Source organism: Daucus carota, chromosome 7 (assembly GCF_001625215.2).
Source record: "Daucus carota subsp. sativus chromosome 7, DH1 v3.0, whole genome shotgun sequence".
Taxonomy (NCBI): Eukaryota; Viridiplantae; Streptophyta; class Magnoliopsida; order Apiales; family Apiaceae; genus Daucus; species Daucus carota.
The window spans coordinates 37,712,726-37,774,174 of record NC_030387.2 but is presented as its reverse complement, the minus strand read 5'-3'; the positions used below and the strand labels follow the sequence as shown (position 1 = coordinate 37,774,174).

The 61,449-nt window shown below is 34.4% G+C and overlaps 9 protein-coding genes, 1 long non-coding RNA gene and 2 pseudogenes across 10 annotated transcripts; 3 read left to right on the top strand and 9 right to left on the bottom strand.

The window, feature by feature from the left end:
• Window positions 1–782: 782 nt before the first annotated feature.
• On the bottom strand, window positions 783–2,489 carry LOC108196244 (AAA-ATPase At3g50940-like; annotated as a pseudogene).
• Window positions 2,490–6,275: 3,786 nt separating this feature from the next.
• Window positions 6,276–8,196, bottom strand: LOC108193597 (AAA-ATPase At5g17760-like). Its single transcript, XM_017360316.2, has 2 exons — window positions 7,097–8,196; window positions 6,276–6,900 (listed from the first exon to the last, which is right to left on the bottom strand). The coding sequence occupies exons 1-2, from the start codon at window positions 8,129–8,131 to the stop codon at window positions 6,454–6,456; spliced, it is 1,482 nt and encodes a 493-aa protein (XP_017215805.1). The 5' UTR covers window positions 8,132–8,196; the 3' UTR covers window positions 6,276–6,453.
• Window positions 8,197–11,557: 3,361 nt separating this feature from the next.
• Window positions 11,558–13,474, bottom strand: LOC108193581 (AAA-ATPase At3g50940). Its single transcript, XM_017360298.2, has 2 exons — window positions 12,309–13,474; window positions 11,558–12,221 (listed from the first exon to the last, which is right to left on the bottom strand). Exons 1-2 carry the CDS (start codon window positions 13,332–13,334, stop codon window positions 11,751–11,753), a joined length of 1,497 nt encoding a protein of 498 aa, XP_017215787.1. The 5' UTR covers window positions 13,335–13,474; the 3' UTR covers window positions 11,558–11,750.
• Window positions 13,475–13,877: 403 nt separating this feature from the next.
• Window positions 13,878–19,384, bottom strand: LOC108193582 (AAA-ATPase At3g50940). The gene is made up of 3 exons (XM_017360299.2): window positions 18,324–19,384; window positions 18,066–18,222; window positions 13,878–14,517 (listed from the first exon to the last, which is right to left on the bottom strand). Exons 1-3 carry the CDS (start codon window positions 19,335–19,337, stop codon window positions 14,198–14,200), a joined length of 1,491 nt encoding a protein of 496 aa, XP_017215788.2. The 5' UTR covers window positions 19,338–19,384; the 3' UTR covers window positions 13,878–14,197.
• Window positions 19,385–20,338: 954 nt separating this feature from the next.
• Window positions 20,339–22,373, bottom strand: LOC108195294 (AAA-ATPase At3g50940). The gene is made up of 3 exons (XM_017362250.2): window positions 22,184–22,373; window positions 21,060–22,095; window positions 20,339–20,969 (listed from the first exon to the last, which is right to left on the bottom strand). Exons 2-3 carry the CDS (start codon window positions 22,059–22,061, stop codon window positions 20,466–20,468), a joined length of 1,506 nt encoding a protein of 501 aa, XP_017217739.1. The 5' UTR covers window positions 22,062–22,095; window positions 22,184–22,373; the 3' UTR covers window positions 20,339–20,465.
• Window positions 22,374–25,509: 3,136 nt separating this feature from the next.
• LOC108193493 (delta(12)-fatty-acid desaturase FAD2) lies at window positions 25,510–26,901 on the top strand. Its single transcript, XM_017360171.2, has one exon. It carries the CDS (start codon window positions 25,615–25,617, stop codon window positions 26,764–26,766), a length of 1,152 nt encoding a protein of 383 aa, XP_017215660.1. The 5' UTR covers window positions 25,510–25,614; the 3' UTR covers window positions 26,767–26,901.
• A 464-nt stretch (window positions 26,902–27,365) lies between these two features.
• LOC108194999 (heavy metal-associated isoprenylated plant protein 43) lies at window positions 27,366–28,360 on the bottom strand. Its single transcript, XM_017361934.2, has 2 exons — window positions 28,140–28,360; window positions 27,366–27,812 (listed from the first exon to the last, which is right to left on the bottom strand). The coding sequence occupies exons 1-2, from the start codon at window positions 28,222–28,224 to the stop codon at window positions 27,400–27,402; spliced, it is 498 nt and encodes a 165-aa protein (XP_017217423.1). The 5' UTR covers window positions 28,225–28,360; the 3' UTR covers window positions 27,366–27,399.
• Window positions 28,361–44,651: 16,291 nt separating this feature from the next.
• LOC108194344 (S-adenosyl-L-methionine:benzoic acid/salicylic acid carboxyl methyltransferase 3) lies at window positions 44,652–46,556 on the top strand. The gene is made up of 4 exons (XM_017361297.2): window positions 44,652–44,805; window positions 45,049–45,456; window positions 45,542–45,796; window positions 46,098–46,556. The coding sequence occupies exons 1-4, from the start codon at window positions 44,731–44,733 to the stop codon at window positions 46,431–46,433; spliced, it is 1,074 nt and encodes a 357-aa protein (XP_017216786.1). The 5' UTR covers window positions 44,652–44,730; the 3' UTR covers window positions 46,434–46,556.
• Window positions 46,557–47,288: 732 nt separating this feature from the next.
• LOC108194998 (uncharacterized) lies at window positions 47,289–48,138 on the bottom strand. Its single transcript, XR_010285298.1, has 3 exons — window positions 48,003–48,138; window positions 47,806–47,926; window positions 47,289–47,711 (listed from the first exon to the last, which is right to left on the bottom strand). It is a non-coding gene; the product is annotated as an uncharacterized LOC108194998 (long non-coding RNA).
• Window positions 48,139–49,474: 1,336 nt separating this feature from the next.
• LOC108195477 (wax ester synthase/diacylglycerol acyltransferase 11) lies at window positions 49,475–53,275 on the bottom strand. The gene is made up of 7 exons (XM_017362440.2): window positions 52,854–53,275; window positions 51,823–52,416; window positions 51,406–51,472; window positions 51,107–51,231; window positions 50,424–50,633; window positions 50,180–50,317; window positions 49,475–49,859 (listed from the first exon to the last, which is right to left on the bottom strand). Exons 1-7 carry the CDS (start codon window positions 53,085–53,087, stop codon window positions 49,683–49,685), a joined length of 1,545 nt encoding a protein of 514 aa, XP_017217929.1. The 5' UTR covers window positions 53,088–53,275; the 3' UTR covers window positions 49,475–49,682.
• A 2,970-nt stretch (window positions 53,276–56,245) lies between these two features.
• LOC135147841 (S-adenosyl-L-methionine:benzoic acid/salicylic acid carboxyl methyltransferase 1-like) lies at window positions 56,246–57,805 on the top strand (annotated as a pseudogene).
• Window positions 57,806–57,878: 73 nt separating this feature from the next.
• Window positions 57,879–58,625, bottom strand: LOC108194996 (uncharacterized). Its single transcript, XM_017361931.1, has one exon. It carries the CDS (start codon window positions 58,623–58,625, stop codon window positions 57,879–57,881), a length of 747 nt encoding a protein of 248 aa, XP_017217420.1.
• Between the last annotated feature and the right edge of the window lie 2,824 nt (window positions 58,626–61,449).

Here is a 61,449-nt window from a genome sequence, read left to right as displayed (position 1 = left end):
GTGTTTTTATGTTCCTTGGTTAAGTGCTGTGTTTTGAACATGGTAAAAAGCTTATAGATACAGATCAAGAACATGTATGTTGAATTGATGATCCTGTTATATTGATCTGGTTACGAATTTGAACAACTGTAGCTCAATTTATATTACACTGGTTCTGAAAATATTATATGTTTTTAGTCTGAAATAAAAGTCAGAATGTTCATATCCATGTCTGAGTGTATGCCGTAGATATTCGAGTCAAAATAAAGATTATGCTTGATGAACAACTAAAAAACAGCAAATGGGCTAGACTTGTTATTTCTGAATTTTGTCAGATTCTTGACTCTGATCGCCTTTTTCACCATCTCCCATTGCCTCCGCAACTGATGCAGCCACCTCCTCTGCTTCTTTCTTGGCCTTGGCCTCTTCGTTTTCCTTTCTCTTTGTATGAAGAAAACTGATTAATCCAGTAAGTGATACATCAGGTTCATCGCTCTTTAGCAGCTGTTCAGCCACTTCAGCTGGAGTCACCTCTGTAGTCCTGATTAACTCCTCATAGATCATCACTTTCTACTAACATCCAGATTAGCCTTGAAACATAAAGGGTGGAAGTGAACAGAACATTTTCAATACACAAGGAAACCATCGATACAGAGTTCACTATTTTCAAGAATTGTATAGCCGAGATCAGAAAGATCGAATTTAAAGTTGACGTTTTGAATTATTATACATCGATCAATTCAACATTGTCTAGTTGCTTACTTTTTAAGTACAATGTTGAAGAAGACTGTGAGAAAATAGTCTGAGATTTAATAAAATTATTCAAAACATTAAATAGAACTTACGCGAATAACAAAATCAGAAGATTTAATATCTGCGACCATTATAGCCCCTCACTTGTGACAAAAAACATCCTGCAAGCCATTAGTTTTAATTTTCTTGGCTTTTGGGATGAGTTCAACTCCAGGAGTAGTGTCATCCCCATCCGTGGTTTCAGCTCCAGGATTCGCATCCTCCCCGGATTCAACAATAGTCCTTTTCCTCTTCTTATCCTTGAGGAAATTGACAAGTCCTCCAAGACAAGCATCAGCATCACATGTCCTCATTAGTTCCTCAGCAACTTCAGCAGGCGTTGCTTCAACGCTGCCTAATAGCTGTTCTATCTCCCTGAAACGCCAGTGCTGGTGATTGATTTCCAGATAGGTGGAGGCTAATGTTTTGAAACCATTCATCGTAAGATAAGACATGTGAATGTGCATGTCCATCCGTCCTGGACGCAACAATGCTGGATCAAGTCTATCCTTGTGATTGGTTGTGAAGATTATAATCCTCTCGTCTCCACAGCTCGACCATAGCCCGTCTATGAAATTCAGTAGTCCTGAGAGTGAAAACTGAATCCACCACATATTAACTACTGCAAATAAATTAGAAAACTATTTTATCAAGTTAGAAGCCCAAATTTGCAATTGGGTAATAATACCTTGGGAGATTTGGATTTCCCATTCTTTGCTTGAGTTTGAGTCTTCCTGTTAGGCAAGCTGGCACTACAATCAATATCTTCAATCACAAGAATGGATCTGTTTGCAGTTCCCAGCAACAATCTCCTGAACTGCCAGTCATTGTTCACATTCGAGAGCTGCAGATCATATATATCAAATTTGAGATAATTAGCTATGGCTGCAACCAAACTCGATTTGCCTGTCCCTGGAGGCCCGTATAACAAGTAGCCTCTCTTCCAAGCCCTTCATACTCTCTTAAAAAAATCTCTCCTCTTCACAAACAAATCCAAATCATCCATTAAAGCTTTCTTCTCACCCGGCTCCATCGCCAGTGTCTCAAATGTGGATGAATGCTCTAAATTAATCGGAGACCACACGTCGTGTGAATAAGTGTACAACTTCAGACCCTTCCTTGCATTTTGCATGTCTGTTGCTTCGTTCATGACAAATGGTATGTACGAATTCACAACGAATTCCCTATGTACTTTTTCAAAACGAAGCTCAAACCAATAATGATTCTTCCTACGATCAGTTTTATCCTGTGAATCGCTGCTATTGAATTTCCACTCAATCTCAACACCTTTATGAATGTCAGTCATGGTTTCAGCTCGGGCTAATTTGGTAGTGAGCTCGTTGCTTTTCTGGCTCAGCTTAGCGATCTTGAGACAATTAGTCGTCGGAGAAGCTTTGGTGGACATGTAAACTTCAAATGAACTAAACAGATAGTTATGACAAGGAGGTCCATCAGAATTCTCGACAATCAGAGTGAATGAGGAGTTTTCTTCAAGGACAGTGCGGTGGAAGTAGCGAGAGACGGCAGAGAGAACATAATCGTGAAATTGACGAGGGACTATTTGGTAGTAAGTAGTCCTCAGAAGCATCACTGCTGATGAAATCGACGCGTATGCAGCATAAACACTTCCCGCAGAAGGCAGAGGAATTAAACTCATGATTGGTGTATATAAGATTAGAGAAAAGGAGGTAGAATATAAAATGTAGCTGTATATTGAAAAATGAGGAGACTGTAATTTATAGAAAGTGATACTTAGCCCCCAAGTATGAAAAAGTAGATTCAAGACAGTGACATGAGACTGCTGACCTTATCATGTTTACATCATCTTAACATTTTCTTTCAACCTTTCGGATCATCTTGACATTTTGAACTCGAGTGTCCAGCAGGTCTGAGCTCTTATGATATCATGTTAAGTGACCAATTCTCCCATATTAGTCTTAACACATGAACAGTGAGGTGAACAGAACATTTTCAATACACAAGGAGGCAAGGAGCTCAGTATAACCATAAGCAAATGAAGTTTGTTGCCACACTCTCCCTAGGAGTCCTTGAATTGGATATGGTTAGTCAGGGACCAGGCCTTTATAAAAACGAAATAAAATATTTATTTGGTGAAGAATTTTTGCTAGAGAATTGCCATGTAATCTTTCTTGGAAGTTTGTCATTTTGAGCACAAATTTGAGTGAGGCTCGGCTACGTGTTCGTGGCGGGTTATGCTTGTATTATGTTCTCCTCCGAGAGAGCTTTCCAATGCATGTTTATTCACTCAAAATGACTAAGGAATGGATGAATTGTGATGATCCAAAGTTGCTTCTTTAGTAGTGGAAAAATTGGAAAAGAAACTAGAGTCCCACATAGAGTCCCACATAGAAACTAGACGGACATGTTGTCCCCATGTGTATGGTACTATGGTTAGTCCAAACCATAGTACCTTATAGTTTGCTTATAGTTTGCTTGAATCGGTGAAGTATGAGAGTTTATAACTTTTGTCATCGGCTAGCACGTCAGTTATTTAGTTCCATTTTGTTTTAAATGAGTACCTTAAACGAATACGAATAATTCGTGAATCTAACCGAATCCGAATACGAAAACAAATAATTATTCGGATAATAAACGAATACAAATCCGAATATATGGATCTAAACTGAATACAAATATGAAAATTAAGATATTCGTTTCGAATTCATTTCGTTTTTTTTTTTTTGACAGAAAATTCGTTTCGTTAACAGCCCTAGTTGTGGCCTTGTGGGAAATGAAATGTTAGGTTACTTCTTACATATACTGCATAGTGTCCCGGCTCACCGGCTGTCCGGAATCTTGATTTCATTAAAGAAATCTACGAATTTCAAATCAAAAGGGGATAAATTTTATCAAAATCTTCGAATTTTAAACAGTATGAAAATTTTCGAATCTCAAATTGTTAATAGGTAATCTTATCAAAATCTTCAAATCGTGAATTGACAGAATTGGTATAGGATAAACCATACTAAAATCTTCGAACGGACAAAAATAAAACTCATTGATATCTTCAAAACTGTATAAAAATGAATGAGACGGAGGAAGTATCAAAATTTTTGAATTTCGAATCGGAAATCCACAGAGGATAAACCTTACTGATGCATCATCAATCCAGTAACAAAAAACCCAAAGAAAATGACCGGAATTGATGGAACAATGCCAAAGAGGCAAGCATTGGTATATTATTTTCACGCGAGGACATGACTTATGACTGGACTTTCCACTGCCACCTGAAAGAAGTGTCCAAGCATGCTTTTGCTGCTTGTTTCTATCAAAAAATACAACTGGTATGAAAAGATACATTATAGAGACGGACATGTTGTCCCCATGTGTATGGTTAGTCCACACCAATCAAGTGATGGATTAGCAAATAATAATAGTAGGTAGGAATATTGGGTTTCACTATGCATGCATGTTATAGAAATTTACCATGTGACTGTTTAGCAGGAATCAAGAGTTTCCTTGTTTGTCTCTGATCTGTTAAAGCTGAATATGCCAGGTTATCCTTTAGGATCTCATTGCAAGACTTTTGGTACAAGCTTTTGACGCTCAAATCTCCAGCTTCTTGAAATATACGGATCGGTTTTGATACTGGTTGAATTTGTTTCTATTCTGGGGATCTGCGTATACGATTCATTCAGATCTGGTTCATTTGGTTCATCTTTACCAGAACATTTGTATCTTCCATCCCTGTATCAAATTTGGTTTCGTGATTTGTATAGAAACCGCATCTATACAACTTATTTTAAACCCAGTTTCTGGCTGATGAGCTCTGTTTAAAAAGTCGCCGATTAATCATGATTAATCACCGATTAATTTCTGTTCCGTAGCTTGCCAAACTGATTAAATCTCCGATTAATCACCGATCAATCCGATTAATTTCCGATCAATTCAATTAATCCCCGATTAATCCTTCTTTCGTGACTTCACCTATTAAGTCCGATCCCCGCTTTTTACAACACTGCTGGTGAGTTGAAAACAACTTATTTTTAATTTATTTCTAATTATATTAAAATAAATTTTAGATGTTAAACTTATTTCTAGTTTATACGTGGTATTCATATAATAATTTATAAGTCAATTTCTAACTTATATGTAAGGATTTAATAAATTGAAAATTCTATTTTTTTAGCAACTTAATTTTATTTATAAAATTTTGATTTCACAAACATGTAAAGAACCACTTTAAAATTTAATTTATTATTATATTAATAAATTTAATATTTGAAAAGTTATAAATATCAAAAAATATTTCAAACGCCTAGATTGAAAAATATTTTTATTTTATAAATAACTTTTCACTTAAAAATAATAAACATCTTCTTTAGGTTAAACCAAACAACTTCCTAAAGTCTCAATTATTGTCGGTTTTAGATTTGTACAAAAATCACATCAAACTTCAAGTCTATGTGTCTAAGACCTATTTGTGCTTAAGGAATATTTCTTGTAAAGTCTGTTTTATTGGTTACTCATTCCATTTTAGGTGCTAATTCATATTTAAAAGAATTAAATATTTTGAGAAAATCTAACATCTGGTGCCACACATTTAAAAAGTTTTGATTGCCTAGCTAATAAGAAAGGTTTCTGCATTGTCGTGATGGAGCAAAAGTTATTCCCCAGTGTTTGCATTAGTAGCACAAAACTGAATTATAGCGACGTTTTAGCTTTAAAAAGCACAAAAGGCAAAAAGAAAGAGATGTGAAACTGAAATGGAATTCTGACCATTTCCCATGTGTGTCAATTTTTTATGCACATATTCAAGAAAAAGTTAGATTTTAGCGTTGCTCCAAATTACATGGGGATATTTGATTTGTTCTCAAGTCTTTCATCAATGTTTTTATGTTCCTTGCTTAAGTTCTGTGTTTTGAATATAATAAAAAGCTTAAAGATACAGATCAAGAACATGCATGTTGATCCTGTTTTGCACACACAAACACTGTTTCTTTTTGCACAGATTGTATAACAATCTTAACACCTTTATAGAAGTCAGTAGTCGTTTCGGCTTGGGTTAATCTGGTAGCGAGCTGGTTGCTTTTCTGGCTCAGCTTTGTAATTTTGAGATGATTGGTTGTTGCAGTAGCTTTGGTGGACATGTAAATTTCAAAGGATCTAAACAGATAGTTCTGTTATGAAGATTGATCAAACTTCTCGACAATCAGAGTGAGCAATCCGGTGGATGAAGCCAGAGACCGTAGAGAGAAAATATTCTTGAACTTTACGAGGACTATTTGGTGGCAAGTGCTCCTAAGAAGCATGACTGATGATGAAATGGAAGCGTATGCAGCATAAACACTTCTGGCTGAAGGCAGAGCATTCAAACTCGTCATTGCAGTCATTTTTGTTCAAGTGATCTACAGTTTTGATTAATCTACAAGTTTATAATTAACTGGCGGTTTAGGTACATACGTGCATTGTGATTTAAAGAGAGAATTGATCAAAGGCATTTGTTTCCATTAGGGACTTCACCCCTGCATAGAAACGTAGCATGCAGGAAAAAACCTTAATCTTGGGACTATTAATTAACAATTACCGTAAGTCATACAGTAATCAGACATCTTTTCTGTTTTGTCGATGAATCTGAGGTGAGCGAGAATCGAACATCAGTAAGGCCAAAGATAACACTAGGCTAATCAAGCTCTAAATAAAAAAACTTAACAAGCTAGATCACTGCCAGCCATTAGCTTTTATTCTTTTGGCTTCCGGGATGGGTTGAATCCCATCAGCACATTCTTCATCATCCTTGTCGTCAACGCTCCTTTCTCTCTTCTTTCCTCTGAGGAAACTAACAAGTCCTCCAAGACAAGCATCGGCATCACTGGTCTTCATAAGTTCTTCAGCAACTTCAGCAGGGGTGACTTCAGTACTCCCAATTAGCTCTTCTATCTCCCCGTATCGCCAATGCTGATCTCTTAGGTCCAGATAATTAGAAGCTAATGTTTTGAATCCGTTAAATGACAGATAAGACATGTGAATGTGCTTGTCCATCCGTCCAGGACGCAGTAATGCAGGATCCAGCTTCTCCTTGTTGTTCGTCGTGAAGATTATGATTCTTTCGTCTCCACAGCTTGACCATAGCCCATCAATAAAGTTCAATAGTCCTGATAATGTAAACTGCAACAACCACAATCATCAATTGTCCCAGTTGGGTTATAATAATCACTACTCAAATTACAAAACAAACACTTAATTACCCGAAACAAGAGCATTGTGTACTAATTCAGATATAGTTACTATCAAATTAAGTTAAAAAAAAACTAACACAAATTTTTAGAATGGAGTAAATTACAGAGCGGTGGCTGAACTTTACCTGCACATCGCGAGGATGGCGATCAGATGGAACTGGTTTAGCATTTCTATCCGGTAACTCCACACTACAATCAATATCTTCAATCACAAGAATCGATCTATTTGCCGTCGCCAACAACAATTTCCTGAGCCCCGAATCGTGCTTCACATTCATAAGCTGCAAATCATAGATATCAAATTTTAGATAATTAGCAATGGCAGCAATCAAACTCGATTTCCCTGTCCCCGGAGGCCCGTACAACAAGTACCCTCTTTTCCAAGCCCTTCCCACACTCTTGTAATACTCTTTCCTCTGCACAAACAAATCCAGATCGTCTCTCAGCGCTTTTTTCTCGCTCGGCTCCATCGCCAATTTTTCAAACGTGGAAGGATGCTCCAAATTGATCGAATCCCAGGCAGGCGTTTCCGCAAAATACGCGTTGTTAGCCAGCGTGTGCAGCTTCACAACTTTCTTCGCATTCCTAATAGCCTTCGATTCTTCCAGGACGTAAGGTATGTAAGAATTGATCACAACATCCTTGTGAACCTTCTCGAAACTAAGCTCGAACCACTGCTTAGTCTTGAACTGCCACGGACGATTTCCAAAATCGTCCGGAATTTTGGAGCTGGGTCTGCCACTGCTATTCCTCGCGGAATTATCTGATTCTTCGCAGATAAATAGCCATTTTATCTCAATGTCTTGGAAAACATCCATGATTTTTTCAGACTGGGCTAGTTTGATGTTAATGTGTTTCTCTTTGGAGCTCTTGGTTAGCTTGAGACGGTGAGTCTTGGGATTGGTTTTGGTAGACATGTAGAGTTCGAAGGAATCGAAGAGGTCGTTTCGTGACATGCCATCGAACTGATCGATCACCAGGTTGAGTAGAGAGGTGTTGGTGCGCTTGAAGATTCGGAAGAAGGCCGAGAGGAGAAAATCTTGCACAGGGCGAGGGACTATTTGGTGAAAAGTGGTCTGCAGGAGCATGAAAGAAGCTGAGATCGAAGCGTATGCAGCGTAAGCTGTTGATGGGGAAGGCAAGTCGGTGAGACTCACCATGTTTAGTTTCAGAATTGAACTCTTGAGTTGTGTAATAACTTATGAGTGACTTGGTGTGAGCTTTATTTGAGAGAGGCTTTCCTGTGTAACTAGTAAGGTTACCTTTGAACTTAGGGCAGTTTGAGTGAGTTTAAAATAAATGTTTATTATTTAAAATAAAAAGGGTGAAGAATAAGTTAGAAGTTAGGTAAGACGTATAATAATTAAAGTGTTTGGGGAAAAAAGTAAAAAATTATGAATAAAAGTTAGGATTTTTAACTTTTTACGGGTATTGCTCGACTTTTTATACGAACTGTACAAATAAATGCTTGTAATATATAACTTCAGAAGCCGGACTTAAAAGTCCCACACAAACACCCACTTAGAGGGTGTTTGTTTATGACTTAGAAGCCCGACTTCTGTGTTTAAAGCACTTATTCGTGCCGTTTGTGTAAAAAATAAGAAACGTTTATAAAAAGTCAGGAATGCTAACTTTTGTTTTAGGGCTTTTACTTCTTTTCCAAACACTTTAGTCACTTGTAAATCTTAACTTGCTTCTAACTTTTGCTCCACTTTTTTATTTTAAGCAAGAAGCACTTATTTTAAACTCACCCAAACGACCCTTAATTTGGTCTCAAGCATTTCATTCGTATTTTTTGTGTAAAAATTTTATAAATTATTTTTTGATTTATAATTCAGGATCTAAGAAGTTGAAATCATTTTTTTTAAATTAATTTTAAATTCTGATTTTAAAAAATAACAGACAATGTTAAAAAATAATTTAAATACTTTATTATTATATTAATAATTTTAGAAATAAATTATTTTCATTTAAAAATAAACATTAAGCCCTTCTATTTAACACAGCAGACGGACCCAAAGTCTCGCATGGAAAGTGTGTGGAAATTTCTTGTAGGACTATTTGTGAGTACTGGCGACTTTTTAGGTTTTAGTGAACTCCATATCAGTTGGTGGGTCAGGAGCCAGATTTTAAACTAGCCAGCACCGTTAAATACTGACAAGAGGAGTTGCTTAGTTAAAGTGCATAAAGTTAAAAGAGAAGTTTAGTGACTCGGTGGGGTTGTGGCCTTGTGCGAAATGAAATGTTACTTCTTACATATACTAGCCTTTAACCCGTGCGAAGCACAGACGGGTATAGAATTCGTAATTTATTAATTATAATTTAAATTTTAATATCATTTTATTATTAATAAATTAGATTTTAACCATATTATAATTACCAACTGATTACATTTTTTGGACGACTACGAATTATACCAATATCGGTATATATAATATAGTATATAAATAATATATAAATTATATCTAAAAGAATAATGGTGGAGTTTTTTTACCTTGTATTACATCACATGTGTTTGTAATTTGAATGGTATAAAACTCTTTAATATTGTAAGAGTAAAAGAAGTCTCCATGAGTTATAAAGGAGATGACCAAACCAAAATTTTGTACGACTACAAATTAAACCTATGTTGGCTTATTATATTATAGTATAGATTGCATAGTGTCCGGCTCACCGGCTGTCCGGAATCTTGATTTCATTAAAGAAATCTACGAATTTCAAATCAAAAGGGGATAAATTTTATTAAATCTTCGAATTTTAAAATGTATGAAAATTTTCGAATCTCTTAGTAGGTAGTCTTATCAAAATCTCCTAATCGCGAATTGACAGAATATTATAGGATAAGCCATATTAAAATCTTTGAACGGACATAAAATAAAACTTACTGGTATCTTCAAAACTGTATAAAAATGAATGGGACAGATGGAATATCAAAATTTATGAATTTCGAATCGGAAATCCACAGAGGATAAACCTTACTGATGCATCAATCCAGTAACGAAAAACCCAAAGAAAATGACCGGAAGTGATGGAACAATGCCAAAGAGGCAAGCATTGGTATATTATTTTCACGCGAGGACATGACTTATGACTGGACTTTCCACTGCCACCTGAAAGAAGTGTCCAAGCATGCTTTTGCTGCTTGTTTCTATCAAAAAATACAACTGGTATGAAAAGATACATTATAGAGACGGACATGTTGTCCCCATGTGTATGGTTAGTCCACACCAATCAAGTGATGGATTAGCAAATAATAATAGTAGGTAGGAATATTGGGTTTCACTATGCATGCATGTTATAGAAATTTACCATGTGACTGTTTAGCAGGAATCAAGAGTTTCCTTGTTTGTCTCTGATCTGTTAAAGCTGAATATGCCAGGTTATCCTTTAGGATCTCATTGCAAGACTTTTGGTACAAGCTTTTGACGCTCAAATCTCCAGCTTCTTGAAATATACGGATCGGTTTTGATACTGGTTGAATTTGTTTCTATTCTGGGGATCTGCGTATACGATTCATTCAGATCTGGTTCATTTGGTTCATCTTTACCAGAACATTTGTATCTTCCATCCCTGTATCAAATTTGGTTTCGTGATTTGTATAGAAACCGCATCTAACTTAGGTAGCGTTTTAAACCCAGTTTCTGGCTGGTGAGTTGAAACAACTTATTTTTAATTTATTTCTAATTTTATTAAAATAAATTTTAGATGTTAAACTTATTTCTAGTTTATTCGTGATATTCATATAATAATTTATAAGTCAATTTCTAACTTATATGTAAGAATTTTATAAATTGAAAATTCTATTTTTTTTAGCAACTTAATTTTATTTATAAAATTTTGATTTCACGAACATGTAAAGAACTATTTTAAAATATAATTTATTAAAATTTATTATTATATTAATTAATTTTATATACAAAAAGTTGTAAATATCAAAAAATATTTCAAACACATAGATTAAAAATTATTTTAAATTTATAAATAACTTTTCACTTGTAAATAATAAACATCTTCTTTAGGTTAAACCAAACTAACTTCCTAAGTCTCTATTATTGTCGGTTTTAGATTCGTACAAAAATCACATCAAACTTCAAGTCTATGTGTCTAAGACGTATTTATGTTTAAGGAATATTTCTTGTAAGGTCTGTTTTATTGGTTACTCATTCCATTTTAGGTGCTAATTCATATTTAAAAGAATTAAATATTTTGAGAAAATCCAACATCTGGTGCCACACGTTTAAAAAGTTTCGATTGCCTAGCTAATACGAAAGGTTTCTGCATTGTCGTGATGGAGCAAAAGTTATTCCCCAGTGTTTGCATTAGTAGCACAAAACTGAATTATAGCGACGTTTTAGCTTTAAAAAACACAAAAGGCAAAATGAAAGAGATGTGAAACGGAAATGGAATTCTGACCATTTCCCATGCGTGTCAATATTTTATGCACATATTCAAGAAAAAGTTGGATTTTAGCATTGCTCGAAATTATATGAGAATATTTGATTTGTTCTCAAGTCTTTCATCAGGGTTTTTATGTTCCTTGGTTAAGTGCTGAGTTTTGAATATGGTAAAAAGCTTAAAGATACAGATCAAGAATCATGTATGTTGATCCGGTTATATTTTTTGGTTTGGTTACATATTTGAACAACTGTGGCTCAATTTAAATTACACAGATTTTGAGAATTACATGTTTTTATTCTAAATTTTGTCCGACACAGATATTCGAATCAAAATAAAGTGTCGGGTAATATAATACTCAATGAACAATTAGAAAACAGCTTGTTATTTCTGATTTTTGTCAGATTCTTGACTCTGATCGCTCTTTTCACCATCTCCCACTGCCTCTGCCTCTGCAACTGATGCAGCCACCTCTGTTTCTTTCTTGGCCTTGGCCTCTTCATTTTCCTTTCTCTTTGCATGAAGAAAACTGATCAGGCCAGCAAGTGAGACATCAGGTTCATCGCTCTTTAGCAGCTGTTCAGCTACTTCAGCTGGAGTCACCTCTATGGTCCGAATTAACTCCTCGATCTCTTCGAAGAGTTTATGATCCTTAACTCCCAAGTAATTGCTGGCCAGAAGCCTGAAACCGCATGGAGTGCAATACGACATGTGAATGTGCATGTCCATTCTACCAGGACGTAACAATGCCGGGTCTAGCTTCTCCTTGTGATTCGTCGTAAATATTATGATCCTTTCGTCTCCACAACTCGACCATAATCCATCTATAAAATTCAGAAAACCTGATAGTGTCACCTGCACATATAAAAAAAATCACCCATAAGGCCACAATTCATAATAAAAATCTAATTTAACACAAACAAAACCTGAAAAATGACTGACCTTGCTTGCTTCTTCGCGGTGAGATTCTTCGTCTGCAGGCTTCTTTTCTTTAGCTGGACTCACCCGCTCTTGCAACTCAATGTTGCAATCAATATCCTCCACAACCAAAATGGACCTATTCGCGGTAGCAATCAACAGCTTCCTGAGCTCTGAATTACGCTTCAAATCCGTCAACTCCAAATCATAAATATCAAATTTCAAATAATTAGCCATCGCGGCAATTAAGCTAGATTTCCCAGTCCCGGGAGGTCCATACAACAAGTACCCTCTTTTCCACGCCTTCCCAATTTTTCTATACTTTTCTCTCCTCTGCACAAACATCTCCAAATCTTTCATCACAGTCTCCTTCAATTTTTCTTCCATTGCAAGCGTCTCGAAAGTCGCTGGATGATCAAGCCCAACTGATTGCCAGGAATCAGCTAATGAATAGCTGTCCTCCGAATCAATAGTAAAAATCTTTAAAGTTTTCGTCTCTTGTTTTTGTTCTTCGGCCTTTTTTAACACGAATGGCAAGTAAGAATTAACAACTAGTTCCTTGTGCTTAAAATGAAAACTTAGCTCGAAATATCGGACTTCTGATCTAGATGACCTCATTTGGTTACGATTGTAGTATGAATCGGCTTGTTGTAATTTTTCGCAAATCCAAGTCCACGTGAATTTAACGTCATTGAATTTATCCACCACCTCTTCATTACGCTCCATCGCGAGAGAGATGCTGCTTTCGTGCTCTGGTTTATTAACTTTTAGCCTGCGTGTGCTGGGGGAGAGTTTGGATCCTAGGTAGATCACTGCAGCATCGTAGATTTCATTGCTTTCGATGCCCTCATACTCGTTGATCACCATCGTGAGTTGATTGGAGAAGCGTCTGAAAAACCTCTGGAGGCCGAGATAAAAGTACTCTTGAACTTCAGGGGGGACATAGTCTCGGGCTATGCTACGTGCCACCATAGCCGTGGCAGCTATTGTTCCGATGGTGGAGATGATTGCCTTGGTGGTTTCAATCTTGGACTCTGTAGTTGAAGACATTTTTTTTTTTTGCGGATTTGTGGTGGGCTTACTCTGTTGTTATAATCTGTACTTGATCAATGTCTGAATATATAGTATGATTATGATGTGTAATTAAAGGTGTCTGAATGTTAGAAAAATGAGTCTTGTTTGTTAAGATGAATCTAGACATTTGTTTATAGTGTTGGTCTTTTTGCACATTGACTTGGTGGACTTGGGAAGTTTCTGTAGTGGTTCTGGGAACCTTGGCACGAGATTGATGCTTGGAGTTTGGAAATTTCAGTTGGGAATCTAGGAAGCTCCCTGTGATTCAAGCAATCTACATGTGCTGAATCTCAACTTTACAAGTAGTGATTTTCTCAACAAAGAAATTACATGCCGGAAATATTATGCATGGCGGGTAAATATCATGTGTAAACAGTCGCAAGGTCTTAAAACCTGGAGACCCCCAATTTTCAAGCCCATAATATTTTCTAGAAGTGATCGACAATTATAAAGAGGAATCGGGATAAATTTCATATTCGATGGTAGCAAGAAAGAATTAAACCTTATAAGAGTGCGACGAACAGAGGAAGACTAGTGACGACACTAATTTTTCTTTAGGTTTAATCTTCACTCCTTCACTAAGCTTTCAATGTAGTACATTAGAAAAATGTAATACATACAAACTTAAGTGTAATTTTACATGGGATACCGAGAAGAGGAAAGTGTGTGATGAAATTACGACATAGAAGAAGCATGAAATGCAAATTTATTAGTTGCAATCTTGCAGAAGTGAGCGGTGTTATCTTTGATATGTGTCCTATAAGCTATAAGTATGCTTCAAAATTATTGTGTTGTCCTCTGATGTCGTAAAATTTGGACAGATGAGAAAAATGTGATTACTATACTCGCGGCTTCTGAATCTCTCCATTTTCTTTGTGCTGATCATGTTTTTCGCCGTCTTGACCTGCCTCTGGAACAGATTCTGCTACCTTATCTGTTGCATTCTCCAATTCGGCCTTTTCATTTTCCTTTCTCTTTGTATGAACAAAACTGATTAATCCAGCAAGCGAGACATCAGGCTCATCACTCTTTAGTAGATGCTCAGCCACTTCGGCCGGAGTCACCTCTGTAGTCAGAATCAACTCCTCAATCTCACGAAAAAGCTTGTGATCCTCAACTCCCAAATAATTGCCAGCCAGAAGTCTGAAGCCGCATGGAGCAGTGGCGGACCATGGGCTGGGCTAGGGTTGGCTCCAGCCCAGGTCAAAGTCCAGTAACCCTCTTAACATTTTATAGTCCAATATTATCTAGCCCAGGTAGAAAAAATAAGCAGCCCAGTTATATATATATATATTAGCTTAGGCTCAGCCCACATAAATTTAAATAACAAAATTGGGCCAGAATGAAAGATCGGGCCGAAACATTGCTTTGGACCCTGCTTTGCAAATCAATTAAAAAAAACAAAAGAGAGAATACACATACACGACGTGTGTATGAATTGAGAGCCTGGGAACAAAAAAAATTAATTTAAGCCCCCAAAAAGCTTGGTATCCGGTGATTATTTTTCTTGAATTTGACTCTTCAGCTCTCTGCCTCGGCTCACTGCAATGTAAAATTCTGAACTTTTTCTTTTTTAAATTCTTATTATAATCAAGTATGAAAAACAATGTTGAGTAATTAATTAAAAATTGACAAAAGAATCTAGGTTTTGTTTTAATCAGGATCATTAGAATATTGATTGTTTGGTGTTCTTTGGTTGTCCTAAAACCTAGACTTCAATATTTTATGCCGTGTGTTAGCCAGTGAGTCCCATGAAACAAAAAGTAGGACTAATATAATATTTCAAATTTTTTGGCTAGAATCCATGTGAGAAAATTAAATTTAATAATCTTAGTGGTTCAACACACAAACTCTTAGTGCTAGTAATCGTTGGCCGGAGTAGTAATCAATGAAAGTGATTATAATAATATTCTATAATATTGTTTGATAAATATTTTTCAAGTTATTTAAATTTGACTTGTTGCAGGAGTCAAGATCGAAAGAGGAAAACGTTGTTATCCTATTTTTCTGCAGCTACTCCTAGTGCCACTCCTACAGCTACTCCGAGTGCCACTCCTACAGCTACTCCTAGTGCTCCCCTTACAGCTACTCCTAGTGCCACTCCTACAGCTACTCCTAGTGCTCCTCCTACAACTACTCCTAGTGCTCCTCCTATTGCTCCTGGCCCGGCTACTGCGACTAATACGGCTACAACTAATCCTATTGATCTTGCATCTCTTGAACGTGATCCAGGTCTTCGTTGTCCAATTTGGAAGTATCCACCTAATGTTCGTGATGACGTTAGGCGTGAATACATTAGACTGGGAGCATTTCAACCTAAACTACACAAAGATCAATATCCACATACTGATTATAAAAGTCAACGTCGCCGATTTCAAGCATCTTGGTTCAACTCATGGCCTTGGCTAGAGTATTCAGTTTCTAAAGATGCAGCATTCTGTTTTCCGTGCTATTTATTTGAAAGTGATACATCTGCACAACATACATTTACTATTGATGGATTCAGGAACTGGAAAAGAGTTAATGATAATGAGAGATGTCCTTTGTTGATACATATTGGAGGCTTAAATTCCCCACATAGAAAGGCAGTGAATTCTCTTGAAGGGTTGAAGAATGTTACAAGGCATATTGATAAGGTCATAAATCGTCAATCTTTGGAAGAGGTAAAGAAGAATAGACTGCGTTTGAGAGCTACTATAGAGGCTGTTCGATACTTGACTTTGCAAGCATGTGCATTACGGGGTCACGATGAATCATCAACTTCTCGTAACAGAGGTAATCTTATTGAGATGATTAAAGTTTTTGGTAGACTAAGTGTTGATATCTCAAATGTTGTTTTGGAAAATGCACCAAAAAATGGCATGTATACTTCTCCAAAAGTGCAAAAAGATATTTTGCATATCCTTGCTTCTAAAGTAAGAAATAAAATCCGTGGTGAGATGGGAGATTCTAAGTTCTGTATTTTAGTTGATGAAGCCATAGATGTATCACATAAAGAACAAATGGCTATTGTGCTTCGGTTTGTTGATGTTCATGGTGTTATTCGGGAGCGTTATTTTGATATTGTTAATGTGGCTGATACAACATCATCAACTCTTAAGAAAGAAATCTCTGATGTTCTCACACAGAATAACTTAAGCATTCATAATATGAGAGGTCAAGGATACGATGGTGCTAGTAATATGCGTGGTGCATTTAATGGTTTACAAGCTTTGTTTCTTAAAGATTGTCCATATGCTTATTACGTACATTGTTTTGCTCATCGTTTACAACTAGCATTGGTTGGGGCTGCTGAGAAACAAGATTCTATTTGGGAATTCTTTTCAATGTTGTCTAATGTTGTGAATATAGTTACTGGTTCTTCTAAACGCTTATTGGAGTTACAGATTGCACATGGCATAGAGGTTGACAAATCTGTGGCTAGTGGAGAACGTGAGACTGGTCGGGGACTTAATCAGATTGGGAATTTGCAACGACCAGGATCAACAAGGTGGAGTTCTCACTTTAATTGTGTTTGTAGCTTGATTGATAAGTTTGGTTCAATAATTATTGTGTTGGAAAGTATTAATAATTGTAGTACTTCTTCGAACTCTATGCGTGGAGAAGCCAGAGGTTCTTTAAAGGCATTGAAATCATTTGACTTTGTATTTGTGTTACATTTGATGCATAAGATCATGGGCATTACAGATTTGCTTTGTCGAGCCTTACAAAGTAAATCAATTGATATTTTGAATGCCATGGATTTAGTGGCAACAACAAAAGAATTGTTACAATCTTTGAGAGATGAAGGTTTTGATATTCTTTTGGATTATGTCATGTCGGTGTGTGAAAAATATGACATTGACATACCAGATATGAATGCTCGTTATATGGATGGTATTCGTTCTGTGAGACAGAGAGATAATATATCCGTTGAGCATCATTATCATTATGATGTATTTAATTCTGCAATTGATTTTCAGTTGGAAGAGCTTCATTACAGGTTCAATGATGATGCTGTGCAGCTTTTGAGACTAAGTACATCTTTGGAACCGAAGAACAATTTCAGGTTGTTTGACATCGAGAATATTTGTACACTTGTTACTACCTTTTATCCTGCTGATTTTGGACAACAAGAGATGTACCATCTTAAACTCCAACTTGATCACTACAAGATTGATGTGGTTACTCATACTAACTTCCAGGATTTGTCTACTCTTTCCGAGTTATGTGTACGACTGGTTGATACAGGAAAGTCAGAGCACTACAGTTTGATTTATAGGTTGATTTGTCTTGTGTTGACACTCCCTGTTTCTACAGCAACTACAGAAAGAGTTTTTTCAGCTATGAAATTAATGAAGACTGGTCTTCGAAATAAAATGGAGGAAGAATATTTGAGAGACTCTATGCTTATTAACATTGAGAGGGAGTATGCTGAAAACATTGATGTGGATGAGGTGATAGATGAATTTTACGCTCAAAAGAATCGCCGGGTACAACTCAAATGATGTGAGTAAATTTTCTTTTGTTTTTCGTTGAAACTAGTATGTTATTACTTGCTTTTTACATATGTTACTGTATTATTCAATAAAATGGCTGAATTTTGTGGCTTTGATTTACATGTATATGTTAGTTTACTTGTTTATCTCTTCATTGAATTCGTGAATTTTTTTTTTAAAACTCCAGCCCCAGTAGATTTAGAATCCTGGGTCCGCCCCTGGCATGGAGTGCAGTACGACATGTGGATGTGCATATCCATTCGACCAGGGCGTAACAAAGCCGGGTCCAGCTTCTCCTTGTGATTCGTCGTAAATATTATGATCCTCTCGTCTCCACAACTTGACCATAGTCCATCTATGAAATTCAGAAAACCTGATAGCGTGACCTGCACATGTACATTTTTCAAAAATTACAAAACCTTTCGAAAAACATACTAACAAGATTAATTAACTGAATATGAATAACAAAGCTATAGAAAAGACTGACCCTGTTTTCTTCTCGGCGGTGAGGCTTTTTGTCTTCGGATTTTGCACTCACTCTGTCTTGCAACTCAATATTGCAATCGATATCCTCCACCACCAAAATGGACCGGTTCGCGGTTGCAATCAGTAGCTTCCTGAGCTCCGAGTTACGTCTCAAATCCGTCAACTCCAAATCATATATGTCAAATTTTAAATAATTAGCCATGGCTGCAATTAGGCTAGATTTCCCTGTCCCGGGCGGTCCATACAATAAGTAGCCTCTTTTCCAAGCCTTTCCGACTTTCTTATACTTCTCTTTCCGCGCCACGAACCTCTCTAAATCTTTCATCACTGTCTCCTTGAGGTCTACATCCATCGCAAGTGTCTCGAATGTTGCTGGATGATCAAGACTAACTGATTGCCAGCTATCCGACGATGAAAAATGGTCTTCCGAGTGAAGAGTGAATATCTTTAATGTTTTGACCTCTTGCTTCTTGTTTTTAGCTTCTTTTAAAACAAATAGCAAGTATGAATTGAGAGCTTGTTGTTTGTGTTTTTTGTGAAAATTGAGCTCGAAAAATTTGACTTCAGATCGAAATGATCTCGTCTGGTTACGATAGTAGTATGTATTGGATTGTTCCATTTGTTGGCACACCCAAGTCCACTTGAATTCGACACCATTGAACGTATCAATCACCTTTTCATCACGCTCCATGGTGAGTGAGATGTTGTTTTCTTGTTTTGGTTTAGTGATTTTAAGACGACGCGTGTTGGGAGATACTTTTGATCCTACGTAGACCACCGCAGCATCATAGATTTCATTGCTGACGATCCCATCATACTCATTGATCACCATAGTGAGTTGATTGGAGAAGCGTCTGAAAAAGTTGTGGAGGCCGAGGTAAAAGTAATTCTGGATTTCAGGGGGCACGTAATCTCGGGCTATGCTACGTGCCACCATAGCCGTGGCAGCAATAGTTCCAATGGTGGATACGATGGTCTTGGCCATTGCAATGTTGGATCCCGTTGTTGATGACATTTTGCTACTTTCTAGTTTAAAATGTTAAGCGTGGCTTATGGTTAAAACCTGCAGAAGATCATCGGTTAAATATGATTTTCGAATGCTTGTTATAGTTCCAGCATTGACTTGGTGAAGGTAGTAAGTTTCATTTGTAGTTCTAGGAAGCTCAGTATGAGTTCACTGTGGGCAGCTTTGAAATTTCAATTTGCATCTGGATAGCATGATTTGAATACTCCTCTGGTGCGTGTAAATCAGGCAATAAGCAAGTCTTGTAATCTGATTAGTCAGTGTCAGACCATCATTTCATGCATGACCCTTGGTCCCTAAGACCTTATCAATTCTTAACACCTATTGATAAGCTACAAACTAAAAGAGAATATAGGGTTGTTGAATTTATAGTCTGTGTTATCCACAGTAGCGTAAAACTTAATAATGGTGGCTCTTAGTCGATGTAACAGTTAATCCACTTAAGTTCTAGTTACCAAATTCTTTCTTCCTTAATTCTGATCACCTTTGTGGATATCTTCCCCTGCCTCCGGCCCTCTGTTCCTGATTCAGCCACCTCTTCTGTTGCTTTGTCGGCCTTATCTATACTTCGTACTTCTTTCTTGACTTACCTCATATTAATACGAGTATTAGTTGCCTAGAGATTTGGCTCCAGTTCTGTTTTAGGCGAAAATAAAAGATGCTGATAAAAACAGTTTGGTTTTATGAGAGCACGAAGACATTTGCTTTTCTGAAATAAGTCGCATAGTAATCCTGACTCCTGACTAGCAGGGGTAACTACAATTACTATTAGCATAAAGATTTAAGACTGATATGAGTAGGAAGAAGACATGATGACAGGACCTGAATTTTCTTGGTTTAATTTTTGCTCCTTCCTTAATAAACTTTAAATATTCTACATGGGGATACGAAGGGGAAGAAAGGGTTTGATAACATTTAGACATAGTTGTATTAGACTATTAGCAGCCGGAGTAAGAGGTGACATATGTCCTGTAAGTGTTCTTCAAACTATATAGGTAATAATAGTGTTTAGACCGGAAAAGAAGGTGTTTACAATAGTAGCACAAAACTGAATAATACTTAATAGATATGGAAACAGCTAACACATTAAACTTCCAGTGTCTGAATATTCTCTTTTCCTCAATTTTGATCACCTCCTGGGTCATCGTCATCTTCATCTTCATCTTTATCTTCCTCTTCATTGTCATCTTCTTTGTCATCGTCATCCTCCTGTGAAACTGATTCAGCAACCTCCTCTGTTGCTTTCTTGTCCATGGCCTTTGCCTCTTCATTGTCCTTTCTCTTTGTGTGAAGAAAACTAATCAGGCTAGCAAGCGAGGCATCAGGATCATCACTCTTTAGTAGTTGTTCAGCTACTTCAGCAGGAGTCACCTCTGTAATTTGAATCAAGTCCTCAATCTCTTCAAAAAGATTATGATCTTTAACCTCAAGGTAATTATGAGCTAGAAGTCTGAAGCCACATGGAGTGCAATAAGACATGTGAATGTGCATGTCCATTCTCCCAGGACGTAGCAATGCAGGGTCCAGCTTCTCTTTGTGATTCGTTGTAAATATTATGATTCTCTCATCTCCGCAACTTGACCATAATCCATCTATGAAATTCAGAAAACCTGACAATGTCACCTGCACACGAACGTTTCCAGATATTCCAAATCTTAGTTCAATCAAATTAACACAGAGTACTACCATAGTTTTCTAGTTCGAAAAACTGACCTTGCTGGATTGTTTTTCTTTATCAGATTTTTGTTCTGCATTAGGCTTTACTGCTTTAGCTCCGCTCACCCTGTCGTGCAACTGAATGCTGCAATCAATATCCTCCACTACCAAAATTGACCGATTCTCAGTTGCAATCAGCAGCTTCCTCAGCTCCGAGTTACACTTCAAATCTGTCAACTCCAAATCATAAACATTAAACTTCAGATAATTAGCCATTGCTGCAATCAAACTAGACTTCCCGGTCCCTGGTGGTCCATACAACAAGTACCCTCTCTTCCAAGCCTTTCCGATCCTCTTATACTTCTCTTTCCTCTTCACAAACATATCCAAATCCCTCATCACCGCCTCCTTCAACTCCACATCCATTGCAAGAGTCTCGAAAGTGGAAGGATGATCAAGATTCACTGATTCCCACGTATCATCCTCCGTGTCAATAGTAAATATCTTGAGAGTCCTATTAGCTTGCTTCTTTTCTTTAGCCTCTTTCATCACGAATGGCAAGTAAAATTCAAGTGCTTCTTCTCTGTGTTTATAATGAAAACTCAGCTCAAAATATCGATACTCTGATTTACCATGGTGATAATTGTACTGTGTTGAGTGTCTCAAATCGCGCACCCAAGCCCACTTAAATTGAGCACCATTGAATGTGTCAATCACCTCTTGGTTATGCTCCATGCCGAGGGAGAAGCTCTGTTCTTCCTCGGCCTTATTGACTCTGAGACGACGAGCGCTCGTAGAGACTTTGGATTGTAGATAGACCAATGCAGCCTCGTAGATTGCATTGTTTTCATAGCCCTCGTACTCATTGATCACCATGGTCACTTCATTGTTGAATCGGCTTAAAAAGCTTTCGAGACCGGATTTTAAGTAGTCTTTCACCTCAGAGGGCAAGTAATCCTGGGCTAAGCTTCGAGCTACCATGGCTGTGGCAGCCACGGTCCCGAGGGCCGATATGATTGTCTTGGTTGTTGACAGTTTTGATTTTGTTCTCGGAGCCATTGAGCTTTGTCGAATTCAAGTCGGGTTGGCGGCACTGCAACAAGAACACGATAAATATTAAAAATCACCCGTGCATAATCGTCAACATGATTGACTGCATGGTTGATATTGTAGAATTTTACCTGAAAAATTAGGTTATTGTTGATCACCACTAACCAACGAGACTCCCAGGGACGGATGATTAGTTCGAGATAGAAATTTAACAGGATAGGATATTTGGGTTCTTGAACGAGGAGAAAGCTCTGTTTATATAGTTAATTAAGTACCATATATCTGTTTTTTTCAAACCCGACTTTGATTAGAGAACTTCCTCCGCAAGTAAAATTTTATAGAATATTAATTTGCTAAGGAAAAATCTAATAAAGTGTTGGATACCATTCATAGTAGAATTTGCTTTTGTGGATTGTAGCATTGGTCCTTTTTAGGTGTGGACAGTGGACTTAAAATCGAAACTTCTTTGAATTATTAAGTTTTACTTTTATACAATTTTTAAGCAAGCATGAGTCGAATTCAGGAGACAACAACAGAATAACCCCTTGTTACCAGAAAACAAATTTAGTGCAATAATCTTATTGTTCTTGATTGAAAATCGAATCTAATCGATTGACATGCTGATTCATATATTTATACGAGATTTATCGGAGATTTTTTTGATAAATCAAAATTTTTTAGTCAAATTGAAATGTGATTGATAAATTGATAAATTTGTTTTGAAAATTAATCGAAGATTTTTTTAATAAATTGAGAATTTTTAGGAAACTATCTCCAATAAATATATATATATATATATATATATATATATATATATATATATATATATATATATATATATATATATGTTAAAGGTTCAATTTAAAATTAAGTCGAAAATGAATTCCCTAATTTTTAGAGTAATGAATCTCCAATTAAATTAATAGAATATACTCCAAAATCTGTTTTTAATTTTTTATTTTCAAATAAAATTGCAGATAAATAATTAATTACACTTGGATAATGTATGTGCATACAAGTACTTCCATTATTATTAGTGTGAATAAAATCAATCATATAATTTTAATTAAATTTGAATAAAAATATATTAATGAATGGGACTTAAATTTACTGCAAGGCACCTCACAACTTTCTTGCCATCCTTTATAACTTTATTTCTTAGAAACTTCTTCCTCTGTCACCTATTTCTCTTTATCTTATGTATTTTCTTAATTCCCCACGTTTCAGTGAGAACGCCTTTCACTTCCTTAAGTTGCTTTACTAGCTAGCTAATCAGTTGCTTAACTTTTTTGTTTGAAGACATTTGAGACAAAAGCGATATGTTTTAAATAAATTATTTGCAGAGTGATTGATTAAAATTATATAAATTTTAAACTTTTGAAAAGCTGGTTTATTAAATCTTGATTTACACTAAAATACTATGCACGATAGTTATTCACCTAAAAGCAGTGGACGAGTAAAATCACGAAAAGCAATTGCATTCGAATTTTCTTTTTATTTGTTAAAAGAAGAAGTTAATTTATAAACTCCAAAAAAGAAAGACAGATACACACCATGCATAGGTCGAAAAACGTATTCCTTCTATCAATATTATTGCATCCTCGTGCCACCTTCGTTTCATCAGATATTATGAAATTATATATTTATATTATTGTTATTATTATTATTAATTCTGAAGAGAGCAGTAGAGCACCATCAAACTTTAGTGATAAGCAAAGTAAAATAAAATTAGATCATATACCCGATCCGGTTATTAACCATCAAACTTTAGTGATAAGCAAAGTAAAATAAAATTAGATCATATACCCGATCCGGTTATTAACGATAGAACTGTACCTGTTTTTGTATAAGTTAGAAGAATTATTCCTATTCAAGATTCAGTTTAACCAGATATGTGAAATTGGACCATATAGTTTAATTAAATTATCTAGATGAATTAATTACATATCATTAATCTTAATTTGAGGATTTAATATTCTACCCATTATAATTAACTTTGTGAATTATTAATTCATTGGTAAAATCTTAAAATTAAATATTTAAAATTTAATATTGTGTAAACTTTTCCGTTTTATTTTTATTCAGTCCAATATCAGATGTAATTCAAGATTTTTAATATATCTTATATATTATATTTATTATTATTTATTTGATTGTATTTTAGTGAATATATTGAATTATTGAGAATCCACGTCAGTGTAATCAGCACCATGTAATTTGGGTATAATTTATGATCGGTTTTGTAAGGTGTGCTCATGCGCACACACTAAGCACCAAAATCTATAAATTTGTATGGTTTTTATTGGTTTACCTTCTTTAATAATGATGGATCCCTACAGTTAGCACAACCACACCAATCAAAACTTTCCAATTTTATAAATATTTGTGCTTATCATGTGCTCATGGGCACTAGACAAACCCATTTATGATATCCAACTTGCTCCCTTCGTATCCTATGAATGGTGATTTTCGGAAAAATGAACTTTATAACATTGACCCGCTTGTTTATAAGTGTTAGAAAAAATATTATCTGAAACAACAAATACTTTCATTTACTTCATTCGTTGTCAATTTTTAAACAAATTACTTTCTAAACTATATAATCAATATCTATAAGTAAATTTACGGTCTCATTTATTTCTTTACGTATTTGTTTTGTTTCGGTGTTTGATTAAAACGGAAGAAATACTATTTGTTTTTCGAGTTGTTGGCTAAATTTTTTTTATTTTTAACATGCCAACTCAACTTTTAGTTAAGAGTTTTTAATGGTTGGAAATGCTCTTACTTAATATATTAAATCACAAGATCATACCTTGATATGTGATTTCATAAAAAATAGTAATCGGAACAATACAAATCTGATATACAATCTTGATACACAATCTGATTTTTGGCTGATAATCCATCTTATGTATTATGCTCACTGGCATACAAATGACGACCTACCAGTAACGGATAATATTGTCTACGCTCATTTCAAAAAAAATAAATATCATGATATATGAAACACATCAAAAAAAAATTTAAAATTGAAAAATATTTGCTCACAATGATATACAGTGACAATTTCAAAATAATCAGAGCTTAAATAATATAAAAAACAAATTTTAGATGTCAAATTAGAGTGAAAAATTAGTTTTACAATAATCCAACTACAATCAAAAAAATAAAAATAAAATGAATTGAAAAATCTAGCCGCCCAATGAGGACTAAGAAGATTGAATATTGAGGAAGCAGTCCTTTCACGACCGAAGTCTTTGTTGGCACTCTCAAAACCACACCAGTAGTGTACTGCTTGTGCCAACACACCATCCTTTATGCATTTTCTATTGCACCACACAAACAAATCTAACCTCAGTGCGACTTGTTTATTCCAAGTTTCAGTTGTGGCGGGCTGGCGGGCGCCTTTATTTTCCATTATTTCGTAGACAACATGCAAATCGGTACCAAACCCACATCTTTATAAATATGCATGCTGAAATATCAGCAACATAACCATTCAAAGAGTAAACACTAAACAGCAGAAGAATAGCAATCTCTGCATATTCTTCTTGAGAAAAAAATGGGCGCAGGTGGGCGTATGTCCGCTCCCTCTAGTGTCAAAAAAACCGAAACTGAGGCGCTCCGACGAGCGCCTCATGAGAAACCACCGTTCACAATAGGTGACCTCAAAAAGGCCATTCCTGCACATTGTTTCGAAAAATCCCTGGTGACTTCATTTCGGTATCTCATTCAAGATCTCATCATGGCCTATGCGCTCTACTATGCGGCTACTAATTACATCGACCAGTATCTCCCGAGTCCGGTTAATTACTTAGCCTGGGCGGCTTACATTGCTGTCCAGGGCTGCGTTTTAACTGGCGCTTGGGTTGTAGGCCATGAGTGTGACCATGATGCGTTTAGCAACTACGGCTGGGTGAATGACCTTGTTGGCCTAATTGTGCATTCGTCTCTCCTGGTCCCGTATTTCTCATGGAAGATTAGCCACAGGCGTCACCACGCCAACACCCAATCACTTGAAAATGATGAGGTTTATGTCCCGAGATTCAGGTCCAATATCAGGAATTACTACAAAATTCTCAATAATCCACCAGGCCGCGTAATTGTGTGGGTGATCACACTTCTCATAGGCTTTCCTATTTACCTTATGTTCAATGTTTCGGGGCACAAGTACGAGAGGTGGACTTCCCATTATGATCCTCATAGCCCTCTTTACACCGAACGTGAAAGGAAGCAAATTATTGTTTCTGATGTTGCAATTCTTGCAGTCATCTATGGACTCTACCGTCTCGTGTTACTTAAAGGCTTTGCCTGGGTGTTTTTTGTCTACGGAGGTCCATTGCTAGTTGTTAACGGATGGTTCACGTTGATCACAATCCTGAATCACACTCATCCTTCTGTGCCTTACTACGATTCGAGTGAATGGGACTGGTTGAGGGGAGCTCTGTGCACAGTGGACAGAGATTACGGAATCTTGAACAAGGTGTTCCACAATGTGTGCAATGCTCATGTTTGTCACCACATTTTCTCCATGATCCCGCATTACCATGGACTCGAAGCAACAGAAGCCATGAAGCCTGTGCTTGGGGATTACTATCAGTACGATGGGACTCCGATTCTTAAGGCCATGTACAGAGAAATGAAGGAGTGCATTTATGTTGAGAAAGATGAAGGCGAGACTAAAGGTGTCTACTGGTACAGAAAGGAGTTGTAGGTTTGAAGTGGTGGATATGCACTCTGTGGGGAGATGATCCCTGATTTGTAATTGCATTGTCTTTCCTAAGTTTCTCAGTGTTGTTTAATAGGGGTGGAAACCATTACTCAATGCAATAAAATGAAATTCTATGCATTTTAGTTTGTTATGTGAGGAGATTGACTGGATCATATTCTATCATAACAGTACATGAAACTGGAGCACATTTGGATGTAGTAAATTACAAATTTACACAACATATATAAAAAGCTTGTCTTCTCGATTAAAGGTATTTTTGTGAGCGTGATAAGATAGTCCAAGAATAAACGATTGTCATCTATGATCTCAAATTTTGACTGATTCAATTCCAAATTCTTTGAGATGTATTGAAATCGGTATCATAAAATGAGAATCGGACTTTATCAATAAAAATACACAAAAAAGAGATTAATGGGATTGATTGAAAATTAATCGAATAATTAATTGAAAAATCAGTGATATAATCGATTTGACGAATTACAAAACACGGATTTAATCAGATTAATGACTGACTTTTAAAACTAGAACTGTACTTGTTCAGAAAGAGAAGAAAGGAAAAGGTAATTTAATCAACAAATATATACATATTAAATGTTTAATAAGATAAAAAAAAGTTTACATGATACTGCATGCTGGACTGGGCTCATCATGCCGGCCTATATATACAACAGCCACTCTGTCACATGTGGGGTAATTCGGGCCCATATACTGTGGTGGGTAATTGTTGCCTATGTATGGCTGGGGAAAGTAAGGCTGTAGTTGTAGCTGAGGCTGGTTCTGGGCTTGGCCTTTTTGATCAGGCTTTTTCTCATCTTGCTTCTTCTCTGGGGGCTTTTTCTCTGGCTGGGCTTTCTTTTCTTCTGGCTTCTTTTGATCTGTTGGTTTCGGAGGAGCAGCTGGAGGCCCAATACTGACTACTTCAACACACTTGCCGGTTTTTCTTGTTTTACGTATGATTTCGTACGGATCTGCTGCCCCCGTTACCGTTAAAATTCCTTTGGCTACATCAGCTTCGACTATGTCCACACCTGCATGCAATTTCACCAAATCTTCTGTAAGTTATAGTGTTGTGAATTGTTACATTCATCTTCAGGTTCATTTTACCGAGACCTCTCGTAAACCGAGTTTTAATAATGTTAAGGTGTTAGAGGAAGAAGTTGTCGGAATTAGAACTTAGAAACCATATAAATGATCTAAAATGTATAATCCTAGAACAGACACCTTATTATTACTATAGTAGAGAGACTATTCCCGTGAAAATCCTCAATTTCCAGTGATTTTTACTAATAACGAAAAGAGAATCAATGTGTGTGAAAAGTGTAGGAAACAAACAAAATTGAATGCATACATGATACCTGGTATTCCTGACACTGCTTTGAGGATCTTCTTCTTCCATCTTTCATCAGAAATATCAACCTTCAGAACTGTCTTATGAACCATCGAAAAGCAAGCTACGCAACTTCTTCCGTCTCAAAATTAGAGCAACCAAATGAGAAACTCAATGGACATATAATTTGTGCTCTCAACATTCATGTTTACTATAAACCAGCAGCATATACCATGAACGGAACATCGATCGGCTGCAATTATTTCATATTATACAACATTATCGCGATTGAATCATCTAATTTAGAAAAAGCCTCGTCATTATCTTAATCGCCAAATGCTTTGCCATTTTCGATCCAGTTCAAATGGTGTCAACGTTAAGTTCTTGTTTTTATCTTCAACAATCTATTCAGCTCCAGCATAAATGTGGTGCAATAGAAATGCATATTATGGCTGGCGGCCTCATGATATTGGTCTATCGATTTTGACCTTGTCAATGTTAAAGCACATACGGTCTGTGCTCTGAGTTAAAGTTATTCCATTTTCTTGTTTTATTTGGTTGGAAAGATTGTAATCAGGTGAAATTGAAATTGAAATTTTTGTACTTAATTTTAGATAAAAGAATGTTCTTGAAAAAATGAAAATTTCTGGATTTTGTACGAGGAGATTTGGGAAGAATATGAGTATACAAGAAAGGAAGAATGAGCAGTTGAGCATTGGCTAATATCATAAGTTTGTGGAACTGAACTGTAATTGAGCATTTGACCTTTGAAGAATTTATGGTTTGTACTGCTAAAGTAGTGTAAAATTTATCAGCAGAAGTGCAGAACCGTATGTTCAAAAATTAACATCATTTGCTCTGGTTCACTAGTTCATATGGAGAGGGGAGCTACAGCGTCATCCAGCGAAAAACCGACTATTTTAGAATTTCTCTCCTCCAACGAGTTTGGACAACTAGTCTGGTCAGCACCACGTAAAATGGTACACTTAGTTGAGGATAACTTTTCAAAAGGCGACCCTGATATATGAAGAAAACCATTAAGGTACTACCATATGCTTTTACGCGATGAAGACCTATCGGTGTGAGCACGATTTTCGACATTATATGATGGCAGGGGAAATATCTGGAGTCTGATAAAAGTTTGTGCATTATAGCCGGACCACAAAGTTGTTAATGATAAGAACCGGAAAGGTTCAATAGCTTTGCAGGCAGCAAGGTTTATGATCAATCGAGTATTTTATGCAGTTGCTGACTTGCTGCATAATAGTGGCTCTTAGTTTCAGGCTTTCAGCATGTGAAATGAATTCTTTTTTCCTAATATTTGAACCTTTTTTTTTTTTGCTAAATGATAATAAGAGAAAAGTTATTTGGGATCCATGTTTGATTGGAGTCCCAATCTTGGCCCTCCATCCAAACTGCATCCAACGGCTATCATTATATTAGATAAGTTTTATTAAAAATAAAGTTTAAACAACATTTTATTTATACCACGCGCGTCTTCTTTTTGACCCCAGGTCTGTACGTGATCAAGCATCAATCAAGGCAGTTACAACTAAACCTTTTTTTATAGGAGTCCAGTTTTCGGTTGTGTCCTGCATGCTATCTATCATTTTTTAATCATCTTTCCTCATCGTCCATATTCATAATTATCGCTCCAGTTCCTCATAAGTGGTGATGTCTAATCTAAATGGTGATCCAAGTAAGTCCTGCATCCGGATTGAATGTTTTCAAGCACATTATGTAGTATGTATTTCTAGGTGTTTGGATTGTGTAGTACTAGAAATTGTAGTATGAGTAAAAAATGTATGGCTTTTGTGTTGGGTAGTAAGGATAGTACTGCCGATCTGAAAACACTGTTTTCGTAAGAGTTTTGCAAAAGCAGAGGTGTATGCAGTACGAGATTAATATCGTTCACATCTCTATTTTTCGGGAGTCATGTTGTTCTGAACAAATATTATGAACTCATGTTTTAGTCCAATGTGTATAGGATAGTCTGTTCCGAATGGTTTTGGGGTGCAGAATCGTTTTTATATGTTTTTTTTTTGGCTTTGCGCGCGTGTTTATGGATGCTACCAGGAACATTGTTTTTGTTTTGTTTTGTTACTTTTTGTTTACGTGTTTGATGTAACTTATTTGCTCTATTGTTTAGCACTTCTCTTTAACTTTGTTTTTTGTCGTATGTGTAGGTACACAAGATGTCCCTTATGTTGAGAGTTCAGATTCTGAACACTCTTATACAGATTCTGAAGAGGAAGGTACCCAAATTTCTGAAGACAGTGAAGAAGAGAATGATAATGAAGTTGCAGTTGTATATTCCAATGCTCTTCTCCCAAAGGTTTTTTTTCTCTCCTACTTGTGCTAAAATCTGGATTCCATCCTGTGATGATGCGTACAAGCCATGTACAAACCAACATTTTCAAACCTTAGAATATGCATTTTTATTTGCTTCCCTAAATTTCACATATACTTCTATTCATTATGCTTGTTTTTATTATAGGTTTCTGTTAGCCAAATTGAAAATGATGTCAAGTGTAGCTGCAATTTTTATAATCGGTATGGATACTTTTGTTGTCACGTGTTTGCTGCGCTGCAGCAATGTGGTATCCATACAATCCCACGGCAGTTTGTTAAATCTAAATGGACGAAGTTTCATTGAAAAATCATTCTTCACTTGGCTCGCTAGAAACTCCGGCAAATTGTGATCGTGCTGAGCGGAAAAAACTTAAGCGTACTCGCGCATACTTTGAATTCCAGAGTTGCCTTGATTTGGCTGCTGAAGACGAGGACAAGATGGATATGTTCAGAATAGTCTTGCGGGATATAGATTCTAAATGGCGGAGTCCTTCTGTGGATACTGAAGATCAAAGTTAGGCACACCGAGCCGACAAATATGTCGGCCCTATCTCACTTAATGAGGAATGTGTTAAAAATCCTAGTGTTAGTAGGAATAAAGGTTGTGATTCACGCATAAAAAGTGGTAGGGAAATTTCAATTCAAACAAAGGGGTAGCGTACGTGCAGCATTTGTAACTAGACTGAGGGACTTAATGATAGGACGTGCCCTACTCTGAAGAAGCCGACTGAACAGAGTAAGTAGTGAGGAAACTATTCAGTTGATTTCGCACTTGTATAAGTTCTAATTTTTGCAACTTTCAAGATATTATTATGTTGTGAACTTTTTCCTGATGGCTTCTTCTCAAAATATAATAATAATGTCTGATGTTGTTAACTTTTTTGTCATGCATCGAATTAAGAAGTAAGATCTATTTGCCACTGCTTTCTGTTCCTGCATTATTCTTTTCTTTGTTTGCCTTTTTATGTTGTCATGAACTGATTCTAGTAGACAAACTATGCTAGTTATATCTATGCTTTTAAGATGAGGAACATAATGCCACAGTCCTTTTGTCATAGCATACATCGGGTTTTCTATGTTCTGTATTCCACCTCTGATTCTAAAAATCTTAAGTTGCCAAGACATAAAACACAATCAGCAAAATGCATCACAGAAATCAGCCTCAAAATGAATATAGATTAAAATTAAGCAATTTAGTCTTCAACTACAAACCATCCAATATCCTTAATCTACTGGCTGTTTTCATAAAAAACAATGTAACGTGGAACAAATAAAGCAATGGTGTCATTTCATTTTGTCACCACTACATAAGTTTTAAAATATATAAAACCCTTCAATACAATCAAAGCAACTACTGACACAACTTTTTAGTTCTAAACTGCACCATCCTGTTCAGCACTGACTATTTTGTACCCAAGCCTGTGCAGATAACTACACATCTGGAATCCTAAAAGATGCTCAAATCCCGCCTTCTTAACCCATTCTGTCTGTGCGGGGGAAAGATTGCGCAACACATTTGTTATAATTTTGGGCGTAAACTTTTTCTGTAGATAACCTTCTTAGTTCCTCTTTTTCTTCGGCTTCACCTCTTTGCATGGTGTTCTACGGACACCTAACAGACTGTTATTTACATTCCTTTTATATGCGCGTACACGTGCCTGCACATGTACAAATAAAATAATTATAACAATGCTGCTTCCCCTACTAAATAAATTAATATTTCGCAAATGTCAACAAAAACCTTACCTCTGCTACTATTTTCTTCCCAAGCATTGTTCTGTGGTTTTCAGAAAGTTTTGCATGGGAGGTACTCTTATTAGCACTTGTGCCCTGTTGATTGCAGTACACAAACAAATTGATATAAACCTTTGTAAAATACAACAGCTTTGTTATAAACTAGATGAAACCAAACAAATCAAAAATTGCGGGATTGTACCAAAAAGTATATCTTTCCCTACCTGCTTCCCACATGATCTGATCCTAACCCTTGTGCCTTCACCCTCATGCTGTTGCGCAGCTTTCTTCCAAGAGCTGCCAAAATTCTCTCGAGGCGTCACAAATTCGTCCTCCTCCTCAACAGACCCAGTCTCAATATTGCTACCAGCAACCTTCTTTCCAATAGGACTTGTCAAATTACGCTTTGTTTTTGACACGCCTCTTGGAGTACTAACTATGACTTCTGCACGTTGCTTTTTACCAACTATGTTTGCTTCCTCACCAGTAGCACCGTCCTCTTCCAAATTTATAAAGGCCGGCTTCTTCTTTGGCCAGTTGTACAACTCTGGGTTTGCTATCAGTCTACTACTTCTCCTTCGTCCTACAAAATAAATTTCTTTGATTCATAAGTTTAATTACACATTAGTAGAACTTCATGTCATGCAACTAAACAATGTGTTATGCAATGTCATGCAACTAAATAATGTGTTGTGCAATCCAACACTTATAGCAGAACTTCAAGACCGCACGGACCAAAAATGTTTTATACGCCCAACCAGAACAAAAAATGTATATAGCACATTACAGGTTCCTTGTTCTGCACATTCCAAGTAAAATTTAATTAACTCATCCTCTACACTTGTAGTAGGACCCAAAAACACAGACTAATCCTATACGCTCAGCCAGATCAAATATGTCAGACACACAGAATAGTTTACTTGTTCTGCGAAGACCAAGTCAAACAGACTTAACTCATCTACAACACTTCTAGCAGGACCCAAAAGCACACAAAATACACACAAATACAACACACATTTTGCAACTAGGAACATAAAACCCAATTTTAAGTCCTCCAGCACAATAGGGTTCACCCAAGTTGGGTACACATTATGTGCTCATCTCAACTTTTAACAACATATACATTTACTGTAGGACTTTAACACAAACTTTAACAACACACATTTAACACACTATAATATAAAAAACATTGGAAGTTAAAATATTACCAAATTCATCCGATAGCAGTACAAATCAAGTTATACTTGCGAACCACATTAAAGGAAAAAACAACTACCCATTGTAAAAACCACAATCAAACAACGTAAAACAAAATAATTAGCCACTAATTTCATCCACACGGCACAAACGAGTATAGATACAACACACGACGGCGATGTAGGACATGCATTACAGTATAAGTACCAAAATCCCTCAATTAGACACTCATTTTACCCGTAAACATTACATGCAATTGAAATAGACCCCAAAATTAGATCAATTAGGCGGTTACGTACCTGAACTCATCGTCGATTTTGGGTCTCTCTCCGACGAACCTTTTCGCCCTTAAGTATACAGCACTTCGAAAAACCGCAGGACGTGTTGATGCGAATCCTACAATGCTTCTAATCGCTTTTTTAGTAGAGTGGTATGCGGGATCAAACTGGAGTTGAATGCGGGATAAGTCTCCCAGCGCTGAAGACGGGTATGACACGCGCGGAACAAAAAAATGTGCAGTTTTTAGTGTTTTAAAAATTAATCAAAAAATGTTTCTCATCTTTTAATCTAGACCGCAGGATGTAATCTGATCCAATGGCTAATCTAAGGGACTCCAAATACTCCCTTTTTTAAGTACCCCATAGAACCCCTCTCATGATAATAATAATAATATTTGAACTTATATACCGAACAAACGAGTATCCATTCACAGTCGGAGTATATGTTCAATCGGAGAATAGGTCAGACTCCAACCGATCCACGGGAGATAAGCACCAAATTTAGGGAGACAATAATAGTCAAAATTAGAAAGTTAAGATTTACTTATTAGTAAAAGTTTGAATAGATTTGTTGGTTTTCTCAACTTAGTAATATAAAAACGGTAAATATAATAATTAAATATTATAAATTTATCTTTTAAAGTGATCATATAATTTTTGTAGAGGTTTATCGAATTTTGGGAAATATAAATTACAAAAAATTGGGATAGACAAGCCAAACAGACTGGGATGAAATTATTTGTAGCGAATGGGAACAGATTCACAATTTTTGAAATTGTATTTGTAATTACACATAGATTACTAACAATTACAGATATAATTGCAAATGCAACTATTGTATTTTTGCAAGAAAAATTCAGAAGAATGATATATTCACAATTTTATTTGGAAGAGAGTATTTGAACATTCTTGTAAAAATTACAGTACTTTTGCAAAAATCTTTATAGGCTTGGGTATTTAAAAAAAAACCCTATAATTTATTGTAAGAATATTAATTTTAAAATATAAATGTCATTCCCTGTTACGTCATATATGATCGAGATCCTTCGGTAACCTTAAAAATTGTTTTCTTTTCGTCAGAAACCTAAACAGAGTTGTAACACTACAACAAACCTGCTTTTGTCGCGTATTCCCTGTTCTTCCACATTTGATTCTCAGGAGATAATGACAGATTAACTGATTTACACTCTTCACTGGAATTATACTATGCATTCTCCTATTTTTTTTTACTAGTTGAGAAGCCGCGCGTTGCGGTGGGATATAAAAATTATATTAATAATTCAATAATTATATTTATAAAATAAAATAAATTTGTAGCAGCCTATAAAAATTATATCAATGATTCAAAATTAATATTTATAGAATAAAAAAAAAATTACATTATAAACATCTCGATGCAATACCTGTTAATATATAAAAGTGCAAAATTGGACTATTATTCATGAGTGAAAAAATGAAAATAAAAAATCTGCACGTAATTAACGATTTAAAGCGCACGACAAATCTTAATTTTAGTTATGTTTAACATAGGTGCGTAAAAGTCCAAAAGAGATACAACTCTGAAACCATCTCTAATTTTAATAGGGATAAACATTATGTTTCAGTTGTATGAACATGGATCATCTCGGGACATATGAACTCAAGTCCATGCACGAGTTTATTAGTGAATCCGTTGTCTGCAAAAATATCAATTGCAAATCCATGATATCTAACTACATTCGCTTGCAACAACCTTTATTTTTTGTAATACTGTATAGACGGCCTTCACATAAAAGGTGCTTGAACTGAGTAAACAGATATTGTGGAAGTGTTGCATGAATAATCTTTTCATGTATACAAAGTAAACCATATAAAAGTTAGCGATAACAAACATATCCGATGAACAAAACAAATATTATAAAATAATAACGAACAATATAACAGTTAATCTATTGACCTTTTCATCCATCAATATCATGTCAAGATTATATTGTTCTCCAGTGTTTAGATTTGTCAACTCCCACATCCGATAAACTCTTACCTTTATAAGCTAATCATCCTTATCGTCGTTCAAAGCATCTAGCACAAAATGTAACTCATTATTGTATTAGATGGAAAAAACAAATAAACTCAAGAAAAATTGTGTGTGTAATTAACATATCCGATGAACGAAACAAATATTATAAAATAATAACGAACAAACATATATCTATAACAGTTAATCTATTGACCTTTTCATCCAACAATATCATGTCAAGACTATATTGTTCTCCCGTGTTTGGATTTGTCGACTCCCACATCCGACAAACTCTTACTTTTATCAGCCAATTATCTCTATCGTCATTCGAAGCATCTAGGACAGTGTAACTCATTATTGTATTAGATGGAGAAGACAAATAAGCTCAAGAAAAATTGTGTGTGTTAAATTTTATGAATTCTGACTTCAATTTATTGGAGTTGATTTGAGAAAAGACCGGGTTATCAAAATACTTTCTGTTTTTGATATACACAATTTCTAAAAATATGATGATAGAGATAATTCTGATTTGATTTTGATATTTTGAAAAAGGTAGTTTCTTAAACTTTTTTCCAAATATATCCGCATCTAAAAAAGATAGTTTTTATTTTTGATATTTTTTCATTCAAAAAATCTAGAAAATTAGAAAAATAGAACAGAGCTATTTGAGAGGCGCCACCTAAACGACCCATGCTTCTCCTTTATATAAGTATATTCAAAAAATCTAGAAAATTAGAAAAATAGAACCGAGCTATTTGAGAGGCGCCACCTAAACGACCCATGCTTCTCCTTTATATAAGTATATTGATTTGAAAAACGTGACTTTAATTTGCCGTCCACCATTTTATATCACACAAACAAAATTTACTTACGCGAAAGTCATCTTTAATTATTCCCACGGGATTATAAATAAATATGAAGTATTATATTTTAGCGCACTTTGCATCCTCCACATGATGCACATTATTTTTCTCTAAACAAATATGACGTATGTTGCTAGTAATATCTACAAAAATTTCATTATAATTATGGTAAATTTTTTTGATTGGGAAGATTTATATATTATTATTGTTAGTATTTTAAGTTCTATTTCGTAAAATGTGTCCATTATATTCAAAATATTATTAATCGTGGTCGATCCTATCAATATACTTATATAAAGGAGAAGCGAGGGGCGTGTAGGTGGCGCCTCTCACATCGCTCCGTTCTATTTTTCTAATTTTTTGGAATTTTCGGATAAAAAATATCAAAAATTAGAACTACCTTTATTAGTTTCTGGTATATTAGAAGCAAGTTTCAGAATCTGATTTTGATTCAGATTATTTATGGAATATAGTAGCTTGAAAGTTTTAATTTGATTTTGTTTCAGATTATTTAATTATGGAAAAGACAGATTATTTATGGAATATAGTAGTTTGAAAGTTTTAATCTGATTTTGTTTCAGATTATTTAATTATGGGAAAGAGTAGCTTACAAGTCTCTCTGCACCTATAAATACCCCTATAGATTGCAGGGTTTTAGATCATCTAAACACGACTTCCTCTCTCTCAATACAACAAACCTACCTCTCTCTCGTGATAGTTCTCTTGCTCGATTTCTAAGCGAGGGGCGTGTGGGTGGCGCCTCTCACATCGCTCCGTTCTATTTTTCTAATTTTCTGGAATTTTCGGATAAAAAATATCAAAAATTAGAACTACCTTTATTAGTTTCGAGTATATTAGAAGCAAGTTTCAGAATCTGATTTTGATTCAGATTATTTATGGAATATAGTAGCTTGAAAGTTTTAATTTGATTTTGTTTCAGATTATTTAATTATGGAAAAGACAGATTATTTATGGAATATAGTAGTTTGAAAGTTTTAATCTGATTTTGTTTCAGATTATTTAATTATGGGAAAGAGTAACATACAAGTCTCTCTGCACCTATAAATACCCCTGTAGATTGTAGGGTTTTAGATCATCTAAACACGACTTCCTCTCTCTCAATACCACAAACCTACCTCTCTCTCGTGATAGTTCTCTTGCTCGATTTCTAACTCGGAGGTTCCGTTCTTCTGTAACGATAAGTGAAGGCTGTTTATACAGTATTAAAAAAATAAAGGTTGTTGCAAACAAAGGTAGTTATATAGACCGTTATATTGGAGTCGACAAATCCAAACACGGGAAAAGAATATAGTCTTGACATGATATTGACGTTTGATATCAATAAATTGACTATTAGTGATGTATGTTTGTTGGCTATTCTTTTATAATATTTGTTCTGTTCATCGGACATGTTTGTTGTTAATTTTTATATGATTTACTTTGTATACAGGAAAACATTATTTATGCAATATCTGTTTGCTCCGTTTAAGCAACTTTTAAGAGGGTAGTTATAGACTTCTATCTCACAGATTTAAATTAGATGTTTTTGTGCACAATCAATCCAAAAAAATTGGAGAAATATGACAATGTAAGAACACGACTGCTTTTCAAAAAAAAACAAAAGAAATTAAGATTCGTCATGCTTTAAATTGTTTTTTATCAAACTTTAAATTATTAATTACGTGTACAATTTATTTTCATTTTTTCACCATGAATTATAGACCAATTTTGCAATTTTATATATTAGTATTGGTATTACATCAAGATTTTTATAATATAAATTTACTTTATCCTACAAATATTAATTTTACAACATTAATATATTTTTTATAGACAACCACAAAATCATTTTATTCTATAAATACTAATATTGAATCATTAATATAATTTTTATAGACCGCCGCAACGCGCGGCTTCTCAACTAGTTATACATAAACGACAACTGATGATACTTTCCTCAATAAATTTAAATCAGATTAATAAAGAAAACTTTTCACAATATAAACAACAACTTGCCCCAGCCCCCAGTTGCCAAGTCTTTTTAAATTTTGTCTATTTATATAAAGTTATAACTTATAAGTGAATAACTATTTTAACAACAATCCTAACAACTCGACATAAGTGAATTAATTACCTAGGATGTTGCTGTTTTTTCAGGTTTTTGTTTGGTCAGCTACTTCAGCTTCATTCAGGCTTGTATATAATAATTTTATTAGAAACTACGATACAAATATAAGTATATTAATTGTGCATTCAACAAATTATAATATTGTGTCCTGATATAATTAGAATAATTATATTAACATATTGCAGGGGTGTTTGATTCATATTTAATATATATTTAAGAAAATAATTAATTTTCATATTAACTAATGTGATCAAATTTGTTTTGATGATATATGAATTTCATTAAATTTATATTTGAATTTTATCTCATTTATTAATATTTAATTTGATAATTTAGTTATTTAATATTCGAACCGTATCCTCATAAGATAAATAGATTATTCACTTAGAATTAAATATCTTACAAATTGATATATGTTCTTATTATCAATATTAATAATTCACACTTTCAAGCTCATTATTTGAATATGAATAAATATAGTATCATATTAAAAATATATATAACATTTCCATCGCTCTTTAAATTTGAAAAGACGGATAAATTTTGTCAAAAAAAAAAAGAGACGGATAAACAATATTTTGAAAATATTATACATACAAATACAAGTATCATTGCATTCTCCTTAAATTACGTACACTTTCTTTATCGTGTTTTTATGAAGCTATAGTTCAAGTTATTGACTAAATAATTTTATCACCTAATTAATCAGACCCCCGCTTACGATCAATAAACGAAAACAAACCTCAAATCAATGAGAAAAAATAATCAGAAAATACATATCAAAAATCGAAATAAAAGTAAACTGAAAATAAAAAATCTAGATTTAATAATCGAAACCACAACATATGCGATTAAATCTCAAATTCGATAAACTTCACTTGAATCAAAAAAAATATAAACCAAAAAAATCCTAATAATGTAAATCCACAAAATAGAAACAAAACATAACCAAAAGGATAAAAATCCTCCCAAAAAAAAAACTAATCATGTGATAGTTTTTGACCAAAAATATGTAAATGAGCCAAACTTGTGTAAAAATAAAGGATGGATATTGTTATTTCCAATTTTTTCACAAAATAAGGACATGACAGGGAGATTATCTGACGAAATCAGACTCAAATAGATATAGATAAAAACCAAGTGAGCTCCTGTTTATGAAAATAGGAGAATACAGAAAAAGTCAATATAGCCTGTTCATACTTTGAAGAATAAAGAAAAGAGAGCAACACATATTGCAATTTCCTCTTCTTTGCATGTGTGGTTCAAGATGCGTTCTATACCTGGCCCGTTTTTCACACTTTCAACACGGAACACATTTTTACGTTATTCAGCCAACATAGTGACCAGCCAAATGTATATATGTCATTCCCTCAACAGACATGCAAAAATGTGTTATCACACTGGATTTCACGTTTCATGTAAAGTCAACTATCTTCTGGACAGTCGGTCCGGCGATGTTAATTGATCGGACTGTTAATTCTTGGTCTACGTTATATTGTTATGAATTGTAATGAATTGTTATATATCTTACTCTACTTATTTACACGGTTTTGGACGTTTTTCTCGAATGTTTATTATATTTATAGAACTTATCAGAATAAATGAATGTTTATTTAATAAAAAAATAGTGGGATCAACTAATATTTAAGGTATAAAGTAAGTGTAATATATGTAATGGTGGGATCAACTAATCATCAATATACTTATATAAAGGAGAAGCGAGGGGCGTGTAGGTGGCGCCTCTCACATCGCTCCGTTCTATTTTTCAAATTTTCTGTAATTTTTGGATGAAAAATATCAAAAATTAGAACTACCTTTTATAATTTCGGGTATATTAGAAGCAAGTTCCAGAATCTGATTTTGTGTCAAATTATTTATGGAATATAGTAACTTGAACGTTTTAATCCGATTTTGTTTCAGATTATTTAACTATGGGAAAATTTTGTTTCTATATAAAGGGGAAGAGAGGGGCGTGTAAGTGGCGCCTTTCACATCGCTCCGTTCTATTTTTCTAATTTTCCGAAATTTTCGGATGAAAAATATCAAAAATTACAACTACTTTTTTTAGTTTCGGATATATTTGAAGCAAGTTTCAGAATCTGATTTTGTTTCATATTATTTATGGAATATAACAGTTTGAAAGTTTTAATCTAATTTTGTTTTAGATTAATTAATTATGGAAAAAAGTAGCACACAAGTCTCTCAGCACCTATAAATACCCCTATAGGTTGTAGGGTTTTGTATTATCTAAACACGACCTACTCTCTCAATACCACAACGCTGTCTCTCTCTGGTGATAGTTCTTTTGCTCGATTTCAAACTCGGTGGTGTCGTTCTTCTACAACGATAATTGAAGACTGTTAATACGGTATTAAGAATATAAAGGTTATTAGAAGCAAACGTAGTTATAGACCGCTATGTGAGAGTCGACAAATCCAAATACTGGAGAAGAATATAGTCTTCACATGATATTAATAAATGATATCAATAAATTAACTATTAGTGATGTATGTTTGTTGGTTATTTTTTTATAATATTTGTTTTGTTCATCGAACATGTTTGTTGTTGTTAATTTTTAATTGTTAATATACTTTTTATAGACAACCACAAAATTGTTGCATTCTACAAATATTAATATTGAATCATCAATATATAAAAAAATATAATTTTTATAACCCACCGCAACGCGCGGCTTTTCAACTTTTAATATATATATGTGTTATGGAAGAAAGTTGGGGTGCAGTTAAATTTTTATATTATATTAAAATTTTATTATTTTTAAAATGAATACAACTAAGTGGAACGTCTCGAAAAGGAAACTGTATATAAATAAATGGGATGGATGAAGTAGTAATTTAGTTAGAATTTTGTTTATAAATATTCTATTGGACTGAATTAAATAAAAAAGTTCAAACTATGAGTTAAAATCCAAAACCGTGTGTGTAGTTTCGGTGGTCAAAATGACTTCAAGACACAGTTTGTTTGACAGAAAGTAACTTAATTTTTGTAAATAATTAATTTTTGGGTTTAATTTTTCAAATATATATTCCACGGAATTACTTCCCTAAAATGTTTTTCATGGAAGATATACGTTTCTGAAATGGAATTGGAGATTGGTATATATTTAAACATGTGTTCCGAAAATGATTGATTTGTTCTTCGAACATCACGGTGACAGAGCGTGGATGGGTGGGTGTGTGAGTTCCAAGTGTACGATCACATAGAACTCTCTATCAGGAGGAGGACGGGGTACACAGAACTCCCTCACAGAAAGATGATGTTTACAAAATTAATTACTCTATATTTATTTTATTTTTTAATTTTCCACTTAATATTATCGCTTTTATATTTGATTTTGTAAAATAAAATATTATAAGGTAATTATTGAGTTCTTCGTCGGGACAAGTCCTCGAATGGACAACTGAAACAAAAAGGGGTGCTTATTGTAATTATACAACTGACATACAATTAGGTATAATTTTAAATTTTAGTTAAAAAAGAAAATTCCTAAACAAATTTTAAGAATGTATAAATAAATAATAATTGCCGGTTCATAAATCACGTGTTGTATCCGCGTGTAATAGCTACATGCAAGCACAGGTTCTCAAACACACGGTGACTATGAATTTTAGTACAACTTCTTCACTGTGTTGTTAATGTTGTCTGTGCCGGAATACGGGTTGGACCACTTGCGATGAAACGTTGCACCAAAATATGTACTGATATCCTTGTACACTTATATGAGTACTAGATTAATAATATGCGATTTTTGATTTACCGGCGACTATGTGGTCAAATTTTAGTACAGCTTCTTCATTGTGTTGTTAATGTTGGCTGCACAGAAAGCAGGGGTTGGACCACTTACGATGAAACCTTGCACCAAAATATATACTGATCTTTGTACGATTATATTAATCAGAGTTAATATTTTGTGATTTTTAATTACTGTGGATAGGACTTTCTCCATTTTACTTATTTTTTATTATTGGTATAAATAGTATATAAAACAAAATTTAACAATTTAGTTTAAATATTATAAAATTATATTTTATGAAAGTCTTACGACCAAACCAAATACCACCAATATAAATAATAGGATGGAACATGAGAATTAGTACTTCCACACACATACACCCTCTCTCCCGTTGAATTGTATACTGTTTTCTTTTTGGGACATCTCATTAATTATATACATACCAAAAATAATAAGTTTTTATAATATAAAAACTTCACTACACCCACTATTTTCTCCCACTACACCCACTTTATACCTTAAATATTAGTAGGTCCCACCACTTTACTCACACTACACTCATTTTACCTATTAAATATTAATCGGTCCCACCACTTCACCCACTTTTCTTACTTTTCATCACTAAATTACATTTTTTCTTAACCTCTGTGTCATTCCTCATATGTATACTACTCACCGGAAGAAAGTATTTCTTGTTCAGTATGTAGAAAAAAAAATCAAATAAACTGCATATTTCTTCTTTTTCTCGAAAATAAGTCTTTATTTTTGAACTAATCATGTTCTTAAAAGCAAGAGGATGATGAATTAATTTCACCGTACACCATGCCATCAACTTTGCGATGAACAGCTGATCGCGGTAATGGAGTATATATATTGATCAAAAACTTGAAACAATGAATATAAGATGAATGTTAGTGATTTTGAATTGAGATTAAATTCATTTCAAATATTAGTTGATTATATGGGTATTTAATAATAGAAATCTCATAACAAATCTAAAAACTTATTACGGAATCCGTAACATTATTCTTAATGCACTCTATTCTTTAATAATTTTTAATAAAAAAAATCTCAAACTTTTTAATTTATAATAACTTTTTATTAAATTCAGGTCATAAAATATTACTTTATCACGTTTTACATGACACTTTAATTAATTTTTACATAAAATAGTTTCTGTGAATTCTTTTTTAATGTTTTCATATATAAAATACATAAAGTAATATTATTTATAAAAAGATATCTATATATCTAGAATAATCACCCTCTAGTTACTTTTGTGGAGTACTCCATCTTAAATTAAAAAATGACCGAGGACGAGGACTAGAATCATGGTTGCAAAGATTAATCATTAATCTAAGATGATGTCAGTGATTTAATATTATGCACGACATCTTGATGAAGGCAAACTGATGCATGCATGCCTAGTAAATGTGTTGCATGTGAATAAATAAAAGGTAAACATGTATGCATAGTGCATGGTTTATAAACAATTATATTTGGCTGGTTTAGCTACAAGCTTTGTTTATTTTGATTCAACAGTGTCGGGCGGTTATGTTTTACTAAGAACCCCTGTTTGCAGGTTGTAAGACTGGATTTAAACTGTCTTGGATTTTAAGTTAAAAAAATATACACTAAAATAATTTATTTGTCAAATATTTTTTTAATATTTTCATATGATGAATTATTATTATTTTTTCAACAAAAATTCTGTTGAATCTTTTTATTATCGTATTTTAGTGAATCGTTACTCTCTCCATCCCAAATTATATGTCTTCCTTCGGTTTTCAAGAAGTTAAGTTGACAAATTTTTGATTAAAAATTTAAGAAAAAAAGTTATATTACAAAATTGAAAGTTCTATCTTAAAATAGACCAAGTGCACTTTCAAATGATATAATATTTTTTTTAAAATTTTTTAAATTATGTAATATATATATTTCGTCAAAATATACTCTATTTGTCTCAATTGTATACGCTTCTTTTTCACTACTCGGCCTGTATTTTAAGCCTCTTAGAAAATATAGTTCTGTACCTTATTTTTAAAATTATTTTTTATTTAAAAAATTAAAATATGTACCGCGGTCCTCGGTAACTAATTTGAGTACTTCAAAGTAAAAGAAAACATGTACCACGTACGTAAGGAGGGAGTACTTAATACTACAAAACAAGTACCTATATTGAGTTTACCTTGGAGAGGCTGGGCAACTCTTTAAGCACCGGCCACCAGTTCATTAACTCTATAAATAGAGCAACATCATCGTATCAACCTCTACAACTCACAAGAAAATCTATTAGCAACAGAAAGCAAAAAAAAGAATGGAAGTGATCAACGTGCTTCACATGAATGGAGGATTAGGAGATGCTAGTTATGCAAACAACTCCCTTGTTCAAGTATGGACTCTCTCTCTCTCTCCCCCTCCCTCCCTCCCTCCCTCTCTCTCCCCCTCCCTCCCCCCCTCTCTCTCCCTCTCTATCTCTCCACCCCTTCCCCTCTACTCTCTCTCCCTCTCCCTCGCCCTCTCTCTCACTCTCTCCCTCTCTCTCAGTCTCTCTCCCTCCCCATTCTCTCTAGCTCTGCCATGTGTGTCGTTTATTATATGTAAATAGTTTCTCAACTTTATAATGTTTGAACAGGAAAAAGTGATATCCATGACAAGGCCAATACTAGAAGAAGCTGTGATTGATCTTTACTGCAACGCCACCTTCCCTGAAAAGCTATGCATCGCAGACCTGGGCTGCTCATCCGGACCAAACACACTGCTAGCCATTTCCGGGATCATGAAAACGGTGGACAAGATCCACAAACAAGGCGGCTTTCAGTCACCAGAGTTTCAGGTCTACTTGAATGATCTTCCACGGAACGATTTCAACTCCATTTTCAGGGCCTTGCCAAAATTCCAAGACCGATTGAAGGAACAGATGGGCTCTGCCTTTGGACCTTGTTTCTTCACTGGTGTCCCTGGCTCATTTTATGAGAGGCTGTTTCTTTCGAAAACTCTTCATTTCGTCCATTCTTCCTACAGTCTTCAATGGCTTTCTCAGGTACCAAAATTAAAGAACTATATGATTGTTGCTTTTAAGTTATGTTAATGGATTGGAACACTGACTAATTGAATCTCGAGCACAGGTTCCTGAACTGGAAGAGACTAACAAAGGGAATATCTACATGGCGAGTGCAAGCCCACCAAGCGTGCTTAAGGCATACCATCAACAATTTCAAACAGATTTCACAGCATTTCTCAACTGTCGCTCTGAGGAACTCGTTACAGGAGGCCGCATGGTCTTGACATTTCTAGGGAGAAAGAGTGACGATCCATCAAGCAAAGAATGTTGTTATATATGGGAGCTTTTATCCATGGCTCTCAGGGACATGGTTTCACAAGTATATATAATCTCAACTCCTTATACACATAATTTAATTTAGGCATGACCAAAAATCAAACTAATTTAAGAGTCTTTCTAGTGTGTCTGGGCACACGCTGACAACTACTTTTTAATTAGGTGGAAAATTTTGATTGGTGGGAAACTTTGTGCATGCAGGGGGCATCTTTATTAGTGGGAGATTATCGTGTGCCCAAAATCCGTTACTTTAAATAGTGTCCACCAAGTAATTCATATCATAGTACTAATAGCAACTTTTGGAATTAAGATGAATTAATGTATGCTTTCATAAATTGGTGCAGGGACTGATTGAAGAAAAGAAACTGGACGAGTTTAACATCCCTCAGTACACTCCATCTCCTAGAGAAGTGAAAGAGTTGGTGGAAAACGAAGGGTCTTTTTCCATTGATCGGCTGGAGGTGACTCGAGTGAACTGGAATGTTTATGAGAATGATGGTGATTACAATGTTACCCAGTGTATGAGAGCAGTCGCAGAGCCCTTACTAGTCAGTCAATTCGGAAAAACTTTGATGGACAAGATCTTCGAGAGGTACCGGGAGATTATTGCTGATAAAATCTCCAGAGAAACCACTCACTTCTACAACGTCACTGTTTCCATGACCAAAACTGTTATGTAATTCATGTAATATTCCTAAAAATTGGTACCTGGGTGATTAATGAAAAACCAGATAATAATACTGTAACATATATGTCGTCGTTTACTCTTATTTAAACGGCACCTGCCTGTGCAATTTCATTCAGTTCATTTCAAATTGCTCAAAACAAAATTTATATATTGATACTGAAAGTAATCATAGAGCATCTTTGACCACCTTTTCTAAGTGCTTGTTTTCTTCAGAAACATGCTTCTATTTCTATTGATCCGCTTGTGCAAAAAAGCGGAAACACTTATTGAATAGGAAGCACCGTCACCCAAAAAGACTGCCGAATCTGTGTCTGACAAAACCGACAAGGTGACTCGACTCGATTGAGTACGTATCCGATTCGTCATGTGACGAGTCGACACACCGACACGAGCGACACGTTAGCAACTCGCCCATAAAAAATTTAACCTTTTTACTATTTTACTTACTGAGTAGTGCTAGGTGCACAAAATTGTGTACAGAATTTTTGTACATAATGATGTGGCCATGAATGTGGTGGGTTTTAATCGGGTGGTTGATGTAAATACAGGGAGCTCATTCCAATTAAAACCCAACACATGTCATTATGTACAAAATTTTGTACACAATTATGTGGCCCAAGCATTTTCCTTACTTTAAACGTAAGTAACCTTTTAGAAGTTCAGACGAACAACCCATGACATTTTAATCTCGGAGATACACATATTCTGACACATAATTGCAGTGAGTACTGTAAGAGTTTGGAGGTAGGTTTACATTTTATAGGACAGTTAATATAAAAACTAGTATTGTTGCCCGCTCCGCTGGGCTATATAAAAGATTATATATAAGAAGAACATGCACAATACGTCTGATAACAAAAGATAACATAAGTTAATCCAAATACATATTTGGATAAAATTACAGACTGTTGTTTGTTAGTGCAGACACAAATAAAATTACACCCATGTACTCATGGACAGAGCAAAAGAGTTTTGCAGCCATTTTACTGTTTCTGAGTAACGGTTGATGAGTCTAAGTTGTCTTCTGTAGCGCCTTGAAGATGATAGTACGATGTTGTTGTTTCAGTTGGGCAAGTACTGGTAGATGCCCTTTGTTCTTCTGTTTTTCCTGAGTCCACTGTGTTACCCCGTTTGAATCACATGCAGATGTTTGTTGCCGAGTACAATTTAACATTCTTCTTAACGTTCTCATCACAAATTTGCAGCATGATTGTGAATGTTTGTCTGTAAACTGCCTCAACTGATTTGGAAAGAAAGCCGGAAGAGCTCCCTGGAATTGTTTTGAAGAAAAGAATTCTTTCAACAATCAAATTATTTGACAACAAAAACAAAACTTGTTATCTAAAGGGAAAAACAAATTTCACCTCCGGTATAACATCTCTAGCTCTGTAACCTATGAACCTATGAGGCTCGTAAACCTCACGATCACTGATTATAACATCCAATTTTCCAGTTTGATCGTAAGCCACCACATGAAGCCTAAATCTAAAATTGGAATAAACAACCATAACATTTTTATGACTGTTAAACATAGTTATATGAAGATCTGAAGAACCAATACCTTTTCTCGGCATGAGGAACTATCCTTGCACAAAAATCACAGTAGAAAGCAGCAAAGCAATGTAATATAGATAGTAATTAACTATTAATCGTCATAGATATGTATCGGTGATTGCAGTGAGTACTGTAAGAGTTTGGAGGTAGGTTTACATTTTATAGGACAGTTAATATAAAAAAGACTATACATGCATTCATAGAACAACTAGTACTTCACAAAAGTTGTTAGGATGTATTGCAAAAGACAAATGAAATATGTCGAGAGTAACTATATATTAATCTCAACTCCTTAAACACATAATTTAATTTGGTCACCAAGTATTTTATATCATATATAGTACTAAGAGCAACTTTTGGAATTAAGATGAATTAATGCATGCTTTCAGAATATGGTGCAGGGAGTGATAGAAGAGAAGAAACTGGATGAGTTTAACATCCCTCAGTACCTCCATCTCCTAGAGAAGTGAAGGAAATAGTGGAATCCGAAGGGTCTTTTTCCATTGATCGCCTGGAGGTGACTCGAGTGAACTGGAATGTTTATGAGAACGACGGTGATTACAATGTTACCCAGTGTATGAGAGCAGTAGCAGAGAGCCCTTACTAGTCAGTCAATTCGGAAAAACTTTGATGGACAAGATCTTCGAGAGGTACCGGGAAATTATTGCTGATAAAATCTCCAGAGAAACCACTCACTTTTACAATGTCATTGTTTCCATGACCAAATCTGTTATGCAGTTCATGTATTCTTAAGAACTGGTAGCTGTGTGATCAATGCAACATAAATAAACCAGATAATAATACTGTAACATATCAGTCGTTTTCTATCTTATTTAAACGGCACCTATGCCTATATATGCAATTTCATTCAGTTCATTTCAAGTTACTCAAAACAAAATTTATATATTGATCATTGAAAATAATCACAGTGCATGTATGACCACCACTTCTAAGAGCTTCTGTTTCTTTTTAAGTCTGACTTCTACTTTTATTGATCTGTTTTTTTAAAAAAAGAGAAACACTTCTCGAGAGAGAAGTACGAAGTCAAAAAATCTGGTCCATTTTCTTATAATTTCTACTTCCTTTCTATATTCTTTCTTATTACTACCAAACATTCCAAGTTAAATCACCTAAATAATCAACTTATTAAGTCACCTTCACTTAATAATTTTAATCACTTAAAAATCATTATATACTAATCATTTATAATCTATTTTTTTTACTTTAAATAATAAGTGAACTTTTTTCGAGTTCAAATTACTAACGACCCATAACATTTTAATCTCGTAGATCACGGAGGAACGGGTTCACATATTCTGAAACATAATTGCAGTGACTAAGACTTGGGAGTTAGGTTTACATGTTATAGGACAATTAATATAAAATGGACTTTATATACATGCATTAATAGAACAACTAGTACTTCACATTAAATTGGACAATACATGCATTAATAGAACAACTAGTACTTCACAAAAGTTGTTAGGATGTTTATTGTAAAAGACAAATAAAAATTATATAGAGAACAGTTTTATTTTACAAATAATTAACTATAAAACTTAAATGATTCTTTCCTCAGACCTACACATCGGCTGAGTCCACATTATTAATACATCATCATCACACTTGAGTTATTTTGAATAAATTCAACATGTAGATATAGTAAGCCTTAAGTATACTTTGATGCTTAGTCCTCTTTTTTCACCCGGACGGCCAGTCCTCTTTCTATCACAGCATTCTTAATGAGTTCAAGTGATGCCTCAAACTCGGCCGAAAGTGTTCTGTAATCCGGTATCACATCTGGATCAACGGTTAACACAAGTATCATTTTATCTGCATAGCTCTGGCAATGTACTGTCAGTGCCTGTTCCAACATAATTAAGACAGTGTTAATGTGCGTTTAGATATGTTGATGACAAAATTATGCTCCCTCCGTCCCCTGAATTGTATGCAATAGGGACGTGACACGCACTTTAATGTTATTGTAAGGTATACTTCTATAACTTATATTTATGATTTTCTTATTCTGAATAAAAAATTGATATTCAAATTTTTACTTGTAAAAAGAAAATTTTAGAAATAAGTTATAGAACTAATATTTTATAGGAACATTAAAGTGTGTGCGCAGAGCTGTGAAAAAAAAAACGTATAGAAATAAGTGGGACGGGGGGAATATGTTCTTACTTGTGGATGTCCGAAAACACTAGGAGCAATGAAAGACACGTGATGGCCGTAGAAACTAATCTCTTCTCTCGGACCAACCACATTTGAGAAGGCCATGGTTGTGTTGGATATAATTTTGTGCATCATTGCAGCATATTGCTGTTCGTAAACAATGAAAGTCAAGTAAGATCTTGTACAAATAGTAACGGATTCAGTGTACAGAATGTATGAAAACGAGCTTCAAGATCAATTCAGCTCTCATTACCTCAAACCCCAAGTACTTAAGTACAAATCGACTCATAAAAATAGAGCACATAGCTTCAAACGAAAGCTTCTTTCGATCAACACTGGCCTTGGCCTTGCGAACATAATCTAAAGGATCATCTTGCAAAGCAATGGTCACTGGAAGTAGAATTGAAGCTAATTTGTTACCCCACTTCACTTCTGACGTCCGTTCCTTCATCTCAGCCAAGGACTGTTTCCATATAAAGAACATTGGTAGATATTCTTAGGGTATGTTTTGCAGGGCTTATAAGTCCATCTTCTGGTTTTAGAAGTCAGAAATAGCTTATTGTATGACGAATTTATAAGTCAATTTCCGACTTATAAATCAAAGTCTGAGAAGTTGAAAATCCTAACATCTTTTAGAAACTTATTTTTATTTTTGATTGATTTTACAAATATGTAGAGGATTATTTTAAAAGATAATTTATAATAATTTATTATTATTATTATTATTATTATTATTATTATTATTATTATTATTAATTTTATACCAAGTAAGTTGTAAACACCAAAAAAATTATTTAAACACATAAGAAAAAATTACTTCTAACTTATAATTAACTTGTCACTGATAAGTAACGAGGCGTGTTTAAAATTACAGCTGACGGGCCTTAATCTTTTACATATTAAGAACTAAACATCTTAAGCATCATGTGAGTTTACCTCAATCACTGTGGACTGTCGTCTAAGATTATACATTAAAGTTGATCTCAAACGAATCTTCGCAGGCAGATTGTTCTCTTCTTTGCTTGCCTTGTGTTGTTGCTTATATCCATCACTTCTTGATGCTAAACAAAACCATGCACACTGTATTAAAAAAACTGACAAGTCGCTTGATAAACTTGAAGAAAGAAATATTCAAATAAAGTTCAGATTAATATTGCCTGATCTGACCGATTTTTTTTTTTTTTTTTTTTTTTGAATATGAGACCTGATCAGACGGATTAGTTGACTGAACTAACCGTATTTTTCATTGAGATAACGAGATATGCTAGCCATTGTTATTCCCAGTAGAACATCATTGATTGTCTGAAAGATCATCAACAATGTGTTAGTAAGTTTTAACTAAAGTCTGTAGCACAGACTAATGTTGTAAAACTAACAGCTTATCTACTGCTCCCTCCGTCCCTAAATACATTTCCATATTTAAATTTTGACCGGTCAAATTGACTATACTTTGACTCAAAAACATGTATTATATAATTGAAAAAATTAATAAAAAGTATCATTAAAAAATATTTTTAGTCTATTTTAATATGCTTTTGAATTTTAAAAATAATGAATAGAAAATTTGTAATGTTTAATAAAAATATTGGTCAATTTGACTACTTGAAAACCAAAATGAACATGTAAAAGAGGACCGAGGGAGTATGTCATACCGCGTTCATTGCAGATTTCACTAGCTTTATATCATCTAAACTAACAATTCTGTGCAGAATTCTCTTACGACGCGTGAATCTGGCATCCTCTGGAGTACGTAATTTGATCGGATTGTCTGTGTCTTTCAGGAAGAAAGCAGTCGCAGCAAAGTTCACGGCATCCACAAAAGTGTTGAAAAGCATCATGATCAGGGTCCAAATTGTGCATAAAATCCCCCAAAAACCATTACAGTTATTATTCAACAAGCTTGTTTGCCTTCTGGTCTTCGGAACACTAGGCATTGATTCGAGGTCAGAAGCTTTTCTGGTACTAGCCAGAAAAAGAGACATGATAGAAATTCCATCCCCGATAGAATGATGAAGCTTAAGTACTGCAGTTGCATTAGCATCCGACGTCTTGACGTTCAAAATATGAAGCTCCCATAACGGCTTTGCATAATCGAATCTCGTGGAAGTGAGATCTGATATGTATTCTTCAACAAAGTCATCAGCCAACTCCATATTAGGATTCAGATCCGGAGTAAACACATGCTCATGTATGTCTACTTCTGTTCTTCTCCAACTCATTCGGCCACCATTCTCATCATCAGTCACCTGCAAATAAAAGTTATACAAATTAGCAAATAAATTAAATAGTTTGCAAGCAAAATCTGTGCAGGCAAATAATTTTGCAAAATACTTTTTGGTTCATTTCTGTAACCAATAAGTTACTTATAAGCGCACAAGCTACTATCGCCTCATCTGTCCCATTTAATTCTATATTTTTTTTTACGGCTCGACACGTATTTCAATGCTCCTTTAAGGTATAGTTTTGTTACTCATTTTTAAGATATTTTTTTTAGGAGAATAATTTAGATGTTAAATTTTATTATTCTCCTAAAAAAGAAAATCTTAAAAATGAGTTACAGAATTATACTTTACGGAAGCATTAAAGTGCGTGACGCTCCTCCGTCCTCCAATGTATACTACTCTGGGGGACGGAGGTAGTAGTGAGTAACTTATGAGTAGCAAATGGAGATTGCTTTGCTTACAAGCAAACTGGAGAAACGAGGATGCTGTGCAGAAGAATTCATAAGCCCATATTTCACAGTGTTAGCATCGATCAGCGTTTTGGATCCCAACACAATTAGGACTGAAAGGTTGAGTTGCGGTGACTGAAACAATCGGGCAGATGGGCTTAACGGCTCGTCCTCCATGGTGGTACCCTCGTGATCACCAGCACTAATGTTCCTGGTGATGATGGGTTCTATAAACTTTTCACTCATGTATCCTGGTGAACTGAGATCTATATGTATATTCAAAGGAGTGAATGGGTTGCGAAATATGTAATATGTTGGCAGAAATATATAGGCGCTGCTCAGCAGTCAGCAGTATACTCAGTATTAAGTTTAAGAGATCAATTGCATATTTGCATTCACGAAGCTTTTAATTGATTCAACTGCATGCCGCAAGCTTTAATTAACGAGTCTTTTCTCTTTTGTACAAGAGTACAAACAGGATTTATGACATATTGTACACCTTATATTATTACAATATATAATGCCATATACGTGGAATATCAGGCTTCACATTCCTGTAATTCGGATCTTTTGAGATCTTAAAAGATGGTTCACGAGGATTTCGAATCATTCATGAATTTTGTCTATTCTAAACTCATATGATATTTGATTGTAAAAAATAAAATTCCAAATCCTCAAGATACTGAACCCATCCAGACATTTGGTTGCGATGTATATAGGTTTTTGATGTTCAAAGAGTACTGTGGCTATGCGACGGAGGTATGAGAATGAATTTTATTTTTGTATTTTTGTCTTCTATTTAGGTAATTAAATATTAATATTTAATAGAAGAATATAAGTGGTGCAAAATATATAATAATAACAATTTTATTAATATAAATTAATAACTTATTTTTTAAAAAAAATAAATATATTAATTACAACACTTGATCAAATATATTGATACAGATACACCTATCGCCTGGAGAAACGAGGATGCTTGGCAAAAGAAATCATAAGCCCATGTTTCCTGATGGACAAATAACATCAGTCATCGGTATCAATCACTCTACTAGTGGATTGGCTCTAGATCTCAAAAAATCCGATCAGATGTGACCCATTCCTACTGCTTCTGTTTTTGACTTACTCCCTCCACCCCACCCCAAATTAGATGAACTAGTTGACTTTGACACGTAACTTAAGATGCATTGATCGTATAGTTTTGAAATTTATTTTTTTAATTTTTCTTTTGTAAATGAAAATTTCATATTTAAATTTTTATTTTTATTTTATTTTAAACAAACAATCACTTTTTTTAAGGTTGTCTAAAGGCCTCACTACGTGTGGACAAGTCTTTCTCGTTTCAGCTGGGTAGATCAGATCAGAGACATCGGGCTATTAATATTTGTACTACAAAATTAAATTTGGGTGTGAGGATGTCCTTTATCTCGATTTAAAAAATCGATATATTAGTTTTATTATTACAAGTTACTAGTTTTATGATTAATTAATAAATTTCTTTCTATATATATATAATTATTTAAATAGAATTCAAATTAAAATACAAATTAATAATTTGATCTAAACTTTTAGATGTATTTAATGTAATGATCCAGGAAAGTTACACAACTAAAATACACCCGCATAATTCTTTTTATTATTAATTTGATAGTTTTTATCAATAAATAATTTGTTTTGAAATCTGACTTACATATCTTTAGTTTTATTTCAATACAAATCTCCTTAAAATACAACATACAACCTAAAATAGAAAAAATTAAACCATATTAAAATATAACATATATGGTATACTAATAATTCAACACTTAAAATTTGAACAAAACAGTTGACCTTCAAACCAGATTTTATATCAGAGTAATTTTGATTAATTATTATTTTGTTGTAGAATAATGTTGAAATTTTCTGATTTTCATTGATTTTTGAAATTAAAAAATTGCATAATTTCATTTCAATATACTAATTAAATTTTTTAATTACATTTCATGAAAAAAATTAAATATTATACTCCGTATATATAATGGTATTTAACGGAACTCTATCTAAACTGACATTTATTAATTTGATATAATTTTATAAAATGATTATATTAAAAGTGATAAATAAATTAACTTTATAAAATATTAATATATACATATATATTAGTTAAATTAATGAAAGGAACGATTAACTTAGATTAAACTACTTTTTTATAAGACAATATTTACGATATGCTCGTGGGATTGTGGAATTCTTTCATATTCTGTTTCACTTGCGCACCTCGGCCAACTAATATACGTTTTAATAAAGGGTTAATTATCAAGTTGGTCACTGAAGTGGGCTTAATGTATCAAGTTGGTCACTGAACTCAAAACGGTATCAAGATGGTCACTGAAGTGGCCATAAATATCAAACAAGTACTTTAAAATATAAGTTCAAGTAGAAAAAATATTATTTATAAGGTTTTACACATTATTTTTGAATGTTATCTAAACCAAGTAAAAGATTATGACTTCTAATATTTATGATAATAAATTTAGATTTTATCAAGTTTATTTATTATTTATATTTTATTATATAGTTATTTTTTGTTTTAATTAAAAATAAATAATAAATAAACTTGATAAAATCTAAATTTATTATCATAAATATTAGAAGTCATAACCTTTTACTTGGTTTTGGTAACATACAAAAATAATGTGTAAAACTTTATAAATAATATTTTTTCTATTTGAACTTATATTTCAAGGTACCTATTTGATATTTATGGCCACTTAAGTGACCATCTTGATACCGTTTTGAGTTCAGTGACCAATTTGATACATTAAGCCCACTTCAGTGACCAATTAGATAATTAACCCTTTTAATAAATCTTAAAGGGTTATTTATTGATTAAAAAGTTATTTATTGATAAAATAAAAGATGAATTAATATTTTTTATTAATCAAGGTAAATAAGTGGTTAATGAATTAGAGTAATATATTACTTAAGGGTTTGTATAATTTCATTTTCGAAATTTTTGTTGTTAGACTTTTTAAGATATACTCAAGTTACTAATTTCTTTCAAAAATATGGTACAACCATATATGAAACCTAAATGCAACCCGCCTAAATTGAAAGTCAACCGACCTGAACTAACATTACAAGTTACAACCAGACAACCACATTTACAATTTTGATTGTATTTTTTCAAAATAGTTCAAAATACGAATATTTTTACAGAATTTTCTTTTCTTTTTTTTGGTTAGGAGGATATTACGATTTTAGTAAACAGGATTTTCACAGAAGCATTCACATAACATAACTATCATATAGTTATGTGTATCATCGTAGACTTTGGTAGTTGAATCATTTTAAAGCATCCACTTGAAATATGAATCTCTGCAAGTAAGTGGTCGATTTTGTAAAAATTGACATTTGGTCTACACATGAAAGGAGGAATCGGGGATTCAACTTATGCAAAGTTGGAGTATGAATTTATTTTATTTTTTCTATATACAATTAGGCATAACTTAAATTTCACTCTTTCTGTGTAAAATGGAGTGAATGTTTACACATAATAAGATTATGATAACCGTCCTCTTAACATAACGAGATTTTAGGAGAACTGGTTGTATCTACGACAAGGCCAATATTGGAAGAAGCTGTGAGTGATCTATGCCGCAGTGCCACCTTCCCCGAAATGCCATGCATTGCAGACCTGGGCTGTACTTGCATCCGGACCAAATGCATTGCTGGCCGTGTTGGGGATTATGGAAGCCGTGGACAAAATATGTGAGAAATCAGCTTTCAGTCACCAGAGTTTCATCAGGTGTATTTGAATGATCTTCCTGGAACTGATTTTAACACTCTTTCCAGGGCCTTGACACAATTTTAAGACAAATTGAAGGAACAGATGTGCCTGGGCTTTGGACCTTGTTTCTTCACAGGCGTCCCTGGGTCGTTTTATCGTAGACTGTTCTTTAAAAACTCTACATTTTGTCCATTCCTCCTACAGTCTGCAGTGGCTATCCGAAGCACCTAAACTTGAAGTAAATTTTGTAGACAAGTAAATTTTGATCATCAAAGGGAATATTTACATTGCAACTACAAGCCCGCCGAGTGTGATCAAAGCATACCATCATCAATTTCAAAATAATTCCTCAGCATTTCTCAAATGACCTTCGGAGGAAATGGTTACAGGAGGGCGCATGGTTTTGACAATATTAGGAAGAAGCAGTGATGATTCAACAAGGAAAGAATGTTAGTAATCGTTAAATGACCAATTCTTCTAAAACGTCAAGGCGTTGGAAAGATGGCTTAGCAGAATCATGCCCCTCACTCAAAAGCCCAATTTTGAGTCTGAGTGATTACATTGAGTTTTTGGGAGAACGGGTCACTTAACAATTATACATGGATTTTACAAATTAAATTGAATAAATTTTCACCTCTTGCAGGGATTGATAGAAGAAAAGAAATTGGATGAATTTAATATCCCTCACTACAATCCATCTCCTTTCCTCAAGTGAACTGGAATGTCTATGAGAACCATGGCGCCTACAATATTACCAAGCGTATAAGATCAGTCGCAGAATCATTTTGGAGATGCCATAATGTACAAGCTTTTTCAAAGGTACCGGGAGATTATTGCTGAATCAATCTCTAATGAAACCACTCAGTTTGTCGCTGTCCTGTTACCGTGACCAAAAGGGTCATGTAACAATTGGGCAATCCATTGTAAATTCTAACATCCTCGACCAAAAGGGTTATATAACAATTGGAAAATCAACCGCAAATTCTACCATTAGAACCATTTTGGTATCATTAGAATGATATTTCTTCGATGTTTATCCAGGACTATAATGTGATTACAAAAGGATTTCTTAGTAATTAGCAGTTGCTTGCTTCTTGTTAATTATCCAACTAGTTTTCCTGAATAACAAGCTTCACAAATCACATGTCTTAAAAATTATGTTCTGTTCTACTAAATCTCGGGATGAGCAATCCAACTAGTCTCAACTCTCAAACATATAGAACTGTTGTTAATTATTTCTAAACTAGTTGAAAACAACCCTGATCCTGTCAAATATGAGGAACAATGGAAAATTGCTCCTGCTTGTGAAACATAAGCTGCTTCTCTATGTAAGCTTCAATTGCACGCTGGAACTCCTCATTACTCAGCTCCTCCACAATCTCCGCTTTGCTTTCGCCTGATCTTTCACTCTTCGCGCACACATCGCTCTCTGATCGACGCAGCTCTGCCCCAGGCTTCTCCGAAAACTCTGTTTTCAAATTCTCTGATTCGCTTCTCTGAAACACTTTGCATTTCAAAATAGAAACTTCTGGCATTAAGTCAGCTTCAACGAGCATCTCGCAACTTGAATCAGAACGCGCAGTATTGATTTCGCCTACAATCTGCTTGTCTTGATAAACTGTCTCTTCCTCTGATACAATTGCGCAATTCTCAGCCTCTGACTCCACTCCGAGTTCTATGTTTTCTGTGAAGTCTGTGTACAGATTTATGTCTGGTTTTCCGGACGTAGAGGGGATACGTTGGCCCGAATTTACGACGAGTATGAGGACGATGACATTGCTTAGTACGAAGATGAACAGAGGACTGATGATAATTGAGATTAATTGTGTGATGTAATGTGTAGAGATTTTGAGGATGGAGGGAATTCGAGTTGAAATCCAGGAAATTAAGAAGAGTAGGAGGCAGAATTCGAAAATTCGGAACAATTTGGTGAGGTTTGGGAGACGACGGTATCTCAGCATTGCGGTTTGCTTCTCAGTTTTCAGATTATCGAAGTCGAAAGCAAAGGGTTCCATCGGAAAATAAGTAGGAGTTTATGGAACAGGGCAGAAAAGTTTGCTTTTCAGGACTGGGGAGTGTGGTTTGCATGAACATACAAATGCTCAGCCATGGTTTTTTTATATAGAGAGGCTGGTACCGAGGCAAATATTTATGCTAGCGGAGAACGGATACTCTAGAAAACGATCTAAAATGAATTAACTAGTCGAGGAACGGATACTCTTGAAACCGATCTAAAATGAATTAACTAGTGGAGGGACGGATATTTTAAGAAACGAGTCTAGTATAAATTAATCATGGAGCATACGATATTTCACGAAAACGATTTGAAAATAGTTAATGACGGACAGAACGGATATCTTTAAATAACTGAATTCTGAAATAACGTAAGAACGAAATAGTTATATGTTAATAATCTTTTAATAAACATTTCATATCATGTCTATATTTTTATAATATTTTTATAATTTTTATAAGTTCAGTCGAGACTGTCGAAATTATATTATCCCTCCTATTTTTTCAATTACATTAAAATTTTAGCATAGTAGATGGGACTTGGAAGATAAAGCAGTGAAGTGGGAAAAAAAAAAGGTGGCAATGGGGGCCAAATCAAATAAGTTGAGAGTGATAATCTGATGTTGGATTATTCATATTTAACCAAACGAAAAAGAGTGGGGACTACTTTCCGGCGCCGGTCGGATAAAGCTTGGTATTATATAGTGACGATCATGTATTATAGTGATTAATTTACAAATGGTATGTATTTTATTATTTATGTCCAGAAAAATTCAATCATATTACAATAATTTAACCTAAAACAAATCAAATTATTTCGGTGACGCACTTCATGGCTCATTCTCCCACAAACTAGCCCACACAATTTAATTAATTAATATGCTGGAAGACACACCAGGCTATTTTGTGTTGAGCGGAAATAGTGTTCTAAAAATTTCAGTTATTAAAAAAAATTGATTAATTTTATAAAATATTTTAATAATTTATCGAATATACTTTGATCTGACTAAAATTTTGAATTATCGGAAAAATATGTGATATCATCTGCGGGTCAATCGGTTGGTTCCAATTTCCTATTTCTACTACCATGAGCATATTAAACTTATTTTTTACAGATTATCTAAGCTAGTTTAGAAAATAACCTATTTTGTTTTAGTATTTTATTTGAAATATATAAAAGTATATAGTGAAGCGAAAGCGTATGCGAAGAAATTGTCAGAGATTTGATTGTGTTTTCACGTGGGTTGGCATCATCGGTTTAAACTTTCAAACGCCCCGAATGGTAAGTATTTATGAATTTCATGCAATTATGCAACAGTGTTGCCAGCAAATTATTAATGTCAAAATCGATGCAATTAGAGGACTGAATGAATAGGCAAAAGTAACCGAATAATCCGGAATCGATCAAGGCTTGCACTGAAATATGTGCCTGTTTGGCCAAGAGAAGCAGAAGCTACTTCTGGCTTCTGCTTGACCCGTTTGTGCAAAAAAGTAGAAGCACTTTTAAGAAGCCAAGAATGCTAGCTTCTCTCTCACAGCTTCTGCTTCTTTTCCAAACACTTTATTAACTTATTTACTTCTCACTTCTACTCCACTTCTTTACTATAAGCAAGAAGTCACTTCTTTTAAGCTAACCCAAACGGCCCCATAATAAAAACAGAACAGTACATGCAGAAGAATCCATACTATATAAAGCCATGGTGGGAAACACAGATTTGAATTTTCTGAGGAGGATCCTCCGACCACATTCCACATCCAGCGTTACTAGTCTTATGATTATTTTTTTTCATTTATTATATACGGTATGAGTTTAAAACGCTTTAAATCACGTTTGTTAGGCGAGAAAAATTTAGAAAATGTTCAAATATTTTGTCACCGGAATTAAATCACACTTGTTAAGAGAATAATGCACGCATAAATAATGTACACCATCACACTTGTCGTGAGAATTAAGGTTTTTACGAAAATGATGAAGATAAAATCAAGAGATACAGGAACACAGTAGTTTTCTAAAAATATCTAATTTATTAATAAACTTCGATAAACTCTTACTCTCTCCGTTTCAAATTAGATGTCCACTTTTAAAAAAACACACAGTTTTTTCAAGAAAAGAAAAATGGATAGTCACAAATTAATTGCATTAAATGAGCATAATATGTGGTGTGAGATTGATCTGGGAAATATAAATAAGAGATGCGTGGACTAGAATTGATTTTGAAAATATGATTTTGCATTGAAAGTTAAAGTGGACAAGTAATTTGAAACAATTTTTTTTTTGAAAGTAGACATCTAAATTGAAACGGAAGGAGTATAAAAATTTGATCGATCTATCAATTACACTCTTATTTGATTAAAATTTCTCATGTATTCAAAAAACTCTCTAATAACCTTTTTATATAATTTTAATTAATAAATCAATCGATTAGTTCTGATTCCCGATACAGGAGAAGAGTAACACTCGATGGTGAGCCTCTATCCTATGATAGTGCAGCAGGAGCTACGAGTTCACGTGAGTTTCTATTTAAGTCCCCTCCGCCCATCCTCACCTACTTTACCATTCAATCCATAAAAGTCACACTACTCAATTGTTACATCATTATTTCATCTCGTCAAGCAACTCACCCGGCTTTTGTTGATTTACTTATAGTTAGCAGCGGAATACTATTTATGTTTTTACAATGTACTCTAACATAATGCTGCATAGTGTTTGATGTGAATGATCGAAGCCTTGTCACAAAATATATATCACCCATTTTTTCAAATAAACACAATGGAAATATAGCAACAAGAGGATTTGGAGAGAGCTGGCCAGCTAGTTGGAACTTT

Coding starts and splice junctions, on each gene's coding strand:
- LOC108193597 (XM_017360316.2), bottom strand. CDS start 8,131: ATGGTGAGTCTCACCGACTTGCCTTCCCCATCAACAGCTTACGCTGCA. Junction 6,901..7,096: donor GCCATCCTCGCGATGTGCAG/GTAAAGTTCAGC, acceptor TGGTTGTTGCAG/TTTACATTATCAGGACTATT.
- LOC108193581 (XM_017360298.2), bottom strand. CDS start 13,334: ATGTCTTCAACTACAGAGTCCAAGATTGAAACCACCAAGGCAATCATC. Junction 12,222..12,308: donor ACCGCGAAGAAGCAAGCAAG/GTCAGTCATTTT, acceptor TTATATGTGCAG/GTGACACTATCAGGTTTTCT.
- LOC108193582 (XM_017360299.2), bottom strand. CDS start 19,337: ATGTCATCAACAACGGGATCCAACATTGCAATGGCCAAGACCATCGTA. Junction 18,223..18,323: donor ACCGCCGAGAAGAAAACAGG/GTCAGTCTTTTC, acceptor GTACATGTGCAG/GTCACGCTATCAGGTTTTCT. Junction 14,518..18,065: donor CATCCACATGTCGTACTGCA/CTCCATGCCAGG, acceptor GGTCCGCCACTG/CTCCATGCGGCTTCAGACTT.
- LOC108195294 (XM_017362250.2), bottom strand. CDS start 22,061: ATGGCTCCGAGAACAAAATCAAAACTGTCAACAACCAAGACAATCATA. Junction 20,970..21,059: donor AAGAAAAACAATCCAGCAAG/GTCAGTTTTTCG, acceptor GTTCGTGTGCAG/GTGACATTGTCAGGTTTTCT.
- LOC108193493 (XM_017360171.2), top strand. CDS start 25,615: ATGGGCGCAGGTGGGCGTATGTCCGCTCCCTCTAGTGTCAAAAAAACC.
- LOC108194999 (XM_017361934.2), bottom strand. CDS start 28,224: ATGGTTCATAAGACAGTTCTGAAGGTTGATATTTCTGATGAAAGATGG. Junction 27,813..28,139: donor AGCAGTGTCAGGAATACCAG/GTATCATGTATG, acceptor AATTGCATGCAG/GTGTGGACATAGTCGAAGCT.
- LOC108194344 (XM_017361297.2), top strand. CDS start 44,731: ATGGAAGTGATCAACGTGCTTCACATGAATGGAGGATTAGGAGATGCT. Junction 44,806..45,048: donor CAAACAACTCCCTTGTTCAA/GTATGGACTCTC, acceptor ATGTTTGAACAG/GAAAAAGTGATATCCATGAC. Junction 45,797..46,097: donor TCAGGGACATGGTTTCACAA/GTATATATAATC, acceptor AAATTGGTGCAG/GGACTGATTGAAGAAAAGAA.
- LOC108195477 (XM_017362440.2), bottom strand. CDS start 53,087: ATGAGTGAAAAGTTTATAGAACCCATCATCACCAGGAACATTAGTGCT. Junction 51,232..51,405: donor TTATCTCAATGAAAAATACG/GTTAGTTCAGTC, acceptor GGTTTTGTTTAG/CATCAAGAAGTGATGGATAT. Junction 50,318..50,423: donor TTAAGTACTTGGGGTTTGAG/GTAATGAGAGCT, acceptor GTTTACGAACAG/CAATATGCTGCAATGATGCA.
- LOC108194996 (XM_017361931.1), bottom strand. CDS start 58,625: ATGGAACCCTTTGCTTTCGACTTCGATAATCTGAAAACTGAGAAGCAA.